Source organism: Rattus norvegicus, chromosome 7 (assembly GCF_036323735.1).
Source record: "Rattus norvegicus strain BN/NHsdMcwi chromosome 7, GRCr8, whole genome shotgun sequence".
NCBI lineage: Eukaryota > Metazoa > Chordata > Mammalia > Rodentia > Muridae > Rattus > Rattus norvegicus.
In genome coordinates, this window is record NC_086025.1 from 55,362,082 (window position 1) to 55,428,187 (window position 66,106).

Here is a 66,106-nt window from a genome sequence, read left to right on the forward strand (position 1 = left end):
ATCTTGAATTACAATGATGTTTGCAAAAAACGACTACTCTACCTAAACCACTGAGCACATAATACCTGAAACTTACGGTATGTAGATTATGACAATACAACTTTTATCCCCCCACCCCTTCTCCAGGATATCTCACTATATACTCTAGGCTAGCCTCAAACTCTGAGGCCCTTTGTCTTTTAGCTTTCCAAGCACCGAGATTGCAGGCGTTCCCTACCACACACAGCTTCTTTCCTTATTTTATGCCCAACCTCAGATTTCATCTCCATTCTTAGTTAGTTCTTGCTAACTTACCTCCATTGGAGATCTCATCTCCATTCTTGCTAACTTACCTCAGACAGTCACCCCACCAACCCCAATACTCGGGACCAAATCTAAGGCCTTGCATTTGCTATACAGCACATACTCTGAATCGTGAGTGGAGAGTCGCTTATCAGAGCCGATAAATAACTTGTAGTCATAACCTCCTCCCAGACCGGAGGTAAAGTCTTCATGAGCTGTCTCTATTAGCTTGCCTACTCCGATTCTGGTTTGATCTTGCACAGACCCCAGCATTACCAAAAGACGAAAAACTACTTTGCAAGGACATTTCACAGGGATCGATTTCTGTGGCCGCTGGCTAGTAGCTAGGAATTTCTTTGCTCTGTTCTTAGGAAGCCACACAGGAAGAAAACAACTTTCAGGTCGAGCACCACTTCAAAAAGTCTTCGTTTGGTTTAGACTTCCTGTGTTAAAACTATCAAACCTTCTGAAACTGTAGCCGTTTGGGAAGTGTGTTTGTTTTACACCCGCAAGTTTGTAGAAGCTGGCTGGACAGAGCAAGCTGGTCATTTGCATATCCGTCCCTGCAGCCCTCACTCCACACATCCAACAGTGTGTTTGTTCTCGAGAACCTTCTTTGAACTCATTTAGGTATTTAAGAAATACCAATGGGACTGGAGGGGTGGTTCAGCAGCTAAGAGTACTTGTTGCTCTTGTAGACAACTGGAGTTTCATTTCTAGTGCCCAAGTGAGGTGGCTTACAACAATCTGCAAATCCAGTTACAGGGGATCTGAAACCTCTCGTCTCATACCCACATACAGACACGCACACACCAAACATAAAAGTCACATACACATAAAAAGAGACACGGGTTGGCACACACCAAACATAAAAGTCACATACACATAAAAAGAGACACGGGTTGGGGATTTGGCTCAGAGGTAGAGCGCTTGCCTAGCAACCGCAAGGCCCTGGGTTCGGTCCCCGGCTCCGAAAAAAAAGAAAAAAAAAAAAAAGAAAAAGAAAAAAGAGAGACACGGGATAGGGTAATCTGGTCTCCACTCTCACACTGAAGAGTCGTTTTGCAATGATGACACAGGCCAGGCAGCAGAGACACATTTTTTTGCTTTCTGGGTTTCCTCCTTTCGGTCTTGACTCTGTGGCCATACTGGTGATATTATGACTACACGGTACATCTCAAAGTAGAGACCTGGGCTTTCTGTGTATAGACCATGCTGGTCTATACAGACATCTACTTGCCTCTGCCTCCCAAGTGCTGGGATTAGGGGTGTGAGCTATATACCTGTGCATGTCTCTCTCTGTGTGCATGCTAGGGTGACCTGAAGAGGCCAGAGGAAGGCACCTCATTCTGAAGAGGAAGGGCTCCAGTTGATTGGGAGCTGCTGACAAGGGTTCCAGGAACTGAACTTGTCAGGGCTTCTGGAAGAACAAGCGTGCTCAAGCATTGAACCATCTCTCCAGCCTCAGGGGTGATCTTTTTAAAATTGCTATTATTGGTATAAAAATCAAATTTAAGCATAATTACACCATTTTCTCCTTTCCCATTCCTTCCTCCAACCCCTTTGGTGTACTCCCTTCCTTCTTATGATCATGGCTTCTTTTAGTGTTACACACACACACACACACACACACACACACACACCAACACACACACACCAACCTGCCTAGTCTGTTTAGTGTTACTTATGTGTAGCTGATCATTTGATTCCAGGACTGATCACTTGATATTGGATAACCAATTAGGGGACTCATCTCTGGGGAAGACTACTTCTCCCACTTTCAGGATTCCTTAGTTGCCTGTGGTTCTTGGTCTATGGGAGGCCCCTCCCCTGCCTCCCTGTTAGCCTGTCTATTGTGTCTGTAGTCTTCGGATTTTGTTTAGGCAGACTTATGTACTGTTTATGGATCATGGGTCAGGCTGCCTTGTCATAGAGACAAGGAGGCACATCTCTCCATCCCGCCTTGGAGCCCAAGACCTTTAGTAGGTGTTCAGTCCAGGGCCCATGGCCAAATCAGTTGGAATGAACACAAGCAGAACCTCTTTAGTAGCATTGGATTAGGGCGCTAAGGCGGGCCATGAACTTAAAGACTATGGTGAAAGGCAAGTATGGTACCCGGGAAGGAAGAGACTGATTTAGCCAATAGCAAGAGCTCCCTTTTAATTTTTATTTATTTTATCTTCTTATTTATTTTGGATTTTGGAGACTGGGTTTCTCTGTGTGCCTAGGGGACACAATCCACAGCAGATTTCCAGAACCTTGGCTCTTATAATCTTTCCTTATCCCACTTCCAAGATGCTTCATGAGCCTTAGATGCAAGAACTGTGCTGGCAGTGGATCCAGGGGAACTGGACACCTCCCTTTGTACCGAGTGTAAGTGTCCCTCAGCAGAGGCCACAGAAACTTTGGTATCGGCAGAGGTGACCATGCCATTGTCAGTGGGGCCTCCATACGTCTGCAGATTAAATAGAGGTTAACATTAAGTTATAAGTGTTGTCATGGGAAAGAATGTTCTGTATTTACTTAGGCGTACATCAGTTTTGTAATGGGGAACACTTTTGTACAGTGTATGTGGAACATAATTTCCCCCAAGAAGCGAGAACTATTTCTTAAATATTTCATATTTCTGTGATTACATAATAAATCAAGATGGCTTTCCAACTCTTGCCGTTTATCAGCTTGGTAAGGGTATGGTAGGTAGCCAAGAGCGTTAAGGAACATTGTTTCCAGAAAAAGAAATGAAAAAAGAAATGAAAAATAGTAGAATGATTTGGAGACTGTACAGAGAAAAGAAGACAGTGAACAGTTAGTTGATTTTTTAATTAGGACCAAAAGAGCTCCAAACTGTTACTTCTGAACAAAATGGAAAAGTATCTTAGCTAACCCACAGTTAAACTGCCTCAGGATACCACCTTTGCTGTAGAACTTGTCTAGGCTGGACTCACCCTGCATTCAATGGAGTCCAAAGAATCTTGGAACACAGTTGCCGGGATACCACATACTGTGATGCAGTCAGCTGTATCTACCAGGAAGTGCTAACCTGTGTTGTTCGTTTCCTCCAGAGAATCTGACTGCTTAAAGAATTTCCTCTGAGTTGAGGGACACAGCAATTATGTGGTAGCCACGCCCACGCCTTGAGTACCGTCTCTCCATCCCGCCTCAGAGCCCAAGACCTTTAGTAGGTGTTCAGTCCAGGGCCCATGGCCGATCAGTTGGTATGAACACAAGCAGAACCTCTTCAGTAGCATTGGATTAGGGCGCTAAGGCGCCATGAACTTAAAGACTATGGTGAAAGGCAAGCATGGTACCTGGGAAGGAAGAGACTGATTTAGCCAATAGCAAGAGCTCCCTTTTTATTTTTATTTATTTTATCTTCTTATTTATTTTGGTTTTCTGAGACCGGGTTTCTCCGCATAGCCCTGACTGTCCTGGAGTTTGCTGACCTTGAACTCTGAGATCTGCCTGTTGCTGCCTCCTGAGTGTTGGGATTAAAGGTGTGGGCTGCCACTCTTGGCTTATGATTTATTTTAAATAAAATTGGTGCTTCAACCTGGAGAATCAGAAGAGAGTTGGATGGAGTTAGAAGATAAGAATGGTGGGAGCTAGGCCTGGAAGCTGCGAGGCATGACCGGACCCAGAGGAAGTGAGCGATGGAAGAAAAACTAGCTGTGGATTGTTTGGGAATTCCCTGGGGCCCTGATGCTTCTCTCCTTGGGCTTTTTCTCACTACTATCCTGAAGGGTCTGGTGGAGAGTGACTCAGAATGGCGGCCATGAACAAGCAGTGAGTCAGTTACCTATCACTTCCCGGATCCCTAGACTTTTCTGGAAGTCTTTCACTACGTATTTGGTAGAAAACGCCACTTCTGCCCTCCTTGACACAACTGGGAATATATCTTCTTGTGGAAAGTCTAAGTAGTGTTCAGCAACCTATGGAAGAGTTACGGGAAAGGACTAAGGGTCCAGGAGGGGATCGAGACTCCACAAGAAGACTAACAGAGTCAACTAATCCAGACTCTTGGGGTTACCAGGGACTGAACCACTAACCAGAGCATGCAGGGGCTGGACCTAGGTCTCCCGCACATATGTAGAGAGTGGGGGATATTTCTGACTCTTGCCTGTCTGTGGATCCTGTTCCCCTGGCTGGACTGCCTTGTCTGGCCTCAGTGGGAGAGGATGTGCCCTGTGCTAGGATAGCTTGGTACCTGAGGGGTGGGGGGTTGGGCTCCTCATTCTCAGAGGAGAGGAGGAGGGAGCTGAGGGTGGGACTATGTGAGGGCAGACTGGAAGGTGAGAGAGGCCTTTGATCAGGATGTAAAGTGAATAAATAAATTAATGGGAAAAATAAAGAAGATTGTGTGTGTGTGTGTGTGTGTGTGTGTGTGTGTGTGTGTGTGTGTGAGAGAGAGAGAGAGAGAGAGAGAGAGAGAGAGAGAGAGAGAGACAGACCTTGGATTCCCTGGAGCTGGAGTGACTGGGTTTTGTCACTTATGTGCTGGGAAACATATACTAGGACTCTTTGCAAAAGCAACTGAGACATTTCTCCAGTTCAGTGAGAATAATCCTTAAAGAAAAAGGAACAAACAAGAAAACTAGGGTTGGGGGGTGTGGCTCAGTGGTAGAGTACTTACTTGTACTGCAAGGGGGAGGCTGTGTGTTCAGTCCCCAGCATTGTGAGATGAGAGCCGCCACCATCATCAGACAAGACAAGGAAACCAGTAGAAACCCACTGATTGTGTACTGGGCAGAAGATGCCAAAGGTTAATTCTGGGGAGCAAACAGAGATGGACTGAGCAGTCCCATTCTTCTACAGAGGAACACAGAGGCTGACGCCATGACCTTGGCTGTGAGGACCATTATTTTTAAAGAATGAGGAAGATTGACTAGGGAAAGGGATGGCTAGGTGAAATGAGTGCCAGACAAAGACGTGCCAGTCCAGATTCTCAGTAACCGCACAAAGCAGGGTGAGGCAGCGAGTGTCTATAACACTGCCATTGCGGGGCTTAGAGATGGGCGTGGCTCCAGGGACTTGCTGGCCAGTCAGCTGAACCTAAACAGCCAGTTCCAGGTTCAGGGAGAGACTGTGCTTCAGAGAATAAGGTGCAGAGGGATAGAGGGAAACACCTGATCTCCTCTTACTGCCTCTGTATGCACATGCACAGGTGAGAACACACACACACTTACACACACTCACACACACAATTCACACAAAAACACACACAGGAACACACACAATCATGAATATCACATGCACATACATGCACAGGAACACACACACACACCACACAAATATGAAAACACTGGCACACACACACATGCACACATGAACACAGATCCTGACACACATACTAACACAGGAATACACGAACATACATATGAACATACACTAACACATACATGAATGCATGTGTGTATGCATATACTTAAAGAAGAAAATAGCTGGTGATGGTGTGCTCTCTGAATCCTGGCATTTGGGAAGCAGAGGCAGGCAGGTCTCAGGGAGAGAGAGAGAGAGCGAGAGAGAGAGAGAGAGAGAGAGAGAGAGAGAGAGAGAGAGAGAGAGAGGAAGAAGGAGGAGGAGGAGCAGGAGGAGGAGGAGGAGGGGGAGAAGGAGGAGGAGGAACAAAACACAATGCTGTAAGGCTATTGGAGATGTAGTTTAGTGACAAGAGCAGAGGGGCACTGGGTTTGAACCCCAGGACTGGGGTGGGGAGGACAAAAACTAGTGAGGTTCATTGACTATGAACTGTTTATAAGACATTGAAGGTTGGCCCTGGATCAAAGACAGAATGAACACACTGTTCTCACAGAGCTCTTAACAGCCAAGAATTGAATCAAGCAGAGGATGAACCAGACAGGACAGACAAGACGATGGTTTCCAAGGGAAGTGTATTGGAGGATTAATCCTGAGCCTTGAACCAGGTCTCTCTCACTCTGATTGCAAAGGTGTTTGGTGAAGGCTGCTACACATGTTTTCCTTGTCATTAATGGGGAAATGAGAGACTGGCCCAGGAACCTTACTACTTCATGCATTATTCACGGAGACGCAGCCCATGAGTGGCTGAGTACAGCCCAGTGGTTGAGCGCTTCCTGGCATGCTCAGGGCCCCAGTTTGATCTTCCGCACCGCAAAATAACTGACACAGTGAGCTGGTAAATCGTTTGAAATGAATATATGTATAAGACTGTGGTCTGTGCTTTAAAATGATAAAGAACTCAGTCACACAGGTGAGCAAATGGAGGCTCCCTTGGGTCACAGTCAAAGGCTCTGGAGCCAGGGTTGATGTATAAAGTGAGGGACAAGATTCGAGAGTGTGTGTGTGTGTGTGTGTGTGTGTGTGTGTGTGTGTGATGTTGTCAAATCAAGCTGTTCCTCAGAACTCAGATGGCAGATGCCAAGGCATGACTTTAACCTTTGGAAAACCTGTCCTCTTCTTTTGACTTAGAACTGTGGGAAGCATCGGAGTTGACGAACTAAAAATACTCCAATTATCTTCTTTTCTCTTTTCTGAGGCGTCATTGCTGGGCCAACAACAAACCTATTCAAATGAAAATGCAATTGGGGCGCAGTTTAGTTGCTTTCTCTTTCTCACTGGAATTAGCATTTTAATTAATTAATAATTAATTTTGGGGCAGGATCTCACTCAGACTGGTCAGGTTGATCTGGAAGTTTCTATGTAACCCAACTCATGGTGAACCTCCTGCCTCAGCCTCCCAAGGGCTGAAAGTACAGGCACGAGTCAATATGACAGACAGCATTTTTATTAATTTATTTAGACATTTTATTTTGTGTGTCTGAGTGTGTTGCCTGCACGTATGTCTGTGCACCACATGTGTGTCTGGTACCTGAGGCAGTGGTGAGCTTCCACGGGGGTGCTGGGAATCGAACCCAGATCCTTGGCAAGAGCAACAGCTGCGCTTACCCGCTGAGCCAACTCTTTGCCCCACATTTTGACCCAACTTCGGTCAAGAAAGCAAAATTGAGAAGTAAGGCATGGTGCCGCCGCATGCCTATGATCTCAGGACTCAGTTGACTGAGGCAGGAGGATTATGAGTTGGTGGCGTCAGCCTGATCCATACAATAATATAACCCCCAAGCCCAAGTTAAAGATACCGGTTGTGTCCCTTCCTGGAACATCTGTTTTATTCTTGCTTTCTTTGTTCCCCTGAGGTACTGGGGACAGAACCCAGGCTCTCACACCTGCTAGGGACATGTTCTATTGCTGCCTTATAAGTTTAACTATTTCTTAAATAATTTATTTATAATTAGATTATTTATTTTATCTATAATTAGATATTAATAATTATTATGACACATGTTATATAACTCATTATTATTTATTCTTTCCTAATAATCACAATTATCACAACAAATTTTCCAGACCACTGCTCTGCCATCTTCCTAATGCTGCAACCCTTTAATACAGTTCTTCATACTGTGGTGACCCCCAAACCATATTATTTTTGTTGCTGCTTCATAACTGTAGTTTTGCTGCTGTTATGAACTGTAATGTAAATATCTGATGTGCATGATATCGGATGTGTGACCCCTGTGAAAGGGCTCTCAATGTACAGGTTGAGAACTGCCATCCTGGACCATGAAGAATCGCTGTAAGAGAAGACACCAAATAGCAAGGAATCTCTGCCTACGTCTGTTGTACCCCTTTAACACTGAGCAAACTGCCATGTCCGAGAGGCCTGTTACATCTTTAGTCACCTGCAGCACTGGTGGCAGATGAGGCCAAGCAGAGGCGTCAGTGGCTCACTGCTAGTTCATTCAAATTGCCTTATAAATTGAAACTCTGAGCACATGGGTTCGGCTACTCGGCATGACGAAGGCGGGGGTGCAAAATTTGAAGCCAGTTGTGTTATGCATCAAGTTCAAGGCCTGTCTGGATTGTATAGCAAGATTGTGCCTCAAAAAAAAAAAATAACCCAAAACAAAAAACCAAAAAACAAAAAAACAACAAAAAACAAACTGACTAAATAAATAAATAAAACTAAAGCAAAACAAGATTTAAACAACCCAGCCTACTGTGAATATATCATTTCTCCTGCACTATTAAATATTCTTCTAATTTCATGGTGTCTTTTTTTTTTTTTTTTTTTTTGAGACAAAATCTCAGGTAGCCCAGGCTAGCCTCCAACAAGCCATTTAATCAGAGACAACTTTGTTGATCCTCCTGTCTCTGACTCTGAGTGCTGAGATTAGGAGTCTACATCGCTTTGCTATGCCTGGTTTTGATGCAGTATTGGGGATACTTCATCTAAGCGTCTATTCTCCAGCTCAGGTCTCCTTTTTAAGACAATGTAGTTCGAGGGAAAAAGAAGTAAGCCAAATCTAAGAGACGGCGTTACGCGGACTGGGTGGGGGAGGCGAGTTGGGGGGGTAGTGGAAGCAGGTAGTGTCTTATGATCAGCATTACAGAGTGTGTCCAGCGCGCCGCTCTCTCTCAGTTTTCTTCTCCAGCCGGTAGATCTGATAACGTCTGTTCCCCAGGCTTGCTCGGAAGGTCAAGCTTGCTCTGGAGCTGGGTGATCTCATTTGTGGGAGTACAACTTCCACTGTGGGGGACAGCTCACCAGAGCAGCAAAAAGAGTTTGCTTAATTTGTCCTAAACCACGTAGTCATTTAAATAGTAGCCTGAAACTAGGCCCAGAACTGGCGATTCCTACAGGGGACAGCCTCGCCTCACCGTGGATGCCATCACGTCTCACCGATTGTCTGGTTTTCCACATCCACAAACTTGCAGACTCCCTATTTCCTACTTGAGCGATGCATTTGATTTCAAGTAAAGCCACTCATCTCCCGCTGTCATTTGTAGAACGAGACCAGTTTATTCTTTCATCCTGAGAACTGCAGTCTACCCCTGAGATTTGATACCTAGAGCAAAGGTGCGAACGTTCTTCCCTCCCATTAGATGTTTCATGCCCCCCCTTCCCCCCCTCCCGTCCCCCTCTCCCATCCCCCACCGCCCGTCTTGGAGGCAGAGTCTTGCTCTGTAGCTCAGACTGGTCTTGAACTTGAGATCTTTCTATTTCAGCTTTCTGAGGGTTGCAATTATGGGCACGTGCCATTGCCCAAGGCAATTAATGGTTTTAACAGTAGTTTTTTTAGAAGCTTGATATTAGTGGGTGGCTCTAACCCTTTGCTTTAGCGTGAAACCTTTTTATTCTCCTTTCCTTCCAATGATCTCTGTCTGTCTCTCTCTCACCCTTTCTTCTCCTTCCTTCTTTCCTCCCCTCTCTTCCAACCCTTTCCGTTCCTTTCATTTGTGAGATTAACATCTTATGATAAAAATCAAATGACAAAGAAGGAAACTCAGCCAGGGTCTCAAAGGCCTAAACATGTCCCCCTAAAAATCATGACTAACCTGGATTCAAAGTACTTTCACGTTCCACAGTCGAGGTCAAAGACTATTATTTGATACTGAAGATAAAGGTATGGGCAATAGCCTAGTTACCAAATGTCAAAGGGACACACCGGTAGGTGAGATGCGCCCCTCCCCCCACCCCCCATGGCTCACTTGACAAACGGTTAGCAATTTTTGTGGCAAATACTCTAGGGCATGCTATTTAAAACAGACCTTATTTAAAGCTCCTCAGTGTGAGGTGGGTCATTGTTCACTTCCCAGTGTTCCGATACAGCATTCTGTACAAAATTTATGACTTTAAAAGTTGAAAATTAAATTCGCCTCGGCAAGTAACAGAGTCGACGGTTACTCCTTCTTATTACAAATCTCTTAAAGCATTTATGGAGGTGAAGGAAATATGTCTTTATGGAGCTTGGCTTGTGTGCTGGGAGTGTTCCTTTGAGGCTACACCCCGAAGTTGTGTTGCATAGCCACTCTCGACCTGACAGGCCCAGCCAGTTACTAAATCTTAGCTATCTAGTTCTGTCATCTGTAAAATGGGACTGGTGCCAGGACTTCGCTCCCTTCTGAGGACTAGTCAGATAATGGAGTAAGGTACTTATTGTGCTTCGTGATTCGGAACCAGCATTTTATAAATGTCATCTCTTATTCTTACGGCTCTTTTCACATACCTTAGCCTCTCCCCCTTTAAAATGGCTTATTTATCTTTATTTTTATGTGAATTGGTGTTTTTCCTGCACGTATATGCCTGTGAGGGTGTCAGATCTCCTGGAGTTGGAGTTTCAGACAGTTGCGAGCTGCCATGTGGGTGCTGATTCTCAAGAGAAACAGCCATTGCCCTTGACCACTGAGCCATCTTTCCAGGCTCCCCCTCCCCCCTTTGAGACAGGATCTCATTAAGTAGATCTGGTTGTCCTGGAACTCACTTTGTAGACCAGGCTGGCCTTTTGAACTCACAGAAATCTGCCTGCTTCTGCCTCCTGAGTACTGGGATTAAAAATTTAGACCACTATGCCCGCCTCCTAGGCACATTTTATTTTATTTTACCCTTTGAGCCACCCTCTGTTTAACTGGCGAGTAAACCCATGGATCAGTTGCTTTTCTGTGAGCAAACCCCTGACGAGAAGCAGCCTGAGGAGGGAGCGGTCCGTTGGTTCATAATTAAAGAAGGGATCCAGTTTGTGGTGGGGCAGCAGGAGCGAGGCAGCAGTGCCCTGCGGTTGGGGAGCAGCGAAGTGGAACCGGTACCCTGCTCCCTTTCTCCTCCTTCTTCAGTCCAGAACCCTGGTCCGTGGAATAGTACCGTCCACACTCAGAGTAGGTCTTTCCTCCTCAATTAAACCTCTCTGCAAACCCTCCTAGTTATGCTGGGGGATGTGTTTCCATGGTGATTCTGAATCTCCTTGAGGGTGTGATGACGATTAACCTTCTTTGGGGTGGGAAGGCGGCTCAGCTGGTGAGTGCCTTATTCTTGGCAACGAGGATAGGGACCCGAGTCCCATCTCCCACACTCACATAAAAAGCCAGGTGCGATGGTGCACACCGACCCATTAATGGCGAAGTTTGCTAACTGAGTCCTAGTCTCCGAGCTCCCAGAAGCCACTGCAATGTGACACCATCTGCTTGGATCCAAAGCCCACACACCACACTATACTGACGCCTCTGCGCGTACATGATAAATCATTCCAGGATATTTCTATAAGGTCCCTGACTTTCTGAATAAATCAGAAAACTTCAATTTATCAGGGATTAAAATAGCCAATTAATTTTAGTCACAGAAATATCGGTAACTATATTTTTATTTGATGAGAAAGAGATTATTAACAAAATCAATTGATTAGGAAGCTTAAGAGAAGGAGGAAGAGAGAGAAAATGAAGAGGAACCTGAAGATGAAACACACACATACACACACACACATACACACACATACACACATATACACACACATATATATATACACACACACATATATACACACATATACACACATATATATGTACACACACATACATACATATACACACATATATATACACACACAAACACATATATAGACACACACATACACACATACACATATATACACACATATACACACACATATATGTACACACACATACACACATATACACATATATACACACACATATATACACACATACACATATACACACACATACACACAAACACATATACACACACAAACACATATATACACACATACACACACAAACACATATATACACACATACACACACAAACACATATATACACACACACATATATACACACATACACACCCACACACACACTCTCACATGCACATGCACATACACACCCTTATACATGCACACATACATGTACCCTCATACATATGTACATTTTCACACAATATCTCTGTGATGGTTTGTATATGCTTGGCCCAGGGAGTGGCACTATTAGGAAGTGTGACATTGTTGGAGTAGGTGTGTCACTGTGGGCATTGGCTTAAGGCTCTCACTCTAGCTGCCTGGAAGCTAGTCTTCCACTAGCAGCCTTCAGATGAAAATAGAACTCTCAGCTCCTCCTGCACCATGTCTGCCTGGATGCTGCCATGCTCCTGCCTTGATGATAATGGACTGAACCTCTGAGCCGGTAAGCCAGCCCCAATTAAATGTTGTCCTTATAAGAGTTGCCTTGGTCATGGTGTCTGTTCACAGCAGTAAAACCCTAATTAAGACAAGCCCCTTATACATACACCCTCATACATGTAACTTCATACACATACATACATACATACTCCTACAATACTCATATGCACACACATATATGTACACCTTCACACACACACACACACACGCACACACGCACATTCACACATATATACCCATACACACAGACGTACCCTCATGTACATGCCCTCATACAGAACACACACACACTCCTATGCACACACACACACACACGCACACACACACATTCACACATATATACCCATACACACAGATGTACCCTCATGCACATGCCCTCATACAGAACACACACACACTCCTATGCACACACACACACACACACACACTCACATACCCTCTCACACACGCATAATTAAGAATAATAAAAACAAATATACATTTAAAGTTGGAGAACACAAACTATGAATAGGGCCCAGCTATTTGAATTCCAGCTCCATTGAGCGGGAACCCTCAGCTCAGCTTCTCTTTGTGCAATACTAGGATGTCAGTATCTACTTTAGCGATGCTTCTCTTGTTCGGAAGATGAAACCGTACCATGATTGCACAACACTTAGGGTAAGTATGGAGTCTGGGGCAAGCAAGGCTAGCATAACTAGTTGGTGTGCTATTTTCTGAGGTTGTGTAAGTTTCCAAAGGTCTTACTAAAAGTGCTGGAGGCCCCTCGACATGCGCATCATTCTAACATCCTGAGGTCTGGAGCCGGAGGACGGACTACACAGCTTTCTGGCTCAATAACTTCATCTTCTGTTCGAGGAGACTGAGACAGAAAGAGGCTGAGGGGATGGGCCAGCTAATTACGGTAAGAAGTTTGGATTAGAACTCAGCCTGCTAACGGTTCCCCTGATTCTTAAAAAGTTGCATGGCTTCAACAACAAGGAACAGAGTGTGAATATCTGTGGGTGGTGTTCAGGGTTCTGGTCAAATGGTGTTTATTATAGAGTCAGCCATATATCTGAGTGCCTCTGTGCTCTCTGTGCTGCATAGTGAGGAGGTGTGCGCTACTGTAAACGGTTCGGAGGTACAAGTGATTATTTTTTAGGACAAACCCAAGAAAGGGAACAAAAGAACGGAGGAGAGCAGAAAATGTCTCTGGAGACCTGTTTGAAGGCTCTTGAAGCTGCCATGTAGTATACGTGTGCATGTGTGAGTCTGTGTGTGTGTGTGTGTGTGTGTGTGCACGCGCATGTGCACATAGTGGGGAGCTGTGTTTTTCTGCAAAAATTAAAAGGCTGAGAAGTGGTTCTCATGGGGAAAAGTAGTTACTACTCACCTCCTCCCCTTCAGAAGGACGACTCAGGTAGTGTTCTCTTTCTGCATCAGATTCTTGCCTGGACCAAGCAGTTTCAGCAGCTAGAATCCAGTTCTCAGCAGATGATGCCAGAGGCAACGCCCAGAACTGCACGAGAGCTTCATATTTAGCAGAACTGACCTCTCTTTTCCACTGTCACTGTGTTCTGATTTCTAATACTTCCTGGTTGTGTCCTGGTACAGGGAGGGCAGAGAACAGCTGGTCCACAGTCTCCCTCCTCACTCTAGGCAAGGGCAGAGATGGACTACAGAATTGCTCCTTTTGTCTTTGGAGAAAATCTTAGGTTTCTGGCTCTTCTGTTTTTTTTTTTTATTTGTTTGTTTTGTTTTGTTTTGTTTTTCTCTAGCAGGAGAAACTAAAAGCTCTATCTATCTATCTATCTATCTATCTATCTATCTATCTATCTATCTATCTATCTATCCATCTATCCATCCACCCACCCACCCACCCACCCACCCACCCACCCACCTACCTACCTACCTACCTACCTACCTACCTACCTACCTACCTACCTACCTACCTACCTACTTACTGAGGCTTCTTCAGGAGCTGTTCAAATGTGTGCTGGAAGGAGATGCTGGCCCAGGGGTATTTTTCCGTAACCCACAGTTCTTACTGGATCCCAGCAGTAGAAAACCTTTCATTTATAAATTGGTATAGCTCAGTTTAGTCAGATTGCGTTTCTAATACTGAAGCTGAAGGAAAGGGACTTCTGATGAAGAAGGGTAGAGAGGAAGGAACAAGAAGTATAAAGAGGTGCGCTATGGGTGGTGGGGATTCTGGAGGTCACTGCTGCAGAACTTGGGTCTACCAGATAGGAGGAGAGAGAAAATGTACTACAAAGAGATGAGGTTAAAACACAAGAGAAGGTAAGTTGTTTATCCTCCCTGCCCAACATCCTGTCCTCCTTCCCTTTCCTCTCCCCCTCCCCTCCTCGCCCCTTCCCGGTCTCTCTTGAGATGACCTGGTCTAATGTGTTCCAGGCTGGCCTCGAATTCACTTTGTGGCTGACAATGACTTTGAACTTCTGATCCTTTTACCTGTCCCCCAAGAGTTTGGATTAGAGACACGTGCTGAGTTCATGTGGTGCTGAGAATTGAACCTACAGCTTTGAGCGCAGTAGGCAAGCATTCTATCAAATGAGCTCCTTCCTCAGTCCTAACAGGAGGTAAGACTTTACCGAGAAACTGCAGGGGTGCCCTAACTTTCTTGGATCTTGACCCCTCCATCCCTTCTTTGTTTCTCTCTCTCTCTTGTATCTCAATAAAAGCTGGCATTTAAATGTGTTCGAGTCTTAGGCGTGCCTCTTTCCTGGAAGGGAGACTACAGCCCCATCCTGTGTGGATGATCTTTACAGATCTTTGCAGGCCAGGCCTGATGACCTCGGGTCAGAGGGTACACTTTGTAAAGAGTGCAAGGACACTGCTTGTGCCTGGATCCTTTGAGTTGGTGCCCGGCCACCAGTGACACTTAACTCTGTGCGTTGATGCATGGGCCTAATTGGCACTTCTATTCACCAATAGATCTGCCTTCTTTATCCAGGTCGCTTGTTAGTGTGTATACCTAAGTGGGAGGTGGGGAATGATTCGTTGGAGTTTGTTCTGGACTGCACCCTACTCTGCACTACCGCAGTGGCGAGCTTAGCTTCCCCTCTGCTCTTACTCTCTTACTCTCCCAGCTATCCAGAGTTGTTGTCACTCAGGTGGCCATCTTTTTTTTTTTTTTTTTTTTTTTTTTGGTTCTTTTTTTGGTTCTTTTTTTCGGAGCTGGGGACCGAACCCAGGGCCTTGCACTTCCTAGGTAAGCGCTCTACCACTGAGCTAAATCCCCAACCCCAAGATAGCTAGCTTTGAGTTTCTGTGGTGGGCATGGAAACGAGGGCACGTCCCATGACGTTCTTACAGGCAGCTGCTGAGTTCTGACTGGCTTCTCGGACACAGAGCTTGGAATAGAGCGAGCTGGAGATCTCACCCCTAACATTCTGTTAAACGGACTCTGTGGGAAGTTTATTTCTTCATTACCCATTGCTGAACCTTTGGCTTACTTTTTAAAAATTGCTTTATTTTTATTTATGTGTCTGTCTGTCTGCGTGCATTTCTGCCACACGTGGAAGGGTGCCCATGGAGGCCACGGGAGGGCACCAGATCTCCCAAAGCTGGAGTTAGGAGCCTCCTGATGGGGGTGGGTGCTGGGAACGGAAGTTGCATCTCTGGAAGAACGGCAAGCGCTCTTAACTGCTAAGCCGCTTCTTTAGCATCTCTAGCTCCTTCCTGAATCTTTTCTAGTGGACCTAATAAGGGCACAGAAGTACCTGCCTTTCTCTTCTCTTATTACAAGAATTCAGTCTGGTGGCAAGGATCGAAGAAAGGCAGGGTGACTGTTAGGTGATAATTTGCATTGCCAGTAGGCAAGGCCATGAACATTAAGGAATGGTACTAGGTCTGTGACTATGACCCCACGGCCATGCAAATGCTGACTTAGGTTCCATTTTTAAGAGTCATCCTGTGCCTAAGGAAATATATTGGTTCCCAGCTCTCATTACTTCCTTCTTCTCATCCCCTTTCTTCCTGGTATTGGTGAGGCTTGAATCTAAGGCTCACATGTATGTGCTAAGGGCATCCTGTACCCTTGAGCTACACCCCAGGCCTCTTACCTTCTCAATGCTATAGCAGGAAAGAAGATTCTGAGCCATAGCATTTTTAAGGCAGGCTCTGCACCCAGCATGCATAAAACCACACTGGAGTGATGCTGATGCTGAAATCCAGAACCAATGCCCAAGTACTAGCGACCGCATTATAGTAATGGTGTCATCATCCGCATGACTTCCGATATTATTAGATGTCAGTCGATGTTGATGCTGCTATTTCTGATGCTCCCATTTATTAAGTCTATACCAGGCACAGGGCCAAGAACTTCGAAGGACATATCATGTCTAGTTCCTATAAGGATTCTTTGATGACAAAAGGCAAAGAACTTAGTGCATATAGTCCTTTCCTTAAACTCTTCTAACAAGGAAATTTGGGGTCTGGAGAGATGACTCGGTGGTTAAGAACACTGGCTGCTCTTCCAGAGGATCCAGGATCAAGTCCCAGCAACCACATGGTGGCTCACAACTGTCTGTAACTCCAGTTCCAAGAGATCTGATGCCCTCACACAGGCACGCATTCAGGCAAACACTAATGATCATAAAAATAAAGATATATGAATCATGAAGAAGGAGAGAATCGATGCAGGTGCAATTCCCACGCATGAAGATCAGAGAGGCTGATCTCTGCAAGTCGGACTTGCCAACTTCACACAACTAAATCTGGACAGAGCAAAGGCTTAGAGCAGTCCCCATCCCCCACCAACTGTGGCGTAATATGCTCTCAGAGTTGCGTTGTAAACCTTCTGTATGATTTCTATATCCTTTGCCGAAAATCCTGATGGCCAACCGTCTCAATACAAAGTATCCTTTCGTTTTGTTTTGCTTATGTTAGGATCTCACATAGCCGAGGCTGGACCCTTCTGCCTCTCCCTTCCAAGGGCCAGGCATTTATCACCATGCCCAGACTCAGGACACATCTTTCTATGGACGGAAGGATAATCTTAACCTTGAATTTAAGAGTGTATTTTAAAACTCAGGGTGAACTTCCTTTATCTCACTGATCTGACTGAAGATAGGCTTCATAAATGGCTCCCAGGCTGCTTTAGGGCCTATTGTTAACAATGACTATCAGGCTGTCTTTTAACATCTTTGAAAACAATTCAAAACATATTCTTGTGAGAAATTCATCTTATTTGTGCTTTGCCTCTTTAATAGTAGACAATGACAGCAGACCTATTTCCTTAAATCGCTCTTGTCATGCGCCGCTTTATTGTACAGATGTCTTCCACCAAATTGGATTTGGGGAAGAACTTAGAGCTTAATGTTTATGGGGAGTTTTCAGAGGGATTTGGCTTTTATTATTATTATTTTTTTAAGTCTCATATCGGATTTTAGCATTCAGAGAGATGTCCTATATGGGGCCTTTGAGACTGAAACCTTTTACCTCCAGATTGGTTAAAATGTAATATGTACAGGGTCAATGTACGGCCGTTTTCCTAGCTCTCCTTTCTCTACTAAGATATTCATGGTGAGCATTTCTTACTCTGTTCTTCTGCTCTGCTCTTCTATGCATTCTGAGACAGGCTCTCACATCGTAGATCAGGCTAGCCCCAAACTCATGGCAATTCTTCTGCCTCGGCTTCTCGAGAACTCGAGTTACAGGCATGAGCCAGCACAGTCACTTTCAGATTTTCTTTAGCAGGGACTTCTGCTTGCAGCTGAGATCTCGTGCTGAGTCTCTTGTTCAGGTCACGAGCGCAGGCCTTTCCTGTTGACGACGACGACGGCTGGACTCGGACATTCGTTATATGTTAGCTTCTGCCAGATCTCCACACTCTGAAAGATGCTCCAGTCCTGCTCGGCATCTAATCATGTCCCAGACAGAATTTCTACGAGGTCCTTAATGGAGTGCAGGAAATGTGGGAACTCTTTGATCATTTAAGCAGGGGTCTTGACTTGGGAGTCAGTCGATCTGTTAAGAGGTCCAGAAGACCAAGGAGGGAAACGATTATCACATTTATTTATTTTCATAACCCCTGCTTGAAATTTAGTATTTCCCGTCATTAAAAATGGTGACTCCGAACCACAGTAGAATTAAGTTTTCCTCTGATCCTATCTTCAGGAGGAACCACACGCATTTTTCTTTTGTATGACAGGCATTATGCGCCTCAAAATATCATTTATCTCCAATTCTACTTTAAAATCATGGTAATTATTAGACTTGCCATGATATCTTGAAATTGAATGTCTTTATTAAAAAAAAGCACATAGTGTAATATATTCCAAAGATATTTCGAAAGCTGTATTTTAATATAATTGGGTTGCAATCTCAAGTGTCTTATTTTTTTTTAGATGAAAACATTTATTTTTCCAGATAGGGGACCAGCAGACTGCCAAAGGGGCGCGTGGCACAGAACGAGTTATGAACCTCCCATGAGCTGATAGATAGATATGTGCGCTGAGAAAATGCTGGACAATACAGTGGGCTATCCAGAGCATCCTGGGAGAGGCTTCAGCACAGATGTTTCATCTTCAATCGAGCTGCTCCGGACACCAAGAACACCAAGAAACGCGGTCAGTTTATAGCCAGGGATCTGAGCAGATCCAGGGGCCACAAAGGATGGGCCTTCTCTCCGTGTTGTGTCAGATGTTGAGCCTCGGTGGGCCCAGGTGGGTTGTCATGCTTCTTGCGGGCCGCAGGCAAGAAACGCCCCATGTGACTTTTGCACAAGGCTAAAAACTTCTGTACTCAGTTTGAGAGGGCATGTGTCATAAGCGACACACAGACTAAAGTCAAGCTTTAGCCTTCAAAATTTAATGTGGATCCGACAGGGGGGTCAGAAGTTGACTGTGACGAAGGACTATTGTCTTGAGATCATCGTTCTATGTTGCGTATTATTAGAAAAGGGCACGTCAGCTCCGGTGCGTCAGCGCTCCACGCCGGGCCCTTGGTACTCTCGGACCTGGCCGTTGCTCCCTGGCGTTAGTTCCGGCACCGTTTGGCCATATAGAACTAACCTATCTCAGTGGCGGTTGGCTTCAGTGAGGCATCACGCCGTGTTAGCTTAGCTCTCTTCTGGCCCCAGCGGTCTCTCCGCTCCCATTGCTAGTCACCCGGGCCAGCCCGGGCCAGCCCTGGCCAGTCGGGAACTCTGGTCCCAGCTACCGGGTAATCTCAAGACTCAACAAACTGTAACCCAACAACCAGATTTATGTGTTAAATACTCAATGTACAATACATCTACGCAATAAACTTAAAGCCACTTGATAAGGATAAGATAAATTTGTCTACAGAAATCGATCCCAGCTACCTTGGCAATTCAGGACCACTGGGATCTGGGTGGTTGTTCTCAGTCTCCATTTTGATTCTTCATCCTTCTCCTTCTCTCCCTGCCTACAAAAACTTTGTTCCCCACCTTATTCTTTTACTGGCCAATCGTGGCCTTGATCTAACTTGTGCCAGCCCTCACGTGCATGATGACGTCAACCTACAATTCTATTCTTTGATCATGCTAATATTTACTTTTAAAAGCACGACATTAAAATAGGTATAATTTGGGGACAGAAGGTACATCAGTTGGGTTAAAAATTGCCACTTATAATGGGAAACACCAAATAACAGTGCTTAAATAAAATAGATACTTCTCACAGGGGGGAAGATGTCTGGAGGCAACAATCCCAGGAGTAGCAATAGGAGTAGCATTATCTCCGTAATGTCCCTGAATCAAATCCACCCTTTTGGTTCGTTTATCACTCTTTCCTTAGGATGCGATGCTAAGTCTTAGGGCTGCCTCTTGCTTTACTATGGCCAACAGCTTTTGCCATGCCTTCTGCATTCCGAGAAGCATAAAGGAAGAAACGTAGAAGGTTCCAAGAAGTCTTTTTCCAGCTGAACTATTTACTTTCTAGCACCTTCTCAGTAGGTCCCATTTAACAACTCTAGCCTCTATATCCTTGTTGGGAATACAGCCCTACCTATCTTTAAGGGAGAATGTGAAATACAAGCTCATACTTGGATGCATTGCCAACGGAACTGAGGATCTATTCTTAAAGAAGAGGAAGGAATGGTGAGAGGTGACAGGATCCTGTGTACTTGGGGGTGGGGTGGGGTGGGGAGTGTTTCAACAAAGCGTTGAGTACACTTTGGAGGAGGTCTCAGGGAAGAGAGCTGCGGTAGCTACAGGTGTTTTAGGTCCCAGACTTGCCTCTGCCTTTTATCTACAACACAGTAAACAAACTATTTGTTTCTTTGAAGTTTAGCTCTTTCATTTTTAATGCGAATAGTTCTCTCCCTTTCTGTTCTTCAATTGTGAATGATAATGGTGGCAGTGCATGTGAAAGCACTTTTGAAACTTTAAAAGCTTTGAATAAATGCAAGGTCATTTTGCTTGCCCGGGATGCTAGGTGCTGTAATCAGAAAAGGGTCTGTTCTGTTGACCTTCCACTAAATTAGAGCACCTAAAACCTTAAGCCACAAACATGTGCCAGCTCCATCCTGGTTTATCAACTTTTGATAAAGAATTTTCTAAGCTTAGATGGAAGTTAAATGATGTCACCAGACCATTAAACGATGCCAGCTATATTCACTAAAATTGTGTTATAGAAAAGAAAGATATAGTAAATATAGAATCTGTTCTAGTTTCCTTTCCGTTGGTGTGACAAAACATCATGACAAAAAAAGCAACATAGGGAAGGAGAAGGTCCTGTCCCCGCCCACCATTTTTTCCAAGACACAGCCTATTGTTTCGGGGAAGTAAGAAAGGAACTCAGTAGCTAGTCACATTGCATCCACAATGGAGAGCAAATTCATCTTTGCTTGCTTGCTTTCGGCTAACTTTCTCCTCTTTTCAAATGTTCAGGATCCCCTGCTTAGGGAATGATGCCACCCATGGTGGGCTGGGTCTTCAATCAACAACAACAACAACAACAACAACAACAAAAAGTCTTCCACAAACATCCCCACAGGTAGATGTAGATAATTCCTCATTAAAACTCTCTCCCTGGGTGATTCTAGGTTGTGTCAAGTTGACAGTTTAACCAACACAGTATCATGTGGTATGGGCAGTGTCTTTAAGTAGAAGACTTGCTCATTATTGAGAGGACAGAATCAGCTGTAGACAGCAGAAACAAAAAAGGTTGTCCTGTAGAATTTACAATGGTTTATAGAACCCTTGGGGACAGAGAGCTGAAGAGTGCTCCCCCCTTCCCCCTGCAGTGTTCCCCAGGTGTGAGGTTAATACCATTTACTGGACAGGACCTAGAGTCAGCTGGGAGCTAAGCATCCAGGAGTACCTGTGAGGAATTATCTAGATTAGGTTAATTGAGGAAGAAGATGGATCTTAACTGTGGGAAGAGCCATCCTGAGGTCCTGGACTGAAAGAAAGGGAAAGTGAGTTATGTGCAAGTCTTCAATGCTCTCTGTTTTCTGACTGGCCATATGACCATGACCTGCTACCTCGGATTCCTGTTGCTATTTCTCTATCATGACCACCCTTGAACTGACAGCCCAAATAAGCCCTTTCTCCCTTCCCTTTCCTTTATTAGATTATCTCAGGACAGCAAGCGGTAAAGCAGTTAATGTACCAGGTTAACTCCCAAAGCGGTTACACAGTCAGGAAGTCACCTGTTCTGTCAGGACTGTTGCTTGGGGGCGGGGCTCCAGAATCAATGTACTGCAGCCTGATCCAATTCTATTTACACCAGAGAATCTTGACTTGTGGGTCAAACCCCTTTGAAAGGTGGGTCAAACAATTCCTTTCCAGGAGTCACCAGTGGCCATACTGCTTATCAGATATTTACATTACGCTTCATAACAGCAGCAGTACAATTACAGTTAGGATGTAGCGATTTAAATAATTGTATGGTTTGGGGCGGGTCACCATAACATGAGGAACTGTACTAAAGGGTCACAGCATTAGGAAGGCTGAGAACCACTGATGTACACCAACAGGCAGAGGCCTTTCTGTCCTGTATTTGCCACGTGATTGCATGTGAGAGCAAGAACCTCAGTTAATCCAGAGCCCTAGTTCCAAGAAAGTCTAAAAGAAATGTTGCTCTTTTGTCTTGGTCTTGGCTAGAAACGGAAGAGCTGCTGTGTATGGCAATGTACGCTACCTGCCGGGATTCTGAGAGTGTGCCCAAGGGCACAGAGTTAAAGTCGATGGGAGAGGATCTCGGGGATGAGATTATTCCAAAATGGCATAACTGCAGGGGAAAGAACACCCAAGTCAAATACGGGTTGACTGAAGAGAGCTGGGAAACAGGATACTCGTGCTTACATATTTGTAACACGCCATTCGTATGTTAGTCCATTCGATAACATGCCAAGTGAGGCCTGTGGCTATTTCAGTAGGAATATTATTTACTCCTCTATATAAATCTCTGTTTACTCCCATTGATTGGGGCCAGAATAACTTACTCACTTTAATGTGTTTACCCAGCGCGACGAAAACACAATAATTAAAGTTCGACACGAGCAGAGATGATCTAATGAAGGTTTATCGACTAGGAGAGTTCCCAGAATTCATCTTTCCACTCGAACAGCTTGGCAGACAAAGTCCAAAGCTTGAAGGAAAAGAAAAGAAGAGAAAGGAGCACGGGCTAGAGGCACAGAAGAGGAACCATAGTTGTTACGTATGGAAGGAAACACGGAGGACAGTGTAGAAGAGTTAAGACAAATGGGCTGTTGTCAGGCGGGTTTCTGAGAAGGGCAGTCTCCCGGACTGATAATTCAGAACTTCCTTCGGCAGTCAGACTCATGACCTCATCCTGATTGGTCCACTGCGGGAAGTAGATTAGGACGGTCAGTGGGTGGGAGAATGCCCCTGGCCCTTCTAAAGGCTGATAATCAGGGTGAGTGGACAAAGCGAGGGGCGGGAGGACCACAGGACCATAGGCCTGTGAGAAAGTGCTTTCTCAATCCTGCGGGTTGCCTGAAGTGAGGCTTACTGGGTAAAGTACTTGTTTAGCAAAAATTGAAGTCTCAATTCCATCTCTGTCATCACAAAAGAACAAAACCTGTTCTGGTTACTTCCTGGAGAGAGGGCCTCTCGGGCTTTGTTTGAAAAGTCATAGAAAGAATTGGAACATCCTAAGGATTTTTGTTTATAAAAGTTACATGTAAGTAGCTGTCAATATTTATCAAGAACTTAGATTAAAAATGTAAAAGAGGTGAAATTTAAACTATTCCTGTTGAGCAATAGTAATGAGTCTATTACATGTTAATATGGAGGTTAATTATAATTTGGGCACACACCAAAGAACTTCTGTGCCCTGTTACACGGACCTATCTTATACCTTGAGTGCCTTTTAGTTCTTTGTTTTTTGAGGCAGAGTCTTACATAGCCCAACTTGGCCTCCAATGGCCTATGTAGCCAAGGATTACATTAAACTTTTGAGCCTCTTGTCTTTTCTTTTCTTTTTTTTTAGAGATTTATTTACATTATTTATATGAATATATCGCACTGTAGCTATCTTCAGACACACCAGAAGATGTCATCTGATCCCATTACAGATGGCTGTGAGCCACTATGTGGGTGCTGGGAACTGAACTCAGGACTTCTAGAAGAGCAGTCAGTGCTCCTAACCACTGAGCCATCTCTCCAGCCCCGAACCTCCTGTCTTATCGCCCCAAGAGCTGAGGTTACAGGCAGACACCACCATCCTCAATTTGAAAGTTCTGATTATGGAGCCATAGTCACTGGTCCTAGGGAAAATAATAGTTCTTTAATATAGAAACAGCCCAAGGGGAGACACTTTTTATTATATAGTACATAGAAGAATCACAACTACCTGTCCTAATGAGATGCTCCCATGGGTAAGGGCACGGTGGTCAAGCTTGATGGCCTGAATTCTTGCTTTGGAACCCACACTGTGGAAGGGGAGACATGATTTCCTCAAGTTGTCTTATGACCTCCACAGGTGTTCTGTGGTGTTTGTAAGCAAGCACACACACACACACACACACACACACACACACACACACACACACACACACGCACACACCTGCTAATGTTACCATGGATGCTTTGGGAGCTGTGGTAAGGCTGTGGTAGGATGAAGTATGCAGTACAGGGTCATACTCATAGCGGTGGCGCACTCCTTTAATCCTCGCACTCAAGAGACAGAGGTAGGTGGATCCCTGAGTTCAAGGCCAGCCTGGAAAAAAATAGGGAGGAGGAGGGGGAGGGGGGAGGGGGAGGAAGAGGAGGAGGAGGGGAAGAGACCGGGCCTGTTTCCTCTTTCCTGTGGGCCTGCCCCGTAAAGGTTCCATCCTTTCCTGGCACCATCAGAAGCTGGAGACTAAGCCACCCCTGTCTTTAATATTTACATATAGAGGAAACCATCCCACATAAATGACCCAGCCATCAATACGAATAATCCACCAAAAGTTACATATGTACTGCTAGAGAAACAGTCCAAACTTAACCAAGGCGAACGCGACGTGTCCTTCAACGTGAAAACTGCAGAATGATTGTGTAGTCTGTCCGTGGGTGGGAGAATGCCCCTGGCCCTTCTAAAGACTCATAATCAGGGTGAGTGGACAAAGTAACGGACAAAGTGAGAAGGGAGGACCAAAGGACAAAGACCCTATGAAAAGCTCCTCCCACCCTTGGACCCCTAGGTCCTGTGCACAGCACTGCACTTACCCCAGGGAGCAAGCCACTCCGTGCTATGAACCTGTCTCTAGGATTATTTTCGTCCTAGCTTTTCCTACTTCTGCCTGAACTATAGATGTCATGAAGCTGATTCAAGGACATCATAAAGGATGGAAACGTTGGGAAAGCTTCTTGGAGCCTCACGAAATGCACTGAGTGTGTGTGTGCCCACAGACACCTGCTTTCTCCCATGACTTCAGAAACACAGCAGGCATTTCCCCAGTGTAAGGAGTTTTCGGCACCTCACAGCTCAAGGGTTAGAATTTACTTTAGCGATTAGATTTACCCACTGCAAACCCTCCTACTTGAACTGAAAGGCCTCTTGCGTGATGCACAGGAGAATGTATTTTGGCAAACACTGTTTCTGCCTTACCTCTGGGAGAGCCCTGCCACTGTGCATACAGAAATCTTTTGGTATCTCGGAGCAGAGGTTCTCAAGTGTCCTCATGCTGCGACCCTTTCATACAGTTCCTCATACTGTTGTGACCCCCAAACATAAAGTTATTTTTGTTGCTACTCCATAACTGTGGTTTTCTGCTGTCACAAATTGTAAGGTAAATATCTGATATGCAAGATATCTGATGTGTGACCACTGTGGTAGGGTTGCTCCACCCTGAAGGGGTCACGACCCACATGTTGGGAAACATTGTTTCAGGGCCTTCTTATTACAGTCTTTGCTTTGGCCCAGTTGTTTTTTCCTCTTCCCTTCTCATTCCTTCCTTTCTTTTTAAAGCCCGTGCTTGGTCCATTCTTTGTTTATATATAAGGTCACAAGTTTCATCTACACCTTTATTTATTTGAGAGGAGTTAATTAAAGTTAGTCCTTTCCCATAGAAAGTAATTCTCTAAGCTTTTCACAAGCAAGAATTCTTTCATTCTCAAAGATAATCAAATTTACTCTTTAATCTTTGTGGTTTAATAATTGAACTTTGTCTTAAGAAAATTTAAAGTTATGCTTCTTTTTTTTCTTTCCTCTCTCTCTCTCTCTCTCTCTCTCTCTCTCTCTCTCTCTCCCTCTCTCTCCCCCTCTCTTTTTCTCTCCCTCTCTCTGAGACATGGTTTCTCTATATTGCTCTGACTGTCCTAGAACTCGCTCTGTAGACCAGTCTGGCCTCAAAGGCATATGCTTAGCTAAATTACATTTAATTTAAGGAACTATACTTATTTATTTTTATGTGAATGCATAGGGGAGACCACATGTGCCACTGAGCATGTGTGGCGTTCAGACAATAATTGGAGTTGGCTTTCTTTCTCCTTAAGGTATTTTTGTGGTTATGATGATGATTATATGCAGAAAAATGTCTCGCCTTAGAACCTTCCTTAGGTCATAGCTCAATATCACTTTTGTAACTATACAAAAACATTTCGTTAACTTTAGTCCCTAAGTAGAGATGCTGATTCCCCAATGGATTTTGTGTACCATACTTAGGTACATTTGCAAAGCCGTTTGGAATAGCGATCATAGAATGTCCAGTAGTGTCACAGGACCAAAGCACAGAGATCTACAGTCCCTGGCATTTCTGTGTTAGTGTGCCACTCAGAACCTCAATAACTGTGTTGCTTTCCGAAGTATGTACAAACATTACTTCCTGATGCCAAAGAGACAAAGAACAGACAATTTTACAAGGACTCAGTCATCACAGAACATGCTTTAGCAGGAAGTGAAAGGAAACAAAAGCTTCAAATGAACCAGGGGTGGAGGCGGGAGAGAAAAGCATTTGCAAAATAACCCTTACAGCGAACTTTGGGAAGGGCCCTGTGACATTTCTTTTTGCTTCCATAATGGTTTGCTATTTGGTTGACCAGCTGGCCAACCATCCTCTAAAAGCTTCATATCCTGTGCTCCAATTACAGGACTATGAACTAATGCGTTTGCCGTGCTTCACGGCGACATCCTGGATCATTTAACTAACTGCTTTACACAGGTTACTCTCCTTTATCAGCGCCATAAAAATCGAGGCTCACATCTGCAGTCACTGCAAAGAGGGGCCTCAGAAACGGATGCTTCCTGGGCTCCCCCTTGGCTGTTGCCTAGCACTTCTAGGAACACTGAGAGGTTGAAGAAAAACGAACCAAGCATTTTGTAAACACACAAAGCAGTATGGAGATAGGTTGACTCTGCCCAGACGACAGCCACGATGGGAAATCATCCGGAATAGCTATACTTGGCAGTTTTCCATCTTGGAAATGGGCACCGTGGATAGTTTGTGCCAAACCATCCTTGTACTGTAATAATTAACGGTTTAAGAAGGATGATGGCTTAGGTCAGGACTTTTCTGTGTTCCCACTATGGTAACATCAGGCGAATGATGATCTGAATATTCATGACCTAAAGGAGCCCTGAGCACATCTGCTACTGCTATTGGTGTGGCTATAGCAGGCTGCTCTCCCTCCCTCCTCCCCCTGCTCCTTCCCCTCCCCATCTTTCCTCTCCTCCTCCCCTCTCCCTCTCCTCCTTTTTCTTCTTCTTTTATTTTTTAGATGTTCAAAGTTTCATTTCTATTTATGTGTATGTGTTATCTGTGTGTATATGTCACATGTGTTTGAGTCCCCAAAGAGACCAGAAGAGGACACTGGATCTTCTGGAGCTATAAGAGGTTATGAGTGTTCAGCATAGGTGCTGGGAATTGAACTTGTGTTCTCCTAGAGCAGCAAGCACCCTTAACCTTAGAGCCATCTCTCTAGCCTCAGCTCTTCTTTTGTTTGCAGGGCTTATCCTGTTGGGTTGGACGGTGACAACTCCTTACTTAATAAATTTTTTCCTGGAGATATTGATAGTATTACAAGAACTTAGACTTAAAAAGCCCCCTTCAGGGAGGGGGTATAGAGGGAAGAATTGTGGGAGGGGGTGACTGGCAGGGGGGCAGTGAGTGGGATATAGAGTAAGAGAAAGAAAGGAAGAAAAATGAAAGAAAATGTCAATGACTTTGAGGGAGAAAAAAAAAGAAAGAAAGAAAAGAAAAAAGCCACCTTTAAAGGAAGATTTGGATGGGCAAAAATGAAACCCCAAACAGAAATAAATCTACCTTTTGGCTACTGAATGACGTCATGATTTGGGTGGGGAGCAGTCATTCGCAAATGACATAACATTTGGGTTTTAGATGTACCACACACTTTAGATGTTCGGCACTGGGGATGGGTGGGTTGGGGACCGGGGTGGGGCTGTAAAAAGAAGGACTTTGATAAATTAGTGTGTGTATAGTTTTGGTAACCCCATTCAGGTGTTCTGTTTGTTTTGCTGTTTGAGACAGGGTTTCTCTGTGTAGCCCTGAGTGTCCTGGAACTCACTCTAGAGACCAGGTTGGCCTAGAGATCTGCATGGCCTCTGCCTCTGATGTACTGGGATTAATAGCATGTTCCACCATTGTCAGGCACATGTTCCATTTTAACAAGATGGGAGCTAAAACTACAATAAAAAGCAGAAAAATTTTAAATGGTGTTCTTTTTGATTTCCAGAAGGCCTTGAGAATAAATATAAAGTTGTGAGGACTTCAGTGATTTTTCCTAGGAATATTGTGTTTTCAGGAAGGAAGAAAGATTTAAGGAATCTCACTTGGCAACCAGGCAGGAGGATGCCAATGGATAAACACAATAAGGAGGTAGGAGGTCATGAGGAGAAGGAGGAAACAAAGATTGAGCAGGTGAGAAAGTGTTGAAACGAAGTCTGGACATCAGCTGCTGTTGTGTTAAATAAGAAAGGGTGCACCAACCCACACGACACCGGGCACTGGCAGTCCACAAGGTACCGCGGGGTGTTCTCATCTCTGCAGACTCTCTGACCCTTTGCTCTAAAATATTTCCAACCGACTCGCTAAGTCACTATCACGCTAGCCCCACGCATCAAATTCTGTGACTGGCTGGGGTCCCTTGCCAATGTACCTTTCTCCGGAATTTAGTTGAGCAGCTGCATGGAGGAAAACACCACACAAACTTAATTTAGAATCAACAGGTAACTCAATCGCTGGGCACGACTACTAACACATCCTAACTAGAAAGCCATACTAAAATAAATCCTCTGGTGGTGGATCTAATCAGAGGACTTAGTTCATTACATCTTGTACACCAAAATCTCTCTCTGTCCAAAGCGTCTCAAGTCCCCTTTCTACTCCTCACTTCTTCCCCTCCAACCTGGAAGTCCCGCCTACTCTTTGCCTAGTGATTGGTCCCCTGTAGTCTTTATTCATTAGGGGAAGGTCCTTGCCACATATCACCCTCTCTGTCCAATTAAGAAAAGAACTTTTCGGGGCTGGGGATTTAGCACAGTGGTAGAGCGCTTACCTAGGAAGCGCAAGGCCCTGGGTTCGGTCCCCAGCTCCGAAAAAAAGAACCAAAAAAAAAAAAAGAAAAGAACTTTTCTCTCAAACGTAAGCTGAGCACGACTATTACCATTCTGTAATTTACAAAGTACAAAACACGCCTAACACCCAGTCCATCATTTTATCAATTAAATAGAACATTCTGTTATCTATTCTAGCTTAAGAAAGGCTTGAAATCTGTATGTCGTGTCCTGGCTAGCTTGTATACTATCTGAAAACTATCCAATTAAATATGTTTTCCCACTGTTAAATAGCCTGGGTAGGCTAGGAGACTATAATTAGTCTTCAACCCCGTCATAAATCTGAGAGCAACTAATACGAACCGAAAATAAAGGAAGCCTAACACAGCTTCTAGAACTGAGACAAGTTATCGAGACAGCCGCCCGCATCCCATGAACTGTCCTTATTCTCTAAGCACTGGCTGAGGACATTCTTGTTTAAACTTGAGAATTCCCTGTTTAAGCAAAACACAGACACTGCTGTGTTTGGTCCCTGTCTTAGTTAGGGTTTTATTGCTGGGAAGAGACACCATGACCACGGCAACTGTTTTCATGGAAAATATTTAAATGGGGTTGGCTTACAGTTTAGAAGTTTAGTTCTTGGTGGGAAGCAAGGCGGCAGGCAGGCGTGGTCGCTGAGAGGTCTATTTAAGATTCACTTATTTAGCATGTATAAGTACACTGTAGCTGTCTTCAGACACACCAGAAGAGGGCATCTGACTTCATTACAGATGGTTGTGAGCCACCTTGTGGTTGCTGGGATTTGAACTCAGGACCTCTGGTAGAGCAGTAGGTTCCTTTAACCACTGAGCCATCTCTCCAGCCCTACATCTTGATCTGCAGGTAGCAGGAAAAGACAGTGAGCCACTCTGGCCAGTTTGAGCATCTGAAACCTCAAAGCCTACTCCCAGTGACACAGAATCCAACAAGGCCACACCTACTCCATCAAGGCCACGCCTCGTAGTAGTGCCACTTCCCATGAGCCTAGTGGGGCCTATTTTCTTTCAAACCACCAGAGTTCCTAAATATGTTAATATTCTAAACTTTCCTACCAGGAGAGATATTTTTCTACTGGTAAAGGCACCATCAGTGTGTGGATAGTAAGCTGTAAATGAAAGTTGGTGCTGTCCGCCACCCTGCCTTCCATGTTTCTTTCCTAATGGTGTTTCCTTTGTTCTCTTGTGCCCACAATGGTATGCTGCTCTGAGCCCTGAATCTTAAATATGTTAGTGGCCCCAGGACCTGTAGAACCTCACTAGATCTCAGCGCTGACATACACTGTTGTATATGTATATGTGTGGGTGTGTATGTGTATATGTATATGCTTTACGTGTATGTGTATATACACTCATAAGTACACAATACAAATATACAAATATACACATACACACATATATATACATATGTCATTCTAATATAATAATTATATATTTATATTATATATTAATATAATATATATGTTAAATACATATTATCTCTCTATATGAAATTTTCACATAATCTGTTTTGACCATATTTACCTTCCCTACCTCACCTTTCCCTAATTCCATCATCCTTCCCTTCCCACTTGACTTTGTGTCTCCACCCCCTTACCATCCCCTCAAAACCAGTATGTGTTGCCTGAATATTCTTGGACATGTGGCCTTCTACTGCAGCATGGCCACCTTCCCAGGCTGTTCACTCTTAGAGTGACCCTCTCTCAGCAGCTATCAATCCCTAATAACTCCTCGACTCCTGGTGGGATTCAAACCCAGTTCCCCACCTCTATGTTAGGGTTTGTCTTGCTTGAACTTGCACAGGTCTTGTGCACACTGTCACGACCTCTGTGAGTTCATGTGTGCAGCTGCCCTGCTGGGGTCCAGAAGACACGGTTTCCTGGTAGTCACCCGCCACTTCTGGATCTGCAGTCTATATGTTTCTTTTAGGGCTGAGCCTTCTGCCTTCTCTTGCTCCCTGCACCGCAGCCAGCTCTGGGTCTTTGACTTACACTAAGTTCTTGAAGTATGGTCCAAAGGAACTTATTTGAAATGCAAATTTAGAGCCTTACATTGGAAGATTCTTTCTTGTGTGTGTGTGTGTGTGTGTGTGTATGTGGTGGGGGGGGGGTGTCTAGCAATCTGTCTTAATAAATGAAAGTTTTCCAAGTGACTCTGTTGTGTCACAGCGAGTGACACATTTTAATAGATGGCAATATCCTGACCCTCCATGTGCATATCTTTTGGTAGTGGAGTTCTTGGGTTTTACCGATAAAGAGATATTCTAGTGTCCCTCAGATCACACCATTGAGTATCTCTACCTTTTGCATTCTAAATTCAATAATTCAAAGTTGCAGAAACTTTGAGTTGAATGCCTAGTAGGGAACAGGCAGGACGGAAACTCCAAACTTAAAGTTGCAATAGTTCTAACTCCAGACAGAGATGGTGGTTACACAGACCCAGTCTGGGAAAGGCTCCATTTGGGTACCTGGTGGGAGGGCTAAAGTTATGTTTTAAGTTTTAATTACAGTGCTTAAGAGATCTATATAACAAAATGCCTCTAACCTGTAAACATCACACGCTCAAAGACAGCTAGCTTCCTGGAATGCTGGGAGCTGTTCTTGCACTACCACAAGCCGTGGGTTTTCACTTCTGTAAACAAGATGGGTTGCCCCAAATGCACAGGATGTGCTCCATCACACACAGGTGGGAGGCACTAGGCAGGAAGTGCATCAGGATGTATGTTTGTCCCTGTTTGGACAAGGAGGGAAGTATGTAGCCTTGTGGGTTTTAACTTTATAACTACTGGATTAATGTAATTCACTACAGTTCTGGGAATCCAGTATTATGGCCAGTATTTAATAAACCTTGCTTCAATAATTGTGCAGTGGCCTTGTTCTCACCAGGTGGGGTTAACCTCTGGAGGGTAGAAGAGAGACAGAGAGGCCATGTGAGACTTTAGGACAAGTGGAGTGAGCTTTCTCACTCTGCATCTGATCTCGAATGATTGGAAGAATGGCTACGAAGCCTCACAAACTAAAAGCCATCTCACTACAAAGGAGTTTTTCAGCAGGAGCTTTCATGTTGAGTTAAAATGGCTTTAAATTGCAGAAAGCATACTTTTAACTTCCCTGGATTCAATGTAAATGGAGTATTTTTGTCTCCACTTATCTTTTGATTGTAGTACTTTTTTTTTTTTGTAGATATATTCTTTTAAAAAACTAATTGCAGATATTTTCAATTTATGGGCATAATATAGAGACTTAATAAAAACTATTGGAGAGTGGTTTTGTTTGTTTTTCGTTTTTGATTAAAGCACTGTGTTCCCTGTATGATCTGACCTTTAGCCCTGTACATTTTATACCAGCGTAACTGTGGCTAAATGCTTTCGTCCTCACATAGCTTCTCTCCTCTTCCGCTCCTTGTCCCTCTTTCTTTCTTCTAGAGACAAGGGTCTTTTGCAGTCCAGGCTGGCCTCAAACTCACAGCTGATGATGATTTTCAAGTCCTGATCCTCCTGCCTCTACCTCTGACTGCTGAGATGATGATAATGATGATGACGATGACGATGATTGAGACAGGATGTCGGTGACCCAGGCTGGCTTTGATCTCCTTAAGCAGCAGAGGCTGGCCTTGAACTCCTGATTGTCTATCTCTGTTTCCCGAGTGCTGTGACTTGGGCATGTGCCACTACGCTTACTTAGTTCACACATTTTGCCAGTGTTGGGGCTTGAATTTAGGACCCTATAAATGCCATGCTCTAGCACTGAGATGTGGTCCTAGGCCCCCCAGAAATGAATTTTGTAAACATAAATTAGATATCTAGACACTCTAGAAAAAAGATTTTATTGTTCGGTTCCATATCCAGGATGATGTATTAGAGGAGACAGAAGAAAGGATGGGTTAAGTGGGGGTGAGTGGGGCTGACCAGGACATCACACAGACTGGCGACTTGCAATTCGGTAGTCACTCAGCTGTACCTTCAAGCTTCCTAAAGGGGCCACAGAACAAAAGGAAGAGCAGCTTGTAGAGAAGGGAAGAATGAGAACAGCAAGGGATGCTGGGAGGCACTGGGCGCGCTGTGCTAGTCTTAACATTGCAGAGGAAGCTCTGACCCATCTGCTTCACGTAAGCATCTGGAGCTGCTAGCACTTTACAAAGGTCTGGACGAGGCCAGATTTGTGTTGTGGAATAATGATTATATATATATATATATATATGTACACCATTATTTCCTTTCTAGTTTTCTTAAGAATCATACAGATATTTACTGACCTCGCCAACATCTGATAAAGGAGATTAGAAAAAAAAAAAAGCATAGTCTCACGTTCACAGCCATGAATTTAGAGGACCATGACTAGAAAAGACTTGAAAAAGAATTCTGTCTGTATTAGACAGGAGGGTGTGTACAGACTTTTTTCTTGCCATTATTCTCCAAATGTAGGAACATTATGACTTTAAGTTGAACTAGATAATACAAACAATCTAGAGATAATTTAAATCATAAGGAAGCATAGGCATGTGTTGTATACAAAAATACTTTATAGCTGGGTGTAGTGGCTCATGCCTGCAGGGGATCAGGAGTTCAAGGTCAGCCTGTACTATATATTGAGTTCAAGAGTCAAGGGACGTCCTGCCTGAAAGAGGATGTGGCTCAAAAAACAAAACCAGTAGTCCAACCCCGCCCAACCCGACCCCACACTAAAGCAACCCAACGCAAATCAAAATTAAACACAAATCAAAATAACCAATAAAATAATTGGAAAAAATCTTCCCTACATTATGCAAATAAATAAAATAACATAAAATAAAATAAAATAACATTTGTAGATTCTGTGTTCGTGTGGCCCCAGAACCAGACCGTGCAGATTCCCAGGGATGACCATAACAATTCATCAGTGAATGGGCGTGGATGGAAAGAATTTAACAGCCTCTTAGTACAGCAGCTCCTCGCCTCTAATTACACCAAGGTGCAAGCTATGTGATAATAACATGCAGCAGGGGGAAAAAGAGTTTGACTTTCAAATCAGAGAGATCTGGGTCTGCATTCTAGAATGATCTTTGACTAGGCTGTGGTGCTGGGCAGATTAATCACTTCCGAATCTTAGTATTGCCTTTTGTGAGGGCTTAACAACGCCAGCCAAGGACAACCATTGTGAGATGCTTGGTTAACCATCAAACCCTCAGCACTGGACATTAATTAAAATAGTTCTTTTTCCCATTGTATGTAGTGCAGATTGAACCCGCTCTGATCAAGTCAGACAATCAGTCTGTCACTCAGATCATTATAGGTCACTCAGCGTTATCACGTAAATTTTATGTATTTTAGAGTCACACACACCTGGAATTAACTTTTACTCATACGATTGTTTTGTTTTGTTTTGTTTTGTTTTGTTTTAAAGCCAAAGGAAAAAAATTTTTTTTGTACTTCTCTCTGGTCACTCTGTCCAAGCCTGTAGAGTGACACCTTGTGACTTACTGATGGCCTTCTCAGCCAGGCCTACTCCAGCTGTTTCCCGTTCATTTCCTGGCTTCTTAGCTTGTAGAGATCTTCAGAGTCTTTCCCAGGGCAGTTTATGCACACTGTTCTTCAAGGAGCTTCTTCCAGAGCCCTCGCCTGTCCATGGTCCATTCCCCTAGCTTGTCCGGACTAGCAGAGGGGGTGTGGCAAAACCTGAGCCCCGTTCGAATCCAAGGAGTCAGGCGAGACCACCAACCCCAAGCTACTCAGGCAGCAGGTTCCCATGTCTCCCAATCCCAACAGAAAGCCAGAGTATCTTCTGAGTACACTTTGAAGCCTTCCCGCTCCATCCAGCTCCAGTCAGAAGGTCAGCAGAACTTGGAGGCAGCAAACTAGGGAAAACGTAAGCTGCAACTGGGAAACTCGGCCAAGGATGCTCTGAGACCGCTGGCGGGAAACAAGGTTGGTGGAGCGTTCTCCTCTGTGGGTAAATGCAGCTTTTCCTCTGCTGTCTGGTAGGGGTTTTGTGCTCTCAGTAGCTTCATCAGAGCCTGGAGGTCTAACTCCTAGCCCTGTTTCCTCTCTCCAGTGAACGAGGGTGTGGTGCAGCATTTTTTTCCAGAGTGTTCTGTGCAGTGCTAATCCCCTGAGATGCTTTCTAAGGAAAGGTTTCCATGGTTGAATAATATTATGTATCTCTGGGTATTTGCTCCTTCAACAGGATTCACTGAGGACAACTGACGTAAGAGCGCTCTGGTTGAGAAGTGATACTTCACCCAAAGTCTCTTCCAAGTAACAATTAATCACTAGCAGTAAAACTGATGCTTACTGGAGCTGGAGTTGTAGCTTAGTGGGAAAGACTGTAGGTATATACAAAGCCCTGTGTTTGATCCCTGGCAGCCAAGAAGTTAAAATTTATAAAAAAGGAAGAGTAGATACATTTAAAGGAAGTTAGTAGATACATTTAAAGGAAGTTAGTAGATACATTTAAAAGAAGTTAGTAGATATATTGAAATTTTGCCAGGTTTGGCCTTAGGCGCTACTAATCTTAGCAATTGAGAGCTCAAGACACGAGGGTCTAAAGGTCAGCTCCATCCTCTGCTACTCAGGAAGCTGGAGCATAGCTGGAGTTATATGTCTCAAAAAACAAAGGAAGGTTGGAGAGAGCGCTCCCAGGTTAAGTGCTGGCTGTATAAACCCGACAATATGAGATTTGTGCTGGTGAAAAAGTTGTCTTCTGACCTCCATGGGTTCTCAGTGGCTCAAGTGTACCTGTATATCCACATACATTATGCACAAATATCCATAGAGACTCATATAATGATGATGATGATGAAGTTTAAAAGCTCAAGTGCACTGTATGCACATACATATTTACACGTACCATACTCAAACCATATATAATAATAATAAAGTTTAAAAGCTCATGTGCCTTTGTATGCACATACATGTCATACATATACATCCGTACACACTCATACGATGATGGTGATGGTGATGGTGATGGTGGTGGTGGTGGTGGTGATGATGATGATGATGATAGACAGCCAACTCAACTAACCAAAGACCTAATGTTTCTTGGCCATACTGTTCCTTAAACATCTGTCCCTTAGGACTTTGTCTTCCACAGTCCCTCTGATCAGATAGGATCATCTTTCTGTGGATGGTCACCTGACTTATTCTCTCAATTTTTAGGTGTTTTAAAAAAGACGTCTGCTTGACTCTTTAAATGAGCCTTTCTTTTCTCTTTAATCGAGCCTCTTTTTATCTGCTTGCTCTATTTTGTTATTTTTCCCACAGCTATTGTAACTCTCTGGCATTATAAACTATGTTATCTAATAGGCTTATTCTTGATAGATCTGTGGTAATTAAAACATCAATGTCTGAGGGCACACATACATTATATTATTATTTTTTCTGGGCTGGGAATTGAACCCAGCACTTAGGAAAATTCTCTATTGTTGACTGACCCTGTCATGGTTTGTTCATGCTTGGCCCAGGGAGTAGCACTATTAGAAGGTGTGTCCTTGTTGGAGTAGGTGTGTCACTGTGGGCATGGGCTCAAGACCCTCACCCTAGCTGCCTGGAAGCCAATATTCAGCTAGCAGCCTTCAGATGAAGACGTAGAACTCTCAGCTCTGCCTGAACTCTGCCTTCATAGGTACTACCGCTCCCGCCTTGATGGTAATGGACTGAACCTCTGAAGCTGTAAGCCAGCCCCGATTAAATGTTGTGCTTTATAAGAGTTGCCTTTGTCATGGTGCTTGTTCACAGCAGTAAAACCTTAACTAAGACAGACCACAACCTCCCTCCAGCCAAAAGCATTGTTTTATTTGCTTTTTGATGTATCCACAGATGGAGAACATGGCCTGATTCAAAGCTGGCACAGGGCAAATTGTGGTTCAATGAACTGTGATGGTGGAGAAAACCAAGGACTCCCAGGGCAGGAGACCAGGAAGTGCTGTGGGGTAGCCATCAGAGAAGACCACTCAGACATGGGTTCCAGCCAATAGAAAGTCTTCATTAGCCAACCAGAGACTACACTGGGTGTTTAGGATCCAGTGTAGCCCTGAGCCTTTCTCAGGGTGAGCTTTTAAGCACAAAAACCACATCCCAGTTTTATACACCTCAGTTAGCAAGAACAGTTAGTCAGAATAGGATTCACGAAAGCCAAAATATTAGGACACTACGTGGAGAGACTTTCCCAGAACTATGGACTTTGATGGATTTGGTCTTTGCTCTTGCATTGGCAGGCGTACTGCCTATGTGCAGGTTGAACTATCAGATGAAATGGCCTGAAGGTTGCCTCTGTCATGATGTCTGCTGTGCTAAGACCTTCCAGTGTTATAACCTAACTCTAAAGTGGCCTTGCCAAAATCCGTTCACCACTGCTTAGGCCCAGGCTAGCTGGCCCTGGGACTGACATGGAGTCTCCTGTCTCAGTCTCCCACCTCTTTGTAGGAGAGCTGGGGTCACAGATGCATAGCTTCTGCATTGAGCACTTATATGGGGCGCTCAGCTTGTGCCAAGCATATTGGCTATGTATCAAAAAATAAGGTGGGTGGCTCTTGAGAACTGACACCCAAGGTGACTTCCAGCCTTTATACAAAGGCACACATCAGCCTACACACAGGTGTGTACGTACAGGAGCACAGGCATACATTCATACTCACACACCAAACATACATCTCACAAACACACCTCACACACACACATACCACACACATACACACACCTCATACATACACACACACACACACACTTCTCTCACACACACACACACCTCACACACACACACCTCACACACACACATACCACACACATACACACACCTCATACATACACACACCTCATACATACACACACACCACACACACACACTCTTCTCTCACACACACATACACACCTTACACACACACCTCACACACACCTCATACACACACACTTCACACACACTCACACTTTGCACACACACATGTAGATACATACCACACACACACACACACACACACACACACACACACACACACACACACCATGATGACCTGGAGAAAAAGAGTCATCAATATTGTTCTCCATCACAGCAAATGGAGAAATCCTTAAGAGAGTTAAGTCCCAGAAACAGAAGCCTCTGGAACACTCTCGAAATCTATTGGTTCATGGATGCAACTCTCCTTGACACTGGCTCTCAAAAGAAAAGTTGGCTTCATCCAAATGACGGTCCTAAGTAGGGAGTGTCATCTGCTACTGGTTTTAACTGCATTGTCTCCGCAGAGTTAATTTCAGTATCATGTTGTACCCAAGGCCTCACAGGAAGTGAGAGTCCTGGCCAAAACGCTGACTTAACTGGATCCACTCCTGACCTCACACAGAAGAGGCACTGCAAGAGTAAGCACGCGGTTATCCCAGAGCACCTGCTCCTCTCTTCCGGTAGTCTCTGCAGATGAACAAGCCTTGAACAAACCGGGCGCCAAGCACGTTGCTGGTAGCTGGAAACAGCCTCGGGTGCTCTTCAGAAGGGACGGACGGAGTGGGGAAGAGAAGAGTGGGTTAGGAAGTTAGGATATAGAGGTGGGAATGTGAGAAAACGTGTTTGGATTGTGATGGGAAATTGTTGGAGACTGCCTTTAGCTTTGTTCAGCCGTACGATTTTTCTGTCGACGTGCCTCATTTCTTCCTGTGTCCTGTTTCTCTGAAAGTCACGAGACAGTATGTTGTTTGCATGAACTAATTATCTGTGTGCTCCCATCTGAATCAATCTGAAATTATAAATGATTTGACTAACAAGTTGGAGAGTTAAATCAATGGAAAGAACGCTGAGATTCTTCTCCACTCGCAATGTTGGTCTAATGAGGATTTATATCAACTTCAAAAACCTCCCGTTTATTTCAGTATTAAATTTAATAAAGTCCTTCGCATGTTGTGTCAGTTAGTGTTGATTAGTGGAAGATACCCTCACTGGTGATGTTGGGAACACTGCCCATAAAAAAAAGGGAACCATTGCAAAAACAAAATAACTTTGTATCCCCACAAAACTCCTCATCTTGACAATTCTATAATATAAAACCATAAATTCTCTGAGTTAGAATAAACAAGGGGATTTGGGCTTGATAAAACATGTCTATAATCTGAGCACTTGGGAGACTCAGTCAGGAGGATTGTTGGTTCAAGCCTAGCCTGGGCTAGAGAGTGATTTCAGGGCTAGCCTGAGCTATCTAGCAAGACTCCCTCTCTAAGCAGAAACACCTCCTTCCCTGACTTCAAAATGATGGGATCACAAGGAGGTTACACCACACCTGGCTCAATTTTCCTTTTATCCTTGAATGTGCTTTTGATTCTACAGTTCAACTCAATCCCCACCCCCCACACCACTCTGTGTGTGTGTGTGTGTGTGTGTGTGTGTGTGTGTGTGTGTTAGTGGAGGTAAGGGGCCAAGGGGAGGTTAGGCACTGTCTTCAAGTTTAAAACGCTAGGATAGGGGCTGGGGATTTAGCTCAGTGGTAGAGCGCTTACCTAGGAAGCACAAGGCCCTGGGTTCGGTCCCCAGCTCCTAAAAAAAGAACCAAAAAAAAAAAAAAAACCGCTAGGATAACTGATTCATTGTATGGGGCTGCTCCTATGTTCAGTGTTCGAGTCAGAGAGCCTTAGACTCAGAGCCAGGCTTTGGCATTTCTCAAGCTTTTCTATGCAGGTCATGAAGAGTCGCCTGTTGTAGTTTTGCTTATCTTCAAAAAGTCCCACTTAGATCTTTCTGAGCTTTCTGTATTCATGTGAGCCACAATACATATTTTTCTCTCTTGAACTTTCACAGTCGTGTATTGACTTAAAAAATACTTGTGGGGCTGGGGATTTAGCTCAGTGGTAGAGCGCTTACCTAGGAAGCGCAAGGCCCTGGGTTCGGTCCCCAGCTCCGAAAAAAAAGAACCAAAAAAAAAAAAAAATACTTGTGAGTCTGTTTGATCTCACCTGTGCTTGGAGGACAGACTCTGCCTTACCTGCCTTCCTCTTCCACATAACTTGGCATGGTGCAGATGCTCAATGAATGTTTGTTAACTGCATAAAATCGGGTGACAGACCATATCTTTGAGCAGAGTTCATGCAAGTGTTCACAGTTACGATTACAGTAGAGTGTACTTCTCTGACTTTTTTTTTTTCTTTTTTTCGGAATTGGGGACCAAACCCAAGGCCTTGTGCTTGCTAGGCAAATGCTCTGCTACTGAGCTAAATCCCCAACCCCACTTCTCTGACTTCTAACATAAAAATTTAGAATCTAGAAACTTTAATACAAAGAACAGAAAGTACGGGTGTGGTGGGTTTGGGTGCAAAGCATTATGGCCTCTGTAGCAGACCCAGTCATCTGTGTTAGGAACTTTGGCTTCTTCTTCTTCATCATTAACCAAACATTCCACCTGCTGGTGCAAGCTCTGGGGTCATGACCTTGAGCAACGGTGTCTGTGCACTTAATCGATCTTGCAATATTTGATCATGTCATGATACATGCTGTGAAGAGATGAGACAGGGTGCAGCAGAGAAAGGCATGGTAGTTTGGGGAGAAGAGTTAGAGTAGTTTCTGTAAACGGTTAACAAGATTTCTCCTCTCTCCTCTGACAGGCTCCACCCCTACAGGAAGAGTTCCAGGCAATGAGTCTTCCTCAGGGATGAACCCCTTAATTGGTAACAAATGGTGCTATACACGTGAGCAACACAAAAAACGGGCCCAACAGGTTGTGAGTATGTGTATGTGTGTATATATACATATAAACAGATACATATGTTAATCTGTCCCTATATTAGACACATACATTGTAACATGAACAGTGAAAGAAAATGGGGTCATGAGGTTGAGAGGGATTAGGGGTGGGGATGGCATGGGAGAGAAGAGGGAGGGAGAGATAGTTTAAATACAATACACAGATATGAAATTTAAAAATAAGTTGAGGGCTGGAGAGATGGCTCAGTGGTTAAGAGCACTGACTGCTCATCCAAAGGACCTGAGTTCAATTCCCAGCAACCACATGGTGGCTCACAACCATCTACAATGAGATCTGATGCCCTCTTCTGGTGTGTCTGAACACAGTAGTGTACTCACATACATGGAATAAATAAATAAATCTTTAAAAAAAATAAGTTGAATTTTTAAGAAACGAAAAGAACAACATACACGGTATGTGGTGAAGCTGGTACCTGGCTCGCCTAGTATCTGTGAAACCCGGAGCCTTCACTCTCCAGCACTATGGGGTAAACCAAACCCAACCGACCAAAAACTCGAAGCATACAGAACATAACTACTGACCAGGACGGTGTGGATGGTGCTGTGAGATAGAATCCACAGACATAACCAAGTTCAAACACAGGAGGACAAGGTCACAGACATCTGCAAAGAGGAGGTTTGGTTTGTTAGGCCTTGCCTGAATGGTGAGTCGGTTGTTCATTTAGTTGTGATGGGGAAAAGGAGGGGAACACGTAGGAGAGAATCCCAATGGTGAGCAAATGAGAAGTCTCATTTAGATGCCAGGGACCTGGTAACTAATACAGTACAGGCAGGAAGAGATCCAAGCAGATCCGAGAACAGGATTCCAGATTCTTTCTCCATCATCACTGCAAGGATCTGGATTTAGCTGGTCCAAGTTGCAGATGCCTGTCAACCAGTCTCTGATTCTGGCTTCCCTCCCTCTGGAATGGAGTTGACAGTGCTTGCTACGGTGTATTCATGGAACTTGCTGGCCCTCCCCTTACTCTCCAACCTTTCAAGGGGTTGCTTTTCACTAATTCACAGAGTATTTGTTGGGGTCTACACCAAAGCATGAGTCCCTGGTCTGTCTCCACCTGTGGTAAGTACTGAGAACCAAAGCAAAGCAAGGTAACGGGGCACAACAGGAGTGTGGCTTGGGACGGGGAAGGGGTGGGGGTTGGAGACAAGATTGAGTGGATGTCTTTCCTTCAAACAGGACATCTGAGAATCGACATGATGCGGGGAGAGCTTTTGAAAGCCAAGGGAAGAATGAGGACAGGAAAGGGAGTTTGTGTTTAAAGACTGGAGAGGTGGCCAGTGAAACAGGAACCCATCAGGCAAAAGGAGGAAAATGGTCAGATTCTTTTTTTTTTTTTTTTTTTTTTTTTTTGGAGCTGGGGACCGAACCCAGGGCCTTGGGCTTGCTAGGCAAGTGCTCTACCACTGAGCTAAATCCCCAATCCCCGTCAGATTCTTAAGATAACTTGTAGCTACTACTCACAGAATTTGCTACTTACAGAGTGGAGGTAGGAGCAAAAGTTACTTCAATTGTTTTGACCAGAGCAACCAGGAGTGGAATTACTGTTGGTAGGGAAGGGAAAGACAGCCAGAGTAAGTAGCTTGAAGTGAGTGACGCACTCTGTACCAGTCTTATTTCAGATGTCTTTTCCACAGCTGTGTAGTAGGCCTGGCCCACTGGGTAGGTAAACAGTTGGACGTGTTACTTGGGAACTGAGGAAGCATCTACATTTGAGTTACAGATTTTAGAATTGCTAGCATTACGAGTGATATTGACAGCCACACACTCAGACGAGATCATCAAGGAGAAGAGAACAGGTCAAGAAAGACAAACTTTATGATATTACAATGGCTGGGCATGGAATTATTAAAAAGGAAACCATTCGACAGGTATGGTGTTATATGTTTGTAACCCCAGCATTTGGGACTCCGAGGCAGGAGGAATTAGAGGTCAGGCTGGCCTAGAGCTGTATGCTGAGTTCCAGACCAGCCTGGAATATAGAGTGAGATACCATGACAACGCCTAAAACCCAGTGCCCAGTGGAGGGCTAACCTGGGGGACAGCATGCAGGGGAGGAACATCCAATGTCACAGCAAGTGTGGGCAGAGGCAATGGAGGGGGCCTAGGGCTGTGGTTGATGCTGCCTTGGGAGTGTTTCACAGGTCTTTTCTGACTGCTTGCTGTTTCTCAGAAAAACATTGAGACCCCAGGAGCCAAGAAGGACAATGGAAAAGCCATTTGGAACCTGAAGAAAAGCAAGAACAGCCTATAAAGGAGATAGCCTAAAAGGAGGATATGAAGACTTCCATTTGTACTACCATAGCAGCTTCAGCTTTTAAAAGTGCCTCTCAAGTCTCTCCATGACTCTCTTTCCCACGGCTGGTCAGGCCCTATCCACATCTCTCTTTGCGTCATCCGTATGGGTATGTTCATGTAGTGCGGTGCCGAGGGGCAGGGATGCACAATCAGACTCTTAGAACTTAAATCTTAGTTTCATGACTCAATGCATCTTCTGGCCTGGGAAGATTATTTAACTTTCCTGCCTCACTTTTCTCATCTGCAAAAGAGAACCAGTAATTGTCCTTGCTTGCTGTGGGTGTCCTGGAGATTATGTAAGGTAATGTGTGTGAAGCAAACAGTAATTATTGGAGTTATTTTTATTACCGTCACCCTCTTCATCCTCCATCGTGAGGACATACGCTTCCCAAGGGAGAGGGCGATTTTATTCATCTTGCGGGCCTCGTGAGCCCTTGCATAAAGTAGGTATCTAATAAGTGTGTCAAGGAATAAGAATCCAAATGTGTGAATTCTCAGTGCACTGCACATGGCCAGGGGACTTCTTGGCAAATCATCTATTCTTGAAAAGCTGGGGACTCGGCACGCACTCTTTGAAGGCATTGTCAAGTGTCAGGTAGGTGTTTTGAATGGTCCACTACCCTAAAAATAAACCCACAGTGTAGCTTTCAAAAGCATATTCTACACACCCAAATGCCACTCTTTTTTTTTGATCATGGCACTCGCTAGATTGGATCACACTGTTCTAAGATCTTCCCAGGGAGCCTGCGTTTATGAGGCTGGCAGGGGACCTGGATGCATGAGGAGATTCACAGCTGTGGAAGTCAGATGATTGAAATTCTGAACCGGCGAGAAATCCATCATTCCAGGTCCTTCTGTATCACATTCTGGTAACTTGCTTTTTCAATGCCCTGGTCAAGCAGAGACACAGAAAAAAATGAGTGAGGCAACTCATTCCTATGATTATTTTAGGAAAGCCTTGTGAACAGACTGGGCACTTGCTAAGTCTAACTGCTTTAAAAAATAGTATAGTAAGGACTAGTGTTGTAGTTCAGTGACAGGACAGGTTTAAAACAGAGTTCAGCCAGGCAGTGGTGACTCATGCCTTTGATTCCTGCTTGGGTGGCTGAGGCAGGCTGATCTCTGAGTTTGAGGCTAGCCTAGGCTTCAAAGCAAGTTCCAGGATAGCCTTGGCTGCCTAGAGAAACCCTGTCTTAAAACAATCAGAATCAAACCAAACCAACCAAATATAAAAACCAACAACCTGAGTTTGTGGTCAACCGCAACAATAGTAACAACAACAAGAACATGTTGTATGGCTTTTCCATGGGAACAAGCTGGTTCTGACTGTAGAAGACAGTGGAAGTGACTTAGGGTTGACAGATCATCCCTTTGGAGAAGTATTTCCTTTTACAGAGACAGCAGAAATGCCCACGTTATTAATAACCACCGTGATGGGAAAACACAACGAATCAGGGAAATAGATAGCGGAGTTAGGCTTGACCATGGACACATGGGGCACACGAACTTATTCTAAGGGAAGCTGGAACAATTATGTAGAAATATCTGAATAATAACCATACTCCCCAAATTATGTGGAAATTATGCCCCTTTCAAGAAATAGTCTACATACTCATTACCAACTGAGCCAAGGAACATGTAATACTAGGGACATAATATCTCCACAAAACACTTTCAGAATAGAGAGAGAGAGAGAGAGAGAGAGAGAGAGAGAGAGAGAGAGAGAGAGAGAGAGAGAGAGAGAACTTTCCTTTACTCACATTCGGTTGTGAAATTCATTATGTCACAGAAATAAAATATCTCAGAGGCACTGGCTCCTGCCGTTAAGTAAACTAACCTACACTTAGAAACAATTTTGTGGCTTCCAGATAAATGTATTTCCTTCAGAAAAGCACTTCTCACAGCCAAGCCTAAGTGACAGAGCAGTGGCTGTTTCTAACGAAAAGTGTTAAGGAATTCGTGATGTCATCTCATGTGTGCAGATCCCTCAGTTGAGAGAGGACCAGAGGACAGAGAGCCGGCACAAACGAAGGGCGAAGGGCGTGTACCTGATTCACCCCGCCCTGGGTCGCAGTTTGCAGCGACCACAGTGGGTGTCTAGAAAATAAAAGGGAGTGTCCTGTTTTATATAACTTGGCTTTGGAAGCTCTGATGACAAGTAGCTCCTCTCTAAAGCTCCCCTTAGGAAACAACACGGAAAACCAGTTGTTAGTCGTCCGCCCCCGCCCTCGGCCCCCCATCCCCCCCCCCCCCCCGCGCGCCTGGCACTTCTGCCTGTGGTTCCCCTTTGTTTTTAAATTATTTTATTTTTGGTAAAAGTTAGGCTTCCCGAGCTCTAAAATACATGGAAACCTCCTTCTGTCTATTCAAGCGTTGGAAGCTGCTCTAACATTTAAAAAAAAATCGTGATTAAATTGGAGCATCGTATGCGATAAGGCCGAGGAATGTTATTTTATTAAAGTTGGCACCAGAATTCTTCTCAGAATGGGAAATTTATTTACTTTGAAAAATACCCCGAGAGCTTGGAGAGCAGGAGAGAGCTCCTGAGGGTTTGGGGTGTGGGCGGAATGTTTCTGAGACAAAGGCAGCGATTTGGCAGGAACTTCAAGCGCGTGGGGCCGGGGAGGAGGAAAGGGCTGAGCCAATGGGAGGACGGGCCCGGCCCGCAGCCCCGCAGCCCCTCAGTCCCTCTGTCCTTCTCCACCCTCCAGTGACCCAACTCCCAAAATATTTGGTGCAAGTCAGTTGTTTTGCTGTTGTTAGAGAGCCTAGGGCAGGCCTGTGTATCAGCTGAGTGGATCCGAGGTGAGATGGGTGGACCAGAGTGGAAGGCAGGAGACAGTCCCAGGTTAGAGATCAGCAGTGAGGGACAGTTCAGAGGGTGGGGTCCCAGATCTGAATTCCAGGGCTTTCTGAAACGGATGGGGCTGGAAAGGCTCTTGGTTAAAGCATCCACTTTCTGGACAGAGTCACTGCTGTGTGTGTGGGTGGGAAGCTTCCTGGTACAGAGTCACATGTTGCCTCACTGTGAGGGACGTGGAAACAAGACTCCACAAACACCAGACGTCATGGCTGTTTTTACAATCTTTGAAATTGGTCAGACTCCAATATGTTAATTTAAAAAGGTGGTTGGTTAGGGAATGAATCTTTAGCGGGATCACGAAGGAACGTTAAGATTCTAAATTTACATCTTGTAAAGACCCAGGGACACCGAATTTTCAAAACGAATCGAAAAATCTTTGAGAATAGGTATAACTGCGGAGTCCAAACAACACCTAATGTTTCCCAAAGGATTCTTGACTATCAGGGAAGCTAGGGCGAAAGAGAGGGTAAGTCTGCATACTAGACTTTTCACGTATTCGTTTCTATGCTGGGACCAAATCTGGAAACTAAGGGATGATGACTGGAGGTATATTTGACCATGTCGGATTTGGGGCAAACAAAAAGACACATACATACATACATACATACATACATACATACATACATACATACATACATACATATCCCAGCCCATCCATCCATCCATCCATCCATCCATCCATCCATCCATCCATCCATCCATCCGTCATCCATCCATCTATCTATTTATCTATCTATCTTTATATATCACCGGTGAGAAAGATTCGACGTGCGATAGACTTTTCTTCAGACTGGAATTCTCTGACCTAAAGTTTTAGCTTCACTCCTCCTGCAAGCCTTCCGTTATTTATTTATACATTCCTACCCGTGTATCACCTTTTGGTTTTTCTTTCCAAAAGTGATTACCATTTGAAATGATGAAGAGATCCTATTCAGGATTAAAAAAAAAACACCAACAAAACAAAACAAACAAGAGGTCTATACGCTGCCAGCCATTGCGGTCTGAGGCCAGGGAAGCCGGCTGTCACTCTTCATTGTGGCTTACCTAGCCGTGTGATATGCCTGGCATGTAATCGGAGTTCAACAAATATTTGTTGAATCAGTGAATGAATTTCATTCCACATCTGATCCGTAGAGATTACCAAAATCCTCACAGACCACCGGGAGTCTAGCAGTATGTTGCTTTTCTAAGGGACACACAAACTAAAGGGTTCTAGGCTGGTATTTTAGGCTAATTCCTTTTTATTATCAGCCTAATCTTGGATCATGTAAATGGTGATCGCACTATATCCGTCAGGATACTTTGCAAGGAAAAGGTTCAGTCATAGCTTATCCCCACTCAGAGTGAATCTAGAGATTCAATTAAATGATACCCCACTAGAGCTCAATTCTAATATAGACAGAGGAATGTTTTGGTGTTCAATGTTTGTCTTAGGTTAATAGCATTGTTAGATTGTATTAATGGGTTATTAACAGGATGACTTTACTTCCCAACTTGAGAAAAAAGTCAGTTGAGGAGTTATATCTATTGATATGATTTAGCAAAATTTCAGTTATCTGAGAATATAATTATATATATAATATGAACAAGGAATGTCTGGGAATATATGTAAATGTATGTAAAACAAGAACAAATAGCAATGCTTTTTGGCACCAGAGTTTGGATAATTAAAGAAGGTATTTTAGGGGTTGGGGATTTAGCTCAGTGGTAGAGCGCTTGCCTAGGAAGCGCAAGGCCCTGGGTTCGGTCCCCAGCTCTGAAAAAAAGAACCAAAAAAAAACCCCCCACCCCAAAAAAATAAAGAAGGTATTTTAGGATGACTACAAATCCAGTGTTTTGGTGCTGTGGGATTTATTTTTTATTTTGCATCTTATTGGCTTTTTTTTTGGATGATGCTATTTGTCTATTTCTTTATAAGAGCCTGGATTTAACTAATTAATTAATTATTTTTGATATATAGATCAGGTTAGCCTTTGACTATTCTGTGTAGCCTGTGATGACCTTCAATTCCTGCCTCCCAAGGAGGATTAGGTGTGAACTACTATGCCTTGCTTTATACAGTCAGATTTTTTATATATATATATTAAATTATTAAGTTTAGGCTGTATATGTTGTATGAGGAAAAAAACCAGGAACATGGCAAATTAAAAAGAAAGTCACAGAAATAAAAAAAGATTTCTCTTTTGGATTTGGTATGTGTGTGTGTGTGTGTGTGTGTGTGTATTTATCAGCCATGTATATATCAGATATATAGCAACCAGAAAACATTTATATATATATATATGTATATATATATATAATCTTTAAATATAAAAAGGCGAGAGTATTAGTTGTTCTGTGAGGATTGGGGTATAGCTTGGCTGGCTGTTTCTGTTGGGAGGAGTCTGCTACAAAGCCACAGTCATGCTAAAACGATCTGCAAGCTTTATGGGCAGGTTCGGGGGAATCCACCTTCAACATGTCGACCTGGCCTACCAGCATCAGTGAGGTTGTGGTAGGAAGGCTTGGTTCTTTACCGTGTGTACCCCTCCTAACAGCCGTGAGCAAGCAACCTAAGGTGCAAAGGGAAGCTGAAATGTATCTTGTGACCTGACCTTGAAAATAACACAATCATCTCTTCCAGGTGAAGGGAAGGAAGGGGCGACCCCAGGATACACACAGGCGCCACACAGGGGAATCATCAGGAGTCGTCTTGCCACTAATCACTCTTGGGGCCCTTTGGGTTGGGTTGTCTTGGCCAGCCTGCATGTGATGGGTTTTGTTTATCTTACTATATTGTATTTTGTCAATACAAAAATAAGGTAGAACAGAAAAAGTCACTGTTAGTGAATTTTGAGTTGATTAGCGATGTGCACTAAAAGTATTTTGAAAATTATAAGGTGATCACAATGGGAAATGAAACTAACATTTTAAAAAAAGGGCTTGATGGTTGATTGCATTATGTTTTGGACTTAAATGTTTAAGGTTTGGTCAGTCTCCTGTGGAGATGTGCTAGGCAGAGACGGTAGCACCTTGGAGAGGTGGGAGGAGGTCAGATCATTGGGGCCATGCCCTTGTAGGGTACATTAGGGTCTCTGCCTCTATTCCTGTGTGCTTCCTGTACACCACAGGGTGAGCGATTCTGCTCTATCATGGTCCCCATCGTGTTACCCCTCCCCCTTACTGAAGTCCCAGGAATAATGACATCAAGACCATGAACTACAGTCTGTGAAGTCATCAGCTGAAGAAAGTCATCCCACCTTTAAGGTGGCGTTGTTGGGTACGTTGTGATAATGCCTCTCGTGAATGCCACTTCACCCCACCGACCGTGATGGGTGATGTGCACCATGGCACTGGGTGGTGTTGATAAGTAAACATCAAGTTTGTTTCATAAGCTTAGAAACATCTGTTCTGGGTGGGGCATGGGATCATTGAAAGATGGAGGAAAGAAGGAACAGCAATAACAAACTCTGAAACCAACTGGCTGATCTGCCAGCTGGGGACTTGAGAAGGAAGAGAGGATGGTGGGAGAGAGACAAGAGTGGTGTTGCTGCCATGGTGTTGCCAGTGTTTCGGTAAAAATAAAAAAGGTGGCGGAATTGGTTCCTGTACCCTGGCAGTTGAGCTCTTGCTAGTTCTGGCTCCAACGGGCCATGGTTACTAGCGCTAATTTATCTCAGATTAGTATCTCTCCCAGCAGCTCTCTGCTAGCCATGAACTCTCTGGTTCCAGCTACCTGGTAAAATCATGGTTCTAGAAGTCCAGCAGCAGCTGGCCTGTCGCGGTTCCCTGCCACAGACTCTGCCCATACTCACAGCAACCCCCCACTCCCCGCCCTGTAGTTAAAGTATAAACTCCCAACTGCCCAGTAAAATCAAGACACAACAAACTGTAAACCAATAATCAGATTTATATGTTAAATTCTCAATCCACAATACATCCACATGATAAACGTAAGACCAATTGATAAGGATATAAACTGCCCACCTAGATAAGATAAATTTGTCTACAGAAATCCATCCCAGCTACCTTGGCAATTCAGGAACACCTGGATCTGGGTCATCCTTCTCAAGCTCCATATGATTCTCCTTTTTTTTCCTTCTCTCCTGCCTTACAAAAGCTTTGTCTCCACGTTATTTTTTTACTGTCCAGTCATGGCCTTGACCTAACTTGTCTGCCTTCACCTGCATGATGATATCAACCTACAAACCAGTTCAAGGCCATCAGGGGATTTCTAGGCTAGCCTGAACTCCAAAACATTCTGTCTCAAAAATCAAGCAACTGACAAACTTGAGCCGGTGTAAAACAGAACAACTCAAACAGAAGATATACTAGAAGAAGATGCAGTCGAGATGCGTAGACAGACGGTAGGCATTAAAAATATAGGAAGGTCCTAACACAAGAGACAATGCAAGAAGACGGTGGGGACAGAAAAGTTAAACAAAAGGAAAACACACAAACAAGCACAACAAAAACCCAAACAGCACCACCCACAGAAGAGAAAGAGAACAGGTTACTTTCTTTCTCCTGGTGTGGTTTTTTGGGGTTGCTCCCCTAGAGTGGGTTGGGGCTGGCTGCCTCATTGTTAATGTCCTCTCTGTGTTTTCCGAGCTTCTCCAGAATTTCCTCTTAAATGATTTGTTCTGGGAATCCTGGTTTCAGTTTGTGGCTCAGTTGGATGGCTGAGTTTCTGGAAAGGCTTGTGGAATGGCTGGCTACTTTATGATCCAACTTGCTCTCTTTAGGTACAAAGTATCTTGTTGAAAATTTTCTAAAGTACTGATAAAAATATAATTTCTTGGAAAGGCAAAACACAGATCCACAAGCCAATGACTTTCTGAGCAATTTTGTCTCTGGGGCAAGTTATTACCATATTAGGATCGACTTCTCATTTTTTTTCCCTGTAGATTGCTGAAGTTCATTTTGAATTCAGTTCTTGATTCAAGATGTACAGCATTTCAGGTTCCTGCTTCAAGTCACGGGTCTGTGGTTGGGACAATTTTGGTGGGAAAAGTCATTGGCTACCATAGTCTTTGCCAGTGTTGCTACTAAGACAAGATTTTATTTCTTTGCCGTGCGGGAGACTGAAGTCAGGCTTCAGTCATGGGGTCAGTTTTGCTTCTCCCTTATTGTACATGAGGCTGTTACATAATCTATGTTTTTTTTTTTTTTGTAACTGTAACCTACAGTTTCCTGGGATATTTGGATTAGCATTTCTCACACATAGAAATCCTGAGTAAAGTGATCCCATTTTGCAGCATGCTTTGGGTGTCCTGCCTGAAGCATATGCTAACTTAAATAAAGCTAAATAGAGCCAGAGTAAATAGAGCTAGAGCGACTTACCCAGTAGGTACCATTCTTCTCCGTCCATTTTCTGGATTCATCTCCTTATTTGGTCATTAAAAAGAGGGGAAAAAAACTACTTAAGTTAATTTGTTTCAAATAGGTTGTAAGTGGGTGGCAAGCACATTTAACCACTAGACCAGTGGCTCTCAACCTTCCTAACGCTACGACCCTTTACTACAGTCCCTCGTGTGGTGGTGACCCCCAACCACAACTTTAGTTCTGTTGCTGCTTCAAAACCCTAATTTTGCTACTGTTAGGAATCATAATGGAAATGTCTGATGGATTTAGTTAACTCTGGGAAAGGGTCATTGGACCCACGAAGGGGTCTCCACCCACAGGTTGAGAGCCACTCTTTTAGGCTATTTGTGACTGGTGCCTCTCATCATTTGGAAGAATTCGGCCACTAGGTTTTGATATTTGTGCTTTTCACTCTGTCTTCTTCCGGAACTTTAGTTAGATACATTTTGCCTCATCAGTCTGTCTTCCATGATTTTTAACTTTAAAAAAACCTCTCTCTCTCTCTCTCTTTTTTATAAAGGGCTTTATTTTTATTGAAAATCATTTCTCATACAATGTATTCTGATCATGCTTTTCCTCCCCCAACCTTACCCCACTCTATTCCCACCCCACTCTATTTAGAAACCAAGCAAATAGGTAAATAAAAAACAAACAAACCAGAATAAAAAACAAAGCAAGAAAAACACCCCATAAGAAATACAGACACACAGAGACACCCAGACTCTGAAAAGCAAAACCTATAAAAACACAAACATCTGAAATCATAATACATGAGCAAAAGATCAAATGATAAAAACAGCCAAACAAAGCAATATGAGACAAAGCTCTTCAAAAAATACCATTGAGTTTCTTTTGTGTGGGCCATCTACTGCTGGGCATGGAGCCTACCCTTTTTTTTTTTTTTTTTTTTTATTAACTTGAGTATTTCTTATATACATTTCGAGTGTTATTCCCTTTCCCGGTTTCTGGGGAAACATCCCCCTCCCCCTCCCCTTCTTTATGGGTGTTCCCCTCCCCATCCTCCCCTCATTGCCGCCCTCCCCCCAACAGTCTAGTTCACTGGAGGTTCAGTCTTAGCAGGACCCAGGGCTTCCCCTTCCACTGGTGCTCTTACTAGGATATTCATTGCTACCTATGAGGTCAGAGTCCAGGGTCAGTCCATGTATAGTCTTTAGGTAGTGGCTTAGCCCCTGGAAGCTCTGGTTGCTTGACATTGTTGTACATATGGGGTCTCGAGCCCCTTCAAGCTCTTCCAGTTCTTTCTCTGATTCCTTCAACGGGGGTCCTATTCTCAGTTCAGTGGTTTGCTGCTGGCATTCGCCTCTGTGTTTGCTGTATTCTGGCTGTGTCTCTCAGGAGCGATCTACATCCGGCTCCTGTCGGCCTGCACTACTTTGCTTCATCCATCTTGTCTAATTGGGTGGCTGTATATGTATGGGCCACGTGTGGGGCAAGCTCTGAATGGGTGTTCCTTCAGTCTCTGTTTTAATCTTTGCCTCTCTCTTCCCTGCCAAGGGTATTCTTGTTCCCCTTTTAAAGAAGGAGTGAAGCATTCACATTTTGATCATCCGTCTTGAGTTTCATTGGTTCTAGGCATCTAGGGTAATTCAAGCATTTGGGCTAATAGCCACTTATCAATGAGTGCATACCATGTGTGTTTTTCTGTGATTGGGTTACCTCACTCAGGATGATATTTTCCAGTTCCAACCATTTGCCTACGAATTTCATAAAGTCATTGTTTTTGATAGCTGAGTAATATTCCATTGTGTAGATTTACCACATTTTCTGTATCCATTCCTCTGTTGAAGGGCATCTGGGTTCTTTCCAGCTTCTGGCTATTATAAATAAGGCTGCGATGAACATAGTGGAGCACGTGTCTTTTTTATATGTTGGGGCATCTTTTGGGTATATGCCCAAGAGAGGTATAGCTGGATCCTCAGGCAGTTCAATGTCCAATTTTCTGAGGAACCTCCAGACTGATTTCCAGAATGGTTGTACCAGTCTGCAATCCCACCAACAATGGAGGAGTGTTCCTCTTTCTCCACATCCTCTCCAGCATCTGCTGTCACCTGAGTTTTTGATCTTAGCCATTCTCACTGGTGTGAGGTGAAATCTCAGGGTTGTTTTGATTTGCATTTCCCTTATAACTAAAGATGTTGAACATTTCTTTAGGTGTTTCTCAGCCATTCGGCATTCCTCAGCTGTGAATTCTTTGTTTAGCTCTGAACCCCATTTTTTAATAGGGTTATTTGTCTCCCTGCGGTCTAACTTCTTGAGTTCTTTGTATATTTTGGATATAAGGCCTCTATCTGTTGTAGGATTGGTAAAGATATTTTCCCAATCTGTTGGTTGCCGTTTTGTCCTAACCACAGTGTCCTTTGCCTTACAGAAGCTTTGCAGTTTTATGAGATCCCATTTGTCGATTCTTGATCTTAGAGCATAAGCCATTGGTGTTTTGTTCAGGAAATTTTTTCCAGTGCCCATGTGTTCCAGATGCTTCCCTAGTTTTTCTTCTATTAGTTTGAGTGTATCTGGTTTGATGTGGAGGTCCTTGATCCACTTGGACTTAAGCTTTGTACAGGGTGATAAGCATGGTTCGATCTGCATTCTTCTACATGTTGACCTCCAGTTGAACCAGCACCATTTGCTGAAAATGCTATCTTTTTTCCATTGGATGGTTTTTGCTCCTTTGTCAAAAATCAAGTGCCCATAGGTGTGTGGGTTCATTTCTGGGTCTTCAATTCTATTCCATCTGTCTGTCTATTCTATCTGTCTGTCTCTGTACCAATACCATGCAGTTTTTATCACTATTGCTCTGTAATACTGCTTGAGTTCAGGAATAGTGATTCCCCCTGAAGTCCTTTTATTGTTGAGGATAGTTTTAGCTATCCTGGGTTTTTTGTTATTCCAGATGAATTTGCAAATTGTTCTGTCTAACTCTTTGAAGAATTGGATTGGTATTTTGATGGGGACTGCATTGAATCTGTAGATCGCTTTTGGTAAAATGGCCATTTTTACTATATTAATCCTGCCAATCCATGAGCATGGGAAATCTTTCCATCTTCTGAGGTCTTCTTCAATTTCTTTCTTCAGAGTCTTGAAGTTCTTATTGTACAAATCTTTTACTTGCTTGGTTAAAGTCACACCGAGGTACTTTATATTATTTGGGTCTATTATGAAGGGTGTCGTTTCCCTAATTTCTTTCTCGGCTTGTTTCTCTTTTGTGTAGAGGAAGGCTACTGATTTATTTGAGTTAATTTTATACCCAGCCACTTTGCTGAAGTTGTTTATCAGCTTTAGTAGTTCTCTGGTGGAACTTTTGGGATCACTTAAATATACTATCATATCATCTGCAAATAGTGATATTTTGACTTCTTCTTTTCCGATCTGTATCCCCTTGACCTCCTTTTGTTGTCTGATTGCTCTGGCTAGAACTTCAAGAACTATATTGAATAAGTAGGGAGAGAGTGGGCAGCCTTGTCTAGTCCCTGATTTTAGTGGGATTGCTTCAAGTTTCTCTCCATTTAGTTTAATGTTAGCAACTAGTTTGCTGTATATGGCTTTTACTATGTTTAGGTATGGGCCTTGAATTCCTATTCTTTCCAGGACTTTTATCATGAAGGGGTGTTGAATTTTGTCAAATGCTTTCTCAGCATCTAATGAAATGATCATGTGGTTTTGTTCTTTCAGTTTGTTTATATAATGGATCACGTTGATGGTTTTCCGTATATTAAACCATCCCTGCATGCCTGGGATGAAGCCTACTTGATCATGGTGGATGATTGTTTTGATGTGCTCTTGGATTCGGTTTGCCAGAATTTTATTGAGTATTTTTGTGTCAATATTCATAAGGGAAATTGGTCTGAAGTTCTCTTTCTTTGTTGGGTCTTTGTGTGGTTTAGGTATAAGAGTAATTGTGGCTTCATAGAAGGAATTCGGTAGTGCTCCATCTGTTTCAATTTTGTGGAATAGTTTGGATAGTATTGGTATGAGGTCTTCTAGATAGATCTGATAGATCTGATAGAATTCTGCACTAAACCCGTCTGGACCTGGGCTCTTTTTGGTTGGGAGACCTTTAATGACTGCTTCTATTTCCTTAGGAGTTATGGGGTTGTTTAACTGGTTTATCTGTTCCTGATTTAACTTCGGTACCTGGTATCTGTCTAGGAAATTGTCCATTTCCTGCAGATTTTCAAGTTTTGTTGAATATAGGCTTTTATAGTAAGATCTGATGATTTTTTGAATTTCCTCTAAATCTGTAGTTATGTCTCCCTTTTCATTTCTGATTTTGTTAATTTGGACACACTCTCTGTGTCCTCTCATTAGTCTGGCTAAGGGTTTATCTATCTTGTTGATTTTCTCAAAGAACCAACTTTTGGTTCTGTTGATTCTTTCTATGGTCCTTTTTGTTTCTACTTGGTTGATTTCAGCTCTGAGTTTGATTATTTCCTACCTTCTACTCCTCCTGGGTGTATTTGCTTCTTTTTGTTCTAGCGCTTTTAGGTGTGCTGTCAAGCTGGTGACATATGCTCTTTCCTGTTTCTTTCTGCAGGCACTCAGCGCTATGAGTTTTCCTCTTAGCACAGCTTTCATTGTGTCCCATAAGTTTGGGTATGTTGTACCTTCATTTTCATTAAATTCTAAAAAGTCTTTAATTTCTTTCTTTATTTCTTCCTTGAACAGGTTATCATTGAGTAGAGTATTGTTCAATTTCCACGTATATGTGGGCATTCTTCCCTTATTGTTATTGAAGACCAGTTTTAGGCCGTGGTGGTCTGATAGCACGCATGGGATTATTTCTATCTTTCTGTACCTGTTGAGGCCCGTTTTTTGACCAATTATATGGTCAATTTTGGAGAAAGTACCATGACGAGCTGAGAAGAAGGTATATCCTTTTGCTTTAGGATAGAATGTTCTATAAATATCTGTTAAGTCCATTTGGCTCATGACTTCTCTTAGTCTGTCTACGTCTCTGTTTAATTTCTGTTTCCATGATCTGTCCATTGAGGAGAGTGGGGTGTTGAAATCTCCTACTATTATTGTGTGAGGTGCAATGTGTGTTTTGAGCTTTAGTAAGGTTTCTTTTACGCATGTAGGTGCCCTTGTATTTGGGGCATAGATATTTAGGATTGAGAGTTCATCTTGGTGGATTTTTCCTTTGATGAATATGAAGTGTCCTTCCTTATCTTTTTGATGACTTTTAGTTGAAAATTGATTTTATTTGATATTAGAATGGCTACTCCAGCTTGCTTCTTCTGACCATTTGCTTGGAAAGTTGTTTTCCAGCCTTTCACTCTGAGGTAGTGTCTGTCTTTGTCTCTGAGGTGTGTTTCCTGTAGGCAGCAGAATGCAGGGTCCTCGTTGCGTATCCAGTTTGTTAATCTATGTCTTTTTCTTGGGGAGTTGAGACCATTGATGTTGAGAGATATTAAGGCATAGTGATTATTGCTTCCTGTTATATTCATATTTGGATGTGAGGTTATGTTTGTGTGCTTTTCTTCTCTTTGTTTTGTTGCCAAGACTATTAGTTTCTTGCTTCTTCTAGGGTATAGCTTGCCTCCTTATATTGGGCTTTACCATTTATTATCCTTTGTAGTGCTGGATTTGTAGAAAGATATTGTGTAAATTTGGTTTTGTCATGGAATATCTTGGTTTCTCCATCTATGTTAATTGAGAGTTTTGCAGGATACAGTAACCTGGGCTGGCATTTGTGTTCTCTTAGGGTCTGTATGACATCAGTCCAGGATCTTCTGGCCTTCATAGTTTCTGGCAAAAAGTCTGGTGTGATTCTGATAGGTCTGCCCTTATATGTTACTTGACCTTTTTCCCTTACTGCTTTTAATATTCTTTCTTTATTTTGTGCGTTTGGCGTTTTGACTATTATGTGACGGGAGGTGTTTCTTTTCTGGTCCAATCTATTTGGAGTTGTAGGCTTCTTGTATGCCTATGGGTATCTCTTTCTTTAGGTTAGGGAAGTTTTCTTATATGATTTTGTTGAAGATATTTACTGGTCCTTTGAGCTGGGAGTCTTCACTCTCTTCTATACCTATTATCCTTAGGTTTGATCTTCTCATTGAGTCATGGATTTCCTGTATGTTTTGGACCAGTAGCTTTTTCCGCTTTACATTATCTTTGACAGTTGAGTCAATGATTTCTATGGAATCTTCTGCTCCTGAGATTCTCTCTTCCATCTCTTGTATTCTGTTGGTGAAGCTTGTATCTACAGCTCCTTGTCTCTTCTTTTGGTTTTCTATATCCAGGGTTGTTTCCATGTGTTCTTTCTTGATTGCTTCTATTTCCATTTTTAATTCCTTCAACTGTTTGATTGTGCTTTCCTGTAATTCTTTCAGGGATTTTTGTGATTCCTCTCTGTAGGCTTCTACTTGTTTATTAATGTTTTCCTGTGTTTCTCTAAGGGAGTTCTTCACGTCTTTCTTGAAGTCCTCCAGCATCATGATCAAATATGATTTTGAAACTAGATCTTGCTTTTCTGGTGTGTTTGGATATTCCGTGTTTGTTTTGGTGGGAGAATTGGGCTCCGATCATGCCATGTAGTCTTGGTTTCTGTTGCTTGGGTTCCTGCGCTTGCCTCTCGCCATCAGATTATCTCTAGTGTTACTTTGTTCTGCTATTTCTGACAGTGGCTAGACTGTCCTATAAGCCTGTGTGTCAGGAGTGCTGTAGACCTGTTTTCCAGTTTTCTTTCAGCCAGTTATGGGGACAGAGTGTTCTGCTTTCGGGCGTGTAGTTTTTCCTCTTTATAGGTCTTCAGCTGTTCCTGTGGGCCTGTGTCTTGAGTTAACCAGGCAGGTCACTTGCAGCAGAAAAGTTGGTCTTAACTGTGGTGCCGAGGCTCAAGTTTGCTCATGGGGTGTTGCTTATGAGCTCTCCGTTGCGGCAGCAACCAGGAAGATCTGCGCCGCCCTTTCAGGGAGCTTCCGTGCACCAGGGTTCCAGATGGCGTTTGGTGTTTTCCTCTGGCGTCAGAGATGTGTGCAGAGTGCAGTCTCTTCTGGTTTCCCAGGCGTGTCTGCCTCTCTGAAGGTTTAGCTCTCCCTCCCACGGGATTTGGGTGCAGAGAACTGTTTATCCGGTAGATCCCTTCAGGTTCTGGCAGTGTCTCAGACGCAGCGGTCCTGCTCAAAACCTCTCTTTATAAGAGACTACTATCACATGAACTCAGAGACAGAGGCAGCAGGCATAGGAGTGCACGGGTCTGCACCGGGTCCTTCACGTGTTTATCCTGGCTCCCAGCGTAGGGTTTGTAATGGGGTTCCTGAGTGTGCAGACCACAGGTCTCTGTTGGGCTCTTTTTCTTCTGATTGTTTTTTTCCTCTCTGTCCAATTCCATCATGTTATTTTTCTTTTATTATATTTTATTATTAAAAAGGAACTCTAAAAAGAGAAAGGAATGTAAAGGACCCTGGCCGCATTGATGCATTCCCTTATAGTCTTCAATTATATAAAAATAATAAAATGTTAATTTTATTTATTTTATGTTTATGAATATTTTGCCTGCATTATGGGCGCCATGTTGCCCAGCACCTGAGGGAGTCAGGAGAGGGAATTGAGTCTCCTAGAACTGGAGTTACAAACAGTTGTCTCCACCATGTGTGTGCAGGAGATCAAACTGAAGGAGCAACACGTTTTTAACTGCTGAGCCATCACTCCAACCTTAAGTTAATATTTGAGAAGTGTCAGTGTTGAGTACATTAAATATACACGTGCATCAAAATAGAAACTTGAAGTCTATATTTATATGGTCGATACAGCCAGAAAAATATATACACAGAAAAATCATAGAATTGGACGGAACCTTATAACCAACGAGGTGATTCGACCCCTGGGAATATTCTAACTTATGACCTTAGTATACCGAAGAAGTGCTTTGAAGAAAAATGTGTGAGAATATAACAAGAAGTAAACATGACTTACAAAAAAAAAAAAAAAAAAACCTAAGGAAAGCCGCAAAATGTTATGTCTGAATATGAAAACGATTACATTCTAAGGTAGGATAGTTCATGTGAGAGGAATTGGTTCTCTTCAAGATGGCGTGGAAACTTGATGCATTTTCAAAGTTTTGGGTGTTTCAAATAAGTGAAGAAAGGGGGGCACTGAAATCGGTTACTCATTAGGGGAAGAATAAAGAAAACAAGTTTTACCTAACTTACAAGAATACATTTCCAATAAAGACTGAAGGGTCAAGGATATATTTATAAATTAGCGAAGCGTAGTGGTGTCTTTCTTTAGCCCCAACTCTGGAGAGGCAGAGGCAGGAGAATCTCTGTAAGTCTGAGGCACCTGCTCTACAGAGTGAGTTCCAGGAGAACCAGGGCTATGAAGGGAGACTGTACCTCAAGCATAAATGAACAATATAAAAATAATAAATAAAGAATAAAATAATTGGAAGAGTACATCGGGGAGTAATTTTCAACATTTTTAAATCCTCTGATATCCACACGAATGTGTACAAAAGTACATGTGAACAGAAAAGACCCCCCATCCACATGCACACGTAGAAACCCAGACAAAACCTATCATGAGTAAGTGAATATATGAAAGAAAAAAGTTTACATTTGCTGTGTGTGTGTGTGTGTGTGTGTGTGTGTGTGTGTGTGTGTGTGTGTGTGCGCGCGTTGCCTCAGATCATGGGCCTTGGGGTTAAGTGCTCTTCCCCTCTGAGTCATCTTGTGGGCCTAAACTTTGCATTTTTAAACTCGAGTGCATGGGACAGCTCCTCTTCCCTTGTGCACAGTTTCATGTTCCTAGGTTTCAGTTGCATGTAGTCATAGTCTAAAAAGCACTGAATAGAAAATGCCAGATAATGAGTTTCTAAGTTTAGAATTGCGCATGCCCCGAAGGGCAAAGTGAAACTGTTCACTCTGCTCCTCTGTCTCGCTCAGGACGTGGCCCCTGTGTGGTGCAGTGTATCCAGGTTGTATACACTACCCTCATGATCGTCACTCTGCACCTTTTTTGATATCAGACTGGCTGTTAAACAATATGTCCGTGTTTGTGTCCAAGCTCTATTTCACTCAGTGTTCCAGGGCGCCAAGGTACTGATGCAGAAGGCTCACTAGGGCAAAAAGTGTGAAATTAATTCTGTCACTATGTGGTGATAATGTGTATTTAGCTTTCTGTCCTGGTTGTGGATGAGGCATTCATTGGAAGTCAGGGAATGTAGTCCTAGAGGAGAGTAAAATGCATGATTTCACATGTATTTTCTCATAGGATCATATAAGAATCCAGATAGATGGATAGTATATCATTATCCTTTATGTACCGATGAAGAAACTATAGTTAAAATGGTTGAGTGACAGGCAAAGCGATACATTTATTGGTAGAAATTCTCATAATTAGAATATTTTATATTAGATTAAAATTTAAAACTATGCAACACTCAGCCATTGCAGAGAAAGATTAATAAATAATGCTATTTTTTCACATCTCTAACGTTTTTCCCATGTGGATTAAACTGATGAGACTGCACTTCCATATTTCCAATAGGATTAAACAGAGCGGCTAGCTCTGACAGCGTTCTGAAGTTGGCTGCAGATTCTTCAGTTCCTAGGAAAGCTGGTGGATGTTCCAAACGCATTTTCCACAGCCTAAGAGAAGTTAGAGAAATGTCCCCAAACAACAAAAGCCTCCCCCCCAAAACACCTTAACAAACAAAACAAAACAAAACAAAACAAAACAATCCCTAAACCCTTTCCTCCCCCTCAAAACACAAGAGTAAAACAAAAACAGAGCAAAGGACAACAAAAGCCAAATGGGGTTTATAATCTAATTCAGAGTATGGCGTCCTTTCATTCTCTCATTCTTTTCCTCATTTATATATATACATATATATGTGTATATATACATACATGTATATATGTGTATGTGTGTGCGTATACATATACATGCTAGAAATAACATATGTATTTCACACATCCAATGTCATGTGACACTTTTTAAAGCATCCTGGTCTGTAGAAGAGGAGAGGAGAAAATGTCACGGTCACAGTTCTTGAGAAACTCCAGCAGAAACAGTAAACAACCACTGACCACATGTGGCTTGTCTTTGGCTGCTTTGTGGGTTCTTTTTCTTCCACTCTTCTCCACCCCTTTTCTTCCACCCTTTCAACCCCCTAACAGTAGATGAGAGAGAGAAAATGATAGGAAAGGAAAGAGACCCCTAAATAAAGTCAGGGATATTGTTCTTCGACCACTTCTTGCTGATTAGGGGCACTGAGCTCCTTGGGGCAAGTTTGATCTTCACTGTCAGGGCATCTAATTTCTTCTTGTTGTTTCTTTGTGTATGAGTCCTCAACAAACTGCAACCAACCACCACCACCACCATCACCACCACCACCAACACCACCAACCCACAACCCACAATCCTCCTCTTGGGCCATAGATTCCAAAAGTCACAATCGCAGAAACGTATCTGCAGCAGGGAAAATCACGCCCCTGCCAGAGCACAAGACAAATCACAGTCAGCTGCTGAGGACAAGGAGAAGCAGCCCCATATCTCACGCCTGGGATTAAAATGAAAACACTCTTTTATAATATTTCTGTGATTTTTTTTAAATAAAAGAAACCAAAATTCCAAAATTGTCATTACAGACCTGTGGAATTGTTCAGAGCATTCAAATCATCAGTAACAAAATCAGAACAAGTGCCGGGAGGGGCAGGTGCTGGTCTATAAGACTGTCTTCATTTGGCAAAAGATGAATCAGGATTTGAAATCCGTTTCTGCTGAGTAGAGCAGGACTGGGTTTTTTGACATGGCAGAGGACAAGTGAGGTGTCTTTAGTGATCTGGGTGACTTGGATTTAAAGAAATGAACCTGGGTAGGTGAGCTTTAACGCACAGCCTGTTGCTTCAACTTTAGAAAACATGAAATATCTTTAACTGTAGTCATGACTGGCCTTGAACTCACTACCCTCCTGTTTCAGCTTCTCAAGGGATGGGATGATAGGCTTGCCCAACCATGTTTGGCTTGGCTCACAGCCATGTACCCTGTCTGTCTATCTATCCATCTATCTATCTATCTATCTATCTATCTATCTATCTATCTATCTATCTATCTATCTATCTATCTATCTATCTTGTGTGAGATAGGGTCTTCTGTATCCCAGGCTGGCCTTGAACTTGCTATAGAGCTGAAGATGACCTTGAACTTTTGCCTCTTCCCGCCTCTACCTCCCAACTCTAGGATGGATGAATGCCACCGTGACCAGTTTTATAAAGTATTGGGGATGAACCCAGGGTTTCAAGCATGCTAAGCAAGCATCCTACCAGCTGAGCACGTCCTAAGCTCCTGGTTTGGTCCTTAAGAAATGACGAGGCTTTCTTTGTGTCCTTTCCATGAAGCATGCGGGAGGCTTTGTGCCTCTGATGGTCATCTAGCCTTTTGGAAAAGCATCTTGGCACAGAGGGTCAACTTGCATCCAAGTACAGTATACTTTTACTGTATAGAAAAAGTCTCTGTAAAAGCAGCCCCCCACCCCCACCCCAAACACAGAACATGTGGATTGTAGAAAAATATGAAAATCCAGGATGTGAGGAGAATCTATAGTCAGACTATAGATTTTTGTATTTCCTTACATTTTTATGCAATATATATCTAAATGACTTGTCTCAATTTTATGTCTCTTCTGTAAGATGATTTTTTTTCTTAAAAATAGAACACTGTATAGAAAGCACAGTTTTTCCTCTTTTTTGTGCTATATATTGTGCACATGTGCAGATGTGTGCCTGTCTTTTGTGTGTTCTGTACTGTGTGCATGTATGTGTAGATGTGTGAGCCTGTCTTCTGTGTGTTCTGTACTATGTGCATGTACAGATGTGTGTGCCTTTGTGTGCCCATGCAGAGCTCAAAACAGGATATTGGTGTCTTCTATCACTTTGCCTTCCTGTGCTCACTGCACCAGAAGCTCATGGTGTTTGGCTAGGCTGGCTGCTAGCAGGCTTTCAGAAATGACCTGTCTCCTGCTTCTCCCTACCTCTCCCCACTCCCAATTCTGTGGTTACAGGCACACCCAGCAACATCCAGCTTTTTTATGTGAGTGCTGGGGGTTTGAACCCTGATCCTCATGATTGCAGAGTTGTACTTTTAGCCACTGAGCCATCTCTCCAGTCCATTTTTGGTTTTGAAGCAGGATCTCACTCTATAATCCAGGCTGGCCTGGAATTCAGGATCCCCACTAGCTTAACCTCCTGAGTGCTGGGATGCCGCAGATGTGGAATGCTCAACGGAGGAAACATATTCTTAACCACTAGGCAGGGGGATAATTTTAAGCCTGATTTTAATAGGGATACATCCTGAAATGTATGTATATACATACATATGTTATTATGGGTGTGTATACATTCTGCCAATAATTATGTACTGATGTTCCTGTTTCTGAGGTTGTCTGGGATGTTCACTGTAATAAATGTCATTGTGGTGGCTCATCTGTGAGCACAGATCTCTAGCGATTCCTTTAAAACGGGTTTTTAGAAGTGGTATTACTGCAACAAAAAAAGCAGACATTTTTAAAAGTGTCTAACACACTGACAAGGCATTCTTATAAAAAGGCTATAACAACTTTACAAAATTTTTACACCAGCTGGTGGTGGTGGTGGTGGTGGTGGTGGTGGTGGTGGTGGTGTGGTGGTGGTGGTGGTGGTGGTGGTGGTGGTGGTGGTGGTGGTGGTGGTGGTGGCACACACCTTTAATCTCAGCACTCGGGAGGCAGAGGCAGGTGGATCTCTGGAGTTCAAGGCCAGCCTGGTCTGCAGAGGGACAAGGTTACACAGAGAAACCTTATCTCGAAAACCAAAACCACGGCACAACACAACAAACCAAAACCAAACCAAACCAAACAAAAAAAAAAATGTGCATTTACTTATTTAACGTGTGGTTTGTGTGTGTGTGTGTGTGTGTGTGTGTGTGTGTGTGAGTGTGTATGTGTGTGTATGTGTGTGTGGTGTGTGTGTGTGTGTGTGTGAGTGTGTGTGCGCATGCGTTTAGTGTGTACACACATGCCAAGGCTCTTGTGTCGTGTTGAGGTTAGAGCCCAGCGTGTAGCCTTTATGGGGTGGCGACCCACAGGTTGAAAACCAGTGCTGTGGATTTGTCTTTACCACATGATGGCCATGCCGGCCAAGCTGGCCAACGTTTGCAAACCTCTGTTCCCTGTCACTGATCAGCAGTTGTCGCCATGGCACCCAGACTGTCCAGTTCTCCTTTTTGCAAATTCGCTTATTTCTTTCTGAGATATTTTTCTAAAAACCAGTGAACATGGCAGTAAGACCAAAACTGAAGAGAATTTCCTTACATTTCTGTGTGTGCTGAGATGTGTGTACGGCAGTCAGAGGACAGCGTTCAGGGGTTTGGCTCTGGCTCTCCTTTCACCCTGTGGTTCTGGGAAATGAATGCAAGCCCTCCTGCTCGGCCACAAGGGTCCTTACCTGATGAGCCATTTCACTGGTCTGAGAATGTCTTAGATAAACTTGAGACAGGGCATGAGATCGAGACTTGTGGGAAGAATGAACGGATGCTTGCTTGGGGGACATTTCCCTAGTCATTGCTTTATAACTCCTAGAGTCAGGAGGAAGTCAGTCAGCGAGCTGGGCTCAGCCATCACGTTCCTAGTTCAAGTATTTCTGGAAACAGCACGATTTTGTGCATGTTTTAAACGGCACATATTTTTTGAAACGATGATTAAGTCAACCGATGAGCTGCTGTATTTAAATGGGTCCCTGACCCCAACCTGACCTTCTCTTAGCTAGAACAAGCAGTCTTCCTTGACCCTGTTTATCTGTGCATATGTCTGTGCTACTTCCTGGCTGACAGAGTCCTGGAGAAGGAGCCTTTTTCTCTTTTCGTTTGGTTTTTTGACACAGGGTTTCTCTGTGTAGCCCTGGCTGTCCTGGAACTCACTCTGTAGACCAGGCTGGCCTCAAACTCAGAGCAGCCTGCCTCTACCTTCTGAGTGCTGCTGGGTTTAAAGGCATGTGCTACCACCGCCCAAAAAGAAGGAGATTTTTAATTTCGGCTTTCCAGCAAGATCTTGAGAAAAAAAATAAAATAAAATGGGTAATATGCATGAGAAAGGGCATTCATTCTACTAGCAATGGAAGAAAGCCCAGAGGAGATGACTCAAAGATGTTAGCAGGTGAAAATGCTGATACACCCCCCAATAACTTCACAAACCCTGATGCTTAGAAACAAGTGACAAACTGGGGGAGTGGGGGCAGTTAGAGGAGGGAGGAGTAGGAGGGTAGGAAGAACTCATAAAAACCAGAACGAAGAATGTAAACAGTGTAATATTTAAATGGACAAAGAGCATGAGTGAATGCATCACCAAGAAAAGTAGAGATATCTATGTGTTTGAAGATGCTAATTTCCCTTTTTGTTGTTTTAACCTCTTATGGTTCTGAAGATGCAACATGGGCCCCCTCACATGTGCTAGGTAAGGCCTCCGTCCCTGACATAGCCCAATCCCTTCTAGCTTCACCCTAACCCAGCCCCGTCCTTTCTAACCTCACTTTTAATCGTAGAATGGCAGAACAAAGCAAAGAAGCACCATGGTTGATTACAAGGTGGAAAAAAAAAAAGACCTTTTCAAAAAACGATGACAAACAGTCGGGATGCATTTCAGTACGGCT

General features: G+C 43.5%; 4 long non-coding RNA genes across 4 annotated transcripts; 3 read left to right on the top strand and 1 right to left on the bottom strand.

The window, feature by feature from the left end:
- Positions 1–2,416: 2,416 nt before the first annotated feature.
- LOC134479875 (uncharacterized) lies at positions 2,417–3,318 on the bottom strand. The gene is made up of 2 exons (XR_010053714.1): positions 3,228–3,318; positions 2,417–2,737 (listed from the first exon to the last, which is right to left on the bottom strand). It is a non-coding gene; the product is annotated as an uncharacterized LOC134479875 (long non-coding RNA).
- An 8,864-nt stretch (positions 3,319–12,182) lies between these two features.
- LOC120093607 (uncharacterized) lies at positions 12,183–19,113 on the top strand. The gene is made up of 2 exons (XR_005486976.2): positions 12,183–14,864; positions 18,658–19,113. It is a non-coding gene; the product is annotated as an uncharacterized LOC120093607 (long non-coding RNA).
- A 1,332-nt stretch (positions 19,114–20,445) lies between these two features.
- On the top strand, positions 20,446–23,686 carry LOC134479876 (uncharacterized). The gene is made up of 2 exons (XR_010053715.1): positions 20,446–21,248; positions 22,724–23,686. It is a non-coding gene; the product is annotated as an uncharacterized LOC134479876 (long non-coding RNA).
- Positions 23,687–40,570: 16,884 nt separating this feature from the next.
- LOC102550659 (uncharacterized) lies at positions 40,571–49,289 on the top strand. Its single transcript, XR_005486977.2, has 3 exons — positions 40,571–42,277; positions 43,134–43,365; positions 48,745–49,289. It is a non-coding gene; the product is annotated as an uncharacterized LOC102550659 (long non-coding RNA).
- The last annotated feature ends 16,817 nt before the right edge of the window (positions 49,290–66,106 follow it).